The 72,089-nt window shown below is 32.3% G+C and overlaps 1 protein-coding gene and 1 long non-coding RNA gene across 2 annotated transcripts; one reads left to right on the forward strand and one right to left on the reverse strand.

The window, feature by feature from the left end:
• Positions 1 to 19,170: 19,170 nt before the first annotated feature.
• Positions 19,171 to 20,560, forward strand: LOC139843419 (uncharacterized). The gene is made up of 2 exons (XR_011757579.1): positions 19,171 to 19,303; positions 19,649 to 20,560. It is a non-coding gene; the product is annotated as an uncharacterized lncRNA (long non-coding RNA).
• A 1,636-nt stretch (positions 20,561 to 22,196) lies between these two features.
• LOC139904408 (NADP-dependent malic enzyme, chloroplastic) lies at positions 22,197 to 30,802 on the reverse strand. The gene is made up of 20 exons (XM_071886346.1): positions 30,629 to 30,802; positions 30,124 to 30,404; positions 29,169 to 29,289; positions 28,705 to 28,779; positions 28,390 to 28,541; positions 28,196 to 28,301; positions 27,526 to 27,591; positions 26,803 to 26,898; positions 26,658 to 26,729; positions 26,496 to 26,579; positions 25,977 to 26,075; positions 25,824 to 25,871; positions 25,636 to 25,689; positions 25,448 to 25,546; positions 24,525 to 24,614; positions 24,358 to 24,435; positions 23,728 to 23,802; positions 23,536 to 23,626; positions 22,890 to 23,018; positions 22,197 to 22,512 (listed from the first exon to the last, which is right to left on the reverse strand). Exons 1-20 carry the CDS (start codon positions 30,656 to 30,658, stop codon positions 22,424 to 22,426), a joined length of 1,935 nt encoding a protein of 644 aa, XP_071742447.1. The 5' UTR covers positions 30,659 to 30,802; the 3' UTR covers positions 22,197 to 22,423.
• Positions 30,803 to 72,089: the final 41,287 nt, after the last annotated feature.

Below are 72,089 nucleotides of genomic sequence, written 5' to 3' on the forward strand. Positions count from 1 at the left end.
AAATCATCACTCTTAGATCCTTACATCTTTCACAAGCTATATTTTGACTTCAAAACTGTGTTAGAACATCAAATGTATGTTAACGATTACAATCTGTGTTCAAACCCTTCAAAAATTTCTGAAGACACTTCGAATGATGAGCAATCGAGATGATGATCCAACCACATGTTACCCACAGTTATGTATCCGAAAAACTCTTGAAACAAAAGTAAAAGTTTAAACAACGTATCCGCGTCAGATTCTTTGGCATTTATTAGCAAAAATAACTTTGCGACTCCTATTCAAAGTAGCCAGTTTTGTCACAGCTCCAGCAAGTCAACTTCAACTTTTCAGTCAGACTAACCTTATTATAACCTTGAGATATACACCTTCGTTACCAGGGAACCTTTTACATTCCACCACATTATTAGCAGATGTACCAACAACTTCATTACCCTTTGACTTTAGCCTCTCCAAAAAGTCATTATAATTATTCATTGAAACCCCATCATTTACTCATTCGCATCTTGTAATGAGAATTGCCATACGAATCATTGGGAATTAGCAATCAATATTTTGAAATCTCGCAGGATGTCTACGCCGACAGTTATATGTGTATATATAACGTCTATCTTCTGGACTTAATTTGAATGTGAAGTTTCTGAAAAACACTCCGAACTACGAATTGGTTCTCCGAAAATGGAAAGAAAAAAAAATGCTGATGAAGCAGCAAAAACTATAAACGACTTTAAACGGTAAAAGCTGGATAATAATGATGAAGTGTGTTGGCAAAGCGCAGAAAAAGAGAAGTTTTGGAACTGGAAAATGAATTGAGCAAAGTAGGAAGGAGGCTGTGGACAAATTACAAAGACTGAACCTGACTTCAAAGGATCCAAATGATTCAGTACCTGCTGAAGTCATTAACGAATACCTTGCTCCTGACTCTAAACCCCTGCGGACAATATTCTTCATCATTCTCTGATATTAGAAATTCTAAAATATCATCATATCTTTCATTATAAATATCCTCCATATTTCTGAAGATATTTTCTTAATTTTTCTTATTTGAAATCATTTACCTCTTCGCGCTATTTGTATTACATCATAAAAGAAACTATTTTAGTTTTAAAATTATGAAACATTCAAGTTTAAAGTAGGAATATTTTGAAGTAATGTTGGGAACTGAAGCATGAATTAGTATAATATAATGACACTTGATCAATGTGATTATATTACAGTAAGTTATGCTGAGTTTCTAAATGGAACGTGATGATTCACAGATCATAACATCATCAGGTGCCATGTTATACGACTCTTGTATTCTATTTAACCTCTAAAATATCAAGAAAATATTTCTTGATGATTCGGCCTTTTCCAAGGTATTCTAGTAACTTGACAAGTCAAGATTGTGCCATCACAATTTCCTTCCTAGAACATTAACAATGTTCATTCCGAAATTCATATCTGTGAATTCTGGACCATTACAAGCGGTGCTTAATCGCAAGAAGAAGAAACGAAAGGACAAAACTCCGAAACAGAAATTGGGGTATAAATTGCAGCAAATAAAAGAGAGCATTAACTGTGAATGATAATGATTATAGAAGACAGAAGCAGATACTTTGAAATATAAGGGAACATATAAATCCCAACGACAAACCAGAAATTATAAACCATATATATCGATGCATATAGCAATATAAAGACACGGGAGAACTAGAAACACTATAAACCCAAGAGTATAGTAGAAGTAAATAGATTCTTCTGGCAGTAGATGAAAAAGAAAAATGACCGATATGAAAGTTAGAAGTATATCGAGAATCAGAACTGGATGGAGCATATTGATGAATACTTTAAAATATGAGTTGAGGGGGAAAGAATAGAAGGTGATGAAACATGACTAGGAACTTAGAAATCAACAGATTTAACTCACACAATGACGGAATAAGTGAATCAAACCCTCTAGTGAATAGGTTAAGTTTTTTTTGATTAATTTAGTCAAATCATAACTAAATCAAGTGTGATTAGATCAACACCTAGAGCTATTATTCACCACCTGGGTGATTTGGACTGAGAGAGAATCGGAGGAGCTCACTAGATCTGAGTGTGTGTAACAAATGAGAGGCTTAACCTAAAATGAAGAACATAAGACTTTATATACCCCTGCTGTTGACTCACCTATACGATTCATTCATCACACGTAAGAGTTGGCTTCATCAGTCGTACGGGTGATCACTCACTCGTGTCTTCTCATTTAGGTTGTAATTGTGACTTAGCTCAGCATCAACCGTGCGTATGAGCCTGTCAGCTATACTAGTGAGGCTTCACTCGTACGTCTGACTAAGTCTAACATAGTTAAACATCTAAATCTCGTTCCTGCAGTTCCTGTAACCACATACAAACACGGATAGGATAATAACGAGCAATCATGGTGGCCTGTAAACTGTTGTACCTGCAATGGACGCGGGTAGATGTCTAGGAACTTGCATAAAATGCATCAACAGAAGGTGTGAGTTGTAAGGAAACGAAGGAGGTGAATTTATAAGAAAATCTCCGACAGAACAATTAAAACGGACGATCGCATTTAAAGCGGATCCTAATTCCCTTGATTACCGGAGCGTCAAATCTTATTAAGAAGATTTTCTTCAAATTCCTTGAAATCTGAGAATCAATCATATCTACGTCAAATGATAAGATGAATCTACACTTACTCATTTCACTCTTCTATGTTAGCTTCATTCGTACTCTTCATATAAATGGATTGTTTATCCAAATTATTCGCTGATGATAAAACTCTAATTTTCAGCCCGTATGCATCATGAAAACATACTTATTATCATTCACGACCTTTCCACTCAAATTTCGGGACGAAATTTCTTTAACGGGTAGGTACTGTGACAACCCGGAAATTTCCAACTAAATTTAAAATTTAATCTTTATATGTTTCTGACACGATAAGTAATATTTGTTAAGTTAAATTGCAAGAATTTTAAACTATGTTCATACATTCATTCAACCTCGACCATGTTCCAACAATTCACGAACCATTAAACGAATATGATTATATATGTATATGTGTATATATATTATAACTTGAAACGTAAACAAAATATTAGATTAAATACTTTATATGATTGTATCTGTTTCAAAATATTTATCAATGGAATTAGAAGATAAGATCAAATGATTGAATTATCAGATATATTGAATTATGATTACAAGTCTCTGTTGAAAGGCCCACGTTGATTTGAGAAATCTTTCCGTTTTAACAATATTCGGAAAATGGTAAAGTGATTTATAAATAAGAACAAATTGTCAATCATTGAGAACTAGAAAAAGGATAGTGGAAGATTGAATCTCATAAAGACTCGATTGATCTATTTAGTTTCAAACGTACAAAAACGTTTTCAGTTTAAAAAGAACTTTATTATTAAAACGTATATAACTTTTATAAATATCTAGAACCACTTTTGACAACTCATTACTTAACTAGTATGATAAAGATAACGATATTTATATTTTATTTTATTAAATATATATAACGATTTAAATTAATATTATATATATTTATACGCGTATTATACGTACATAGTTTTATACTTTTACTATACTTAAACTTTACCTTTACTTTATTTTTACTTTACTTTAACTTTAATAATTCACTTTAATAATTCATACTTTAATAATTCACTTTAATAATTCATACTTTAATAATTCACTTTAATAATTCATACTTTAATAATTCACTTTAATAATTCAAAAATCTATTATAAATAGAATTCAATAGGTTTCATTATTTCATAGAAACTTGAAAATATTTTTCTCTAAACTCTCTCAATCGATTTACATATATATATATTTACTCCGTATTATTTCAAGATATTATTAGTATACATAAAATATTACGACGGAGTGCTGTCCGAGTGATTTCGAAATTGTTTTTCGAGTATGATAGGATTAAGGAAATTATGGGTTATAGCTATGGAGGTGATTGAGTATGGTTCATGGGTATGCTCGTGAGGTCAATATAGTGTTTATCATTTCCGTTGCGTCTACGTACCTTTCCTGCAATATTGAATCTCAATATTGATACGTGAGTACTCATAATTTAACTTTTACATACTAATAGTGAATCCCTGACTAGTGCTCGAGTATTTAGGATTATGCATGCTTGTACTTTTGATATTGCCCTTAGACAGGTTAGGTTGAATATTGAATTAGTTACACTTACGGTTGAGATAAGGTATAAGATATGCATGTCCTTGAAAAGCTAGCGAAAAATTAAGGACTTTTCCTTTAGATATCGAATGGTTTCGATGAACGGATTAGAAGTTATAATCAATTGAATTTTCGATATTTTTATTAAAAATGATTATTATTATCGTCGTTTTTATCGTCGTTCTAGTTTTATCTTATTATTATCATTATTATTATCTTTATCAATAAAAGGGATTTATCATTAAAAATTGTTATTTTTTTTATTATTACTATCGTTATTATCGTTAAAGTTATAATTAGTATTATTATTATTATTATCCAATTATTATTATTATTATTATTATTATTATTATTATTATTATTATTATTATTATTATTATTATTATTATTATTATCATTATTAATATATATATCATTATTTAAAAATAGATATTGTCATTGTTATTATTATTATTACTATATTATCATTAAGATAATTATTAGTATTATCGTTAAAAATGTTATAGTAACTATCATTATTAATATTAGTGTAATTAAAACAAATATTTGTAACACCTAATTATTTTGATTACTATTATTATCATTATTATGAACACGATATAAAAGACGATTAAAAGCTATTAAACGAAACGATTAGGAAATAATGAGTAAGAGTATCATGATGAAATTAAAATATTATAAGATATTGATTTAGATAAAATTATCGTTCTTATTATTTTTATCATTACTATTATTATTAAAAATATCGTTAGTATTAAAACTATCATTTTAACAAAAATTATCATTTTAATAGAAATGTCATTGTTACTATAAAATATCATTATTATTATTATTTTAAATAGAATTATTATTTTAAAGATAATATTAAAAATTATCGTAAATATTAAAGTTATCATAATTAGAATTATCGTTTTATCATAATGTCATCTTAGTAATTATAAATATTGATATTTTTATAATAATAATTATTATTACAAAATAATACAACTTTTACTTACTATCATTATAGATATTATTTTATCAAATAAATATGTGATACAAATATATTTTACTACGTGTAATAACTTACTTTAATAATACCTATCATATTATCTTTATGATATTAAATGAACCCTATAAATTTTATTACTTAATATATATAAAAGTATATTATATTATATAAATTTAATATAAAATTTTATTTATTAATAAATAAATTATATTATTTACTCTAATAAATCTTTTAAAAATATTTAAAAATATAAAACGACGATATTTAAACTATATATTAATCATGTATAGATTTTTGGAAATTATTTTGAGTCAAATTTACTTTTGTTGACTTTTGCATATTAGTCTCGAGCATTAGGATTGTGGTACACTATGACTTGGCCTAATTTGTTAGACAAATATTGACCAACACATAATTATATATAATTAATTTAGGTTCGTGAATCCGAGGCCAACCTTGCACTTGTTCAATGACGTTATATGTATTTTTACTACGAAATACAGTATGGTGAGTTTCATTTGCCTTTTTACCCTTTATATTTTTGGGACTGAGAATACATGCGCTTTTATAAATGTTTGACGAAATAGACACAAGTAATTGAAACTACATTCTATGGTTGAATTATCGAAATCGAATATGCCCCTTTTTATTAAAGTCTGGTAATCTAAGAATTAAGGAACAGACACCCTAATTGACGCGAATCCTAAAGATAGATCTATTGGGCCTAACAAACCCCATCCAAAGTACCGGATGCTTTAGTACTTCGAAATTTATATCATGTCCGAAGGAGGATCCCGGAATGATAGGGGATATTCTTATATGTATCTAGTTAATGTCGGTTACCAGGTGTTCACCATATGAATGATTATTATTGTCTCTATGCATGGGACGTATATTTATGAGAACTGGAAATGAAATTCTTGTGGTCTATTAAAATGATGGAAATAAATGATTATGATAAACTAATGAACTCACCAACCTTTTGGTTGACACTTTAAAGCATGTTTATTCTCAGGTGTTAAAGAAATCTTTCGCTGTGCATTTGCTCATTTTAAAGATATTACTTGGAGTCTTTCATAGCATATTTCGAAGAACGTTGCATTCGAGTCATTGAGTTCATCAAAGATTATTATTAAATCAATTTATAGTTGGATAGTGGATATTATGAAATGGTATGCATGCCTGTCAATTTTCAATGTAAAGAAATTTTGTCTTTTAAAAACGAATGCAATGTTTGTAAAATGTATCATATAGAGGTCAAATACCTCGCAATGTAATCAACTATTGTGAATCGTTTATAATGTATATGAACGGGTCATTTCAATTGGTCCACGGAATAGGAATCCTCATTCCAGTTATTAAAGAAGAAGTTAACATCTGCACCCATTTTGTCATTACCGGAAGGAAATGATGATTTCGTGATCTATTGTGACGCTTCGCGCCAAGGTTTAGGATGTGTATTAATGCAACACACAAAAGTTATCGCATACGTCTCACGACAACTAAAAATTCACGAAAGGAACTATACGACGCACGATTTGGAACTTGGAGCAGTAGTTTTTGCACTCAAAATATGGAGACACTATCTATATGGCACCAAGTGTATAGTGTACACTGACCATAAGAGTCTTCAGCATATTTTGATCAAAAACAACTAAATATGAGGCAACATCGGTGGGTAGAGTTATTAAACGATTACGATTGTGAAATCCGTTACCACCCCGGAAAGGCTAATGTTGTAGCTGACGCCCTAAGTCGGAAAGAGAGAGTAAAACCTCTTAGGGTCCGAGCTTTGAACATTACAATTCGTACTGATCTCACAAAGCAAATTCAAGCAGCACAGTTAGAGGCTTTAAAAGCAGAAACCGAAAAAGGCGAAATGAGCAAAGGGTTAGAAAAACAACTTGAAGTAAAAGCCGACGGAACCCTGTATTTTGCTGGTAGGATATGGGTACCAAAACATGATAACCTAAGGCAACTAGTACTGGATGAAGCACACAAAACGAGGTACTCAATTCACCCAGAAAATGGGAAAATGTACCACGATCTCAAGAAGTTCTATTGGTGGCCTAATATGAAGACAGAAATTGCTACTTATGTAAGCGAATGTTTGACGTGTGCAAAGGTCAAAGCTGAGCACCAAAAGCCGTCAGGATTACTGCAACAACCAGAAATTCCGTAGTGGAAATGGGAAAGAATAACCATGGATTTCAATACGAAATTGCCAAGGACTGCAAGTAGTCATGATACTATTTGGGTGATAGTTGATCGTCTAACTAAATCAGCTCACTTCCTACCAATAAAGGAGACATACAGTATGGAGAGATTAGCACGCCTATATTTGAAGGAAGTAGTTTCCAGGCATGGTGTACCTATCTATATCATATCTGATCTCGACACCCGATTCACATCACGTTTTTGGCAGTCATTACAAAAAGCATTGGGAACTCGATTAGATATGAGCACCGCTTATCACCCACAGACAGATGGTCAAAGTGAAAGAACAATACAAACATTGGAAGACATGTTACGGGCATGCGTGATTGACTTTGGAACCAGTTGGGATCGACACTTACCGTTGGCAGAATTTTCATACAATAACAGCTATCATATGAGCATCAACGCAGCGCCATTTGAAGCACTTTACGGTAGAAATTGCAGATCTCCTATCCGTTGGAGTGAAGTAGGATAAAGACAAATTACTAGACCAGAAATTATTCATGAAACCACCGAAAAGATCATTCAAATACAACAGCGATTGAAAACGGCCATGAGCTGCCAAAAGAGTTATGCTGATGTAAGAAGAAAACCGCTAGAATTTCAAGTGGGCGACAAAGTCATGTTGAAAGTGTCACCCTGGAAAGGCGTTGCACGATTCAGTAAACGAGGAAAGCTAAGTCCTAGGTACGTAGGACCCTTTGAAATCACCGAAAGAATTGGAACAGTTGCTTATCGATTAAAGCTACCGCAAGAACTTAGTAGTGTTCATGACACATTTCACGTGTCAAATTTAAAGAAATGTTTAGCTGAAGAGGATGTTGTAATTCCTCTTGACGAAATACGAATCAATGATAAACTCCATTTTATCGAAGAACCTGTTGAAATCATGGACCGTGAGGTCAAACAATTAAAACAAAGCAAAATACCGATAGTTAGAGTTCGTTGGAACGCAAGACGAGGACCCGAGTTTACTTGGGAAAGTGAAGATCAAATGAAGCAAAAGTATCCACATTTGTTCACTGATATCGCTCATAAAATAGGTACTACTCAAAATTTCGGGACGAAATTTTCTTTAACGGGGAGGTACTGTGATGACCCAAAAAATTTCGACTTATTTAAACCAATTCTCTATACGATTTATTATTTTGACACGTTAAACAAAGTCTGTTAGATTGAGTCTCAAAATTTTAGAACTGTTTCATATATTCAATTACCTCTGACTACTCTCGACGATTCATGAACAATTATATATATATATATATATATATATATATATATATATATATATATATATATATATATATATATATTATAAGATGTACAAGTAAAGAAAAATGACTTTCCTGCAGTAAAAACGACTTTTCTACAGTAAAACACTATTTGCTACAGTAAACACTATTTGCTACAGTGAAACCGACTTTGCTACAGTGCTACAGTGAAAACGACTTGCTACAGTAAAACACTATTTGCTACAGTACACTATTTGCTACAGTAAGCGCTATTTGCTACAGTAAAACACTATTTGATGTCGACGAACTAGCAAACAAAAGCGGATCAGGCGGCCATGCGATCGCATGGTAAAAACACTGAAAACTCATGCGATCGCATGAGCTACAGGAAATGAAAAACTACTATAAATACGCCAGTTTGCTCGACACAGAAATGCACCTTATTTCTCTCAATATTTATATTTATATTATAATTATAATTTTAAATTTAAGTTTAATAATAATAAGGTATATACGAGGGTGTTTTTAATTCGGGTTTCAAACCATTTTAAGCTAAGGAAATATTGGGTATTGTTCGGGGTATTGTTCTTGAATCCAAGACCAACCATACAGTCGTCTACCATCATTACGTCTATGCAATTTGCCTACAATATTGAGTCTCAATATTGAACCGTGAGTTTATAGTCTCCCTTTTTAAATACTTTAAATATTTTTGGGCTGAGAATAAATGCAATTTATTTTAAATGCAATAAGACACAAGTACATATTAAATTCTACACTGAGTTAAACCGAAAATCCCTTAGCTTTGGTAACTAGTAGCAGCCAGTACATAGGATATGGACTGGTGGGCGCGAATAATTGTATATGGATCCATAGGGCTTGACATCCCCGTCCGAGCTAGAGCGCTAGCCTTTTAACGGACGTATGTTATTTGAGTTTATGACACGTTGGTTTGCGTGTATTAAAATGAATAGGGTAATTATCATTATAACGTTAAAGTTTAGTTACCAGGGTACTCTGTTACGTAGAATCTATTGATAAATTTTTGATGAAATCTTGTGGTCTATCTTTATATATAGTTATGACTCGAGCAATTAAACCTATAACTCACCAACATTCGTGTTGACTTTTTAGCATGTTTTATTCTCAGGTCCTTAGACTGCTTCCACTGTGATGTACTTGTTGCCTGCATGGAGTCTCTCATGCTTTGTATAAAGTTTTTTGCATTCGAAATAAAACTGCGTTGTGTAATAAATAATTTGACTGTGATGTCAAACTGTATGATAAAAACTTATGTATTTTGGGGATTTACTTATACCTAAGCACTCACCCGCATGTTTATAACTTTCTATGTTTAGAAAGTCACTTATTTTAATGAATGCAATATTTTATCAAAACGTATCATATAGAGGTCAAAACCTCACTGTGGAATCAATGATTAACGTGCCGCGTCAATAGCAATTTTGACGGGTCGTTACAAGTTGTCATAGCTAACAATAAAAACGTTTTCATGCCGAATATGAGTGTATAAATCGAGTTTTATCATTATTGAGTAATATTGATACAACAATTCGATTACGCGGAGATTATAAATGAAGCTATCACAAAAGAGTGAAATGACTAAATACAGGTTTGTTTTAACCGGTGACGTAGTCACGGTTGATTTTCGGAAATCAAGGAATTTAAAGAAAATCTTCGTAATCTAATTAAGATTTGATTCTTCGGTGATAAAGGAAATTAGGATCCTCTTTGGTTAAATGTGATGATATGTTTTGATTGCTCTGTCTGATATTTCTACTATAAATCTATTCCATTCGCTTCCTTTATATTTTGGAGTTCTATCCTTTTGTTTTCTCTTCCCGACTTTAAGTCAAGCGAATAATGGTCCAGAATTCGTAGGTATGGAGTTTCGAATGAACATAACTAATGTTTTAAGAAATTGTAATAACACGATCTTGATTGGTTAAATTACCAGAATTTAAGGGAAAAGATAGAATTATCATAAAGATATGTTCTCGATATGTTTAGAGATTAGATAGAATGTAAGAGTCGTGTAACATGACACATGATGACGTTAAAATTTGTGAATCATCGCGTTCCATTAGAAACTCAGCATGACTTACTGTAATATAATCACGTTGATCAAGTGTCATTGTATTATACTAACTCATGCTTCAGTTCTCAACACTGATTCAAAAACATTCATAATTTAAATTTGAATTTTTCAGAATTTAGAAACTAAAACAGTTTCCTTTCTGATGTAACACTGATATCGCGAAGAGATAGATGATTTCAGATAAGAATAGTTATGAAAATATCTTCAGATACATGGAGGATATTTATAATGAAAAATACGATGATATCTTGGAATATCTAAGATCAGAGGATGATGAAGCAGATTTGTCCGTAACGGTTTAGAGTCAGGAGCAAGGTATTCGTTAATGACTTCGGCAGATACTGAATCATTTGGATTCTTTGAAGGCAGTTTAGTCTTTGTGATTTGTCCACAGTTTCCTTCATAGTTTCGCATAATCCGCTTTTTGGTACTAAATTTTCTATTAAGTGTTCCCAACCTTCCATTCTTTATTATCAAACTTTTGGTCGTTTAGATCATTTACCATTTTGCTGTTTCCTCTGCATTTAATGCTACCATATCTGAATCATCGGTTATCAATCCGAGGTGGTTTCAAGAGAATTGTGTTTTAGATGATTAAACGCTGATGGTAATATGGTGGTATATAAAAGGTTCGCCGATAACAAAAAAAAGCACGCATATATATCATGATTATAATAAGGTTATTTCGAACGAAAAGTCGAAGTTGGCTTGCTGGAGCTGTGACAAAATTTACTACCTTGAAAAGAAATTGTAAAGTTATTTTGGGTCATAATAATGCTAAAGGAGCTAACACAGATACGGGTTAAACGTTTTACTCAGGTTCCGCGTGTTTTCAGGTGCATATCTGTATGCATCAATCTTTTCTTCCGTAGATGAAGTGCGGTTGGTTCATTCTCTCGATTGAGGTGTTTTCAAGAATTATGAAAGGTTTGAACGCAGATTGTAATCGTCAAGATACAAATGAGGTTTAAGATGAAATCAAGTAGCAAACTTGAAGATTTGTTTAGTTTCATATGTTATAATTAGTATTTTAATTCATTTTAATTGTCCAATGTTAGTAGTCCACTGTTGATAGTCCACAGTTAACAATTCAATAATTCATATATAGCTTAATATATAATATTCAAAGTAATTAATATGTATCGTGACCCGTGTACATGTCTCAGACTCGATCATAACTCAAAGTATATATATTATTGTAGAATCAACCTCAACCCTGTATAGCTAACTCGATCATTACTGCATATAGAGTGTCTATGGTTATTCCAAATAATATATATAGATGCGTCGATATGATATGTCAAAACCTTGTATACGTGTCCCGATATTTAAAGTGCGTAAAATAAATAACAGAAATTAAATGACGATAAATAAAATTGCGAGAATTAAAATTACGATAATTAAAATTCGATAATTAAATGTAATAAGGAATTAACAGTTAACTAGGAACAGTTAGCTAGAATTTTGTTAGCGTGAATTCTTAACAGAGTTTCTCATAGTTAATTTGTTTATTTCTAACAAATTTTATTTTATCCAATGTTTTCCTCATTACGCCACTTGTTGGATTCTGATAAATCAAAATCCAAATATGAAATTGGATGAAAATGGTTATTCTGTGGTGAACGGATACATATATCTGTGGATGTAAGTAGGATAGTAAATGACTGTTAAATCAGATTCGAAGAATGTACAGTGTAACTTATTAATGTGAAATCTAAATATTCCTCGGGTATTACCTACCCGTTAAAATATTTTCGCCATTAACAGTTTGTACGAAATTTTTTTTAATTAAAATCTTTATGAAAATATATATACATATATATTTTCTTCAGATATAATCATGGATTTAATGAGTTAATGTGATATTATTCTCATTTGATTTATCGTTAGAACAAGAATATATAATCTCTAAAACATTAGAGATTACATAATTGCCATGCCGAACAAAGATAATTGATGTAGAACGATACGTAGTACGGTGATTATACTTGAGGTACATAATGAGATGTTGAGGCATGGATTGTTGATGGTACTGGTATTATTACTGATGGTACTGTTGGTGTCGGTGATGTTGCTGAAGCTGGTAAATTTTGCACCATATTTTCTAAATTGATTACTCGAGTGCGAAGCTCGTTGACTTCTTCCATTATTCCGAGATGATTGTCGGTCGAAACGAGCGGATGAATAAGGTTTAGAATTTTAGATAGAATATAATCGTGGTGAGATATTCAGGATATGAGGGTGAAAATGGTGTTTCGAACTGGTTCGCCGGTAAGTGCTTCAGGTTCATTGCCAAGAGGTGTATTCGGTTGGTGGAAGGGATCGCCTTCTTCGCGTCTCCATTGATTAATTCGGCTACGAACCCATCAGATGAATTGGGGATGGCTAATTGATTGAATTCATTCTGGTGAAGCTGCTTCCGGAGCTTAGGTGAATATTCATGTCAGAATAGCTGTCGGAATAGCTGTCGGAATAACTATCGGAATAGCTATCGGAATCTGAGGGACGCGAACTAGTTGAGGGATTCATCTCGTATGATCAGATGAAGGATTTTCGATAAGAAATAGATTATAAGATGTAGATTAGTACCCTGCAATACATAATTTACATATGCATATATAATACTAAAATTTCATAAGTTACGGAGGAATCTACAAAATCTGCCAGGCAAAGGTAACAATAACAGATACGCTAAGATATGAATTAGCAGATACGCTAAGATACGAATTTTGTCTATACACTATTCATGCAATCATTACAGTATGATGTGTCTAAACTAAGAATGATAAGCAATTGATTCCCTAAGATTGATAAGCAGGTAATTTTCGACACGAAATGATAAGCAAAACTTTTGACATGCAGACACGGTCGAAGTCCAGACTCACTAATGCATCTAAACAACTATCAGTTAGACACACTAATGCAAGACGTGGTTCACTAAGACCACCGCTCTGATACCAACTCTAACGACCAGTCCTAATCCATCAGGACGAATACATTACATTTGGTTATATCGCGAGGTACTTGACCTCTATATGATACAATTTTACAAACATTGCATGTGACGACCCGAAAATTTCTAACCAAATTTAAACTTAATCTTTATAAGTTTCCGACACGATAAGCAAATTCTGTAATGTTGAGTCTCGAAAATTTTGGAACAGATTACATGAATGCATTTACCCTTTGACCAGTTCCAACGATTCACGAACCTTTAATCGTAAATAGAAATGTTTATATATATATATATATATATATATATATATATATATATATATATATATATATATATATATATATATATATATATATATATATATATATATATATATATATATATATATATATAAATTACTATACATATAAATAAGCATATTGTAAATTAAATAGATTAATAAACTATTAGGTGATTAGATATTATGAAAGAAAACTTAGACTTAATAATTAAAACATAATTAAAAATAAAGTCATTACAGTAATATTATTATTACTTTCATTATTACTATTAATATAAATATCAATATCAGTATTATTAAAATTAAAGTTATAATTATTGTTATGATTACTACTAAAATGATTACTAAAAAAAATTATTAATTTTTATTTAAAATTATTATTACATTTATCATTATTACACTTATCAGGATTAATGTTAATAATAATATTATTACATATTATAACATTAACAATATTAGAATCCCTTTTATTAGTATTAGTATTAGTATTAGTATTATTATTATTATTATTATTATTATTATTATTATTATTATTATTATTATTATTATTATTATTATTATTATTAATATCATTAATAATATTATTATTATCAAATTCACAAAAACTATCATTTATGACTTATTATTATTATTACTCTTATTATTATTATTATTATTATTATTATTAATGATATTATTATTATTATTAGAATTTTATTATTATTAATATAATTGTAATTAATAATTATTAATATATCACCCATATAAAATCGTATGTATATAGATTTAGGATCAGAATCTGAAGCAGGTACCAATTAGACTGTAGTTAATTTTGATCGTACCAATCACTTGCATAATATGACAATATCAGTTGAACATCACTATCTCCTTTCTCTTTTTCTTATTCTACTCGTGACATCTTGCCTTCCTTTATGCTACTGCAAAACTGTATTGAGCAATCATAAACATCATCCTATCAATTACAAATCAAAGTTTAAACAGAATCCTAAAGATAAACAGAACATATACTTATTTATTTATTTATTTATTTTTTTATTTTTTAAGCTCAATACCTCTGTATTACCTCTTTTTATCATACGTCTAAATTCAAACCGATTTCAAAAATTAGAATTGCAGTTAGGTTAGGAATCATACACTCAAACTTTCTGCAAAATACCAAATCCCAATTCGCTATATCGACTTCAAATTTTCGAGTCAAATTTTCGAGTTCAAAAGTCAAACGGTTCTTCAAACTTCAAATTCAACAACTGTGATTTGTTTCTGGTTGAATTAATAATCCCTATGATTTCTAGGAGTGATTTGAAATACAATTTGTGTTTCAACCTCTGCTTAAAACATTCTCAAAAGCGAAATCGTTATTTTTTTTTGTTATATAGCCACGACACATCAGCACTCTTTATTTATATTTATAATTTTTTTTACCCAATTAATTACAAATAAATGATCCTGTTTTGATTTTAAAACCCATACTTAACTGAGTAACTCAATCTTTGGTGATGAACTGATTTGGGTCGTATGAGTTTTTGTAGAAGAAGGAAAGAGGGAGTTGTTTAATAACGGGTTAAAAATAAACAGATGGCTATAATTCCAGAAAAATCAAAACGGCCGAATGGTTAAGGGTTGTGATTGTGAACGAGGGGTCTCGGGTTCAAGTCCCGCTGGTGGCATCTTTTTCTTTTTCAGCCTATTTTGAGAGGTAGTGATTTTTATGTTTATTTTATTATTGTTATTATTATTATTATTACTATTAATAATTATTGTTTTTGTAAATTGTTATTATTACTAATATCATTAATATGTTTATTAGAATAAATAAAAAGTATTATTATTATGGCTATTACTAGTATAACTATTATTAACATATTAGTATTATTATTATTATTATCTGCAATATTAAAATTTGTATCATTTTATAAATATTAGTATTATCAATATAATTATAATTATAATTATTAATATCATATTTATCATTATTATTATTATAAGTATTACTACTATTATTACGATTAGGATTACGAATTGATGTTATAGAAACTTTAGTTATTAGTTTAGAAACTAAACATGAAGATTAGGATTATGATTAACATAAGTATTGTTATTAATATTATCACTAGTAACGAAATTGCTATAATAACTATTATTATTAAGTATTAAGTATTATTATAAGAATTATTATTTTCATTATCATTATTAATAAACCTTTCATTTTATTTAAAATTACTGTTATTAACATAATTATAAGATTTATTATTAAAACTAACATTAATATTAATATTATTATTAATAGAATCATTAATATCATTTTCACTATTATTAACATTAGTAATATCATTATTATTATTATTACAACTATATTATTATTATTATTATTATTATTATTATTATTATTATTATTATTATTATTATTATTATTATTATTATTTTGTTATCATTAAAACTATTATTATTATTATTATTATTATTATTATTATTATTATCATCAAGTATTAACTATATCATTATTAATAAGCTAATATAATTTATGAAAATAAAAGTTTTTAAATGATGTTATTAAGATTATAAGTATTAGAATAAAGAGTATAGATATAAAATTATATTTAAATTACATAACTTAAATATATTAATAATTATATATATATAAAATAAAATATATAAATAATTAATAAAACTTACAAATTATTAAATATGACAAGTACATCACTAATAATAATATATAAACTTATTCGATTACAAATATGTGTATTAATAAATATACAAATGATATAGGTTCGTGAATCCGAGGCCAACCCTGCATTGTTCAGTTTCATCATATGTATTTTTACTACAAAATACAATATTGTGAGTTTCATTTGCTTCCTTTTTAAATGCTTTTGCAATATATATTTTTGGGACGGAGAATACATGCGCTGCTTTTATAAATGTTTTATGAAATAGACACAAGTAATCGAAACTACATTCTATGGTTGAATTGTTATACCGGATATCGCCCTTGTTGAACTTGGTAGCCTAAGAATGGGTGTTTATTATAATTGCCACCAATTGACGCAAATCCTAAAGATAGATCTATGGGCTTTGACACGCCCCAGTCAGAGAATTTGAACTGCTTTAGTACTTCGATATTTATATATGGGGATATTCTAGATGCATTTTGTTAATGTCGGTTACCAGGTGTTCAATCCATATGAATGATTTTTATGCAGATGCATGATATTTATGAGAAATGAAATGAAAATCTTGTGGTCTATTAAATTAATGGAAATGATTGTTTATGATAAACTAATGAACTCACCAACCTTTTGGTTGACACTTGAAAGCATGTTTATTCTCAAGTATGAAAGAAATCTTCCGCTGTGCATTTGCTCATATTAGAGATATTACTTGGAGTCATTCATGACATATTTCAAAAGACGTTGCATTCGAGTCGTCGAGTTCTTCAAGATTATTATTAAGTCAATTATAGTTGGATATATTATGAAATGGTATGCATGCCGTCAACTTTCGATGTAATGAAAGTTTGTCTTTTAAAAACGAATGCAATGTTTGTAAAATGTATCATATAGAGGTCAAGTACCTCGCGATGTAACCAAATGTAATGTATTCGTCCAGATGGATTAGGACGGGTCGTCTCATTGCATTCGTTTTTAAAAGACAAACTTTCATTATATCGAAAGTTGACGGCATACATACCATTTCATAATATATCCAAATATAATTGACTTAATAATAATCTTGATGAACTCAACGACTCGAATGCAACGTCTTTTGAAATATGTCATGAATGACTCCAAGTAATATCTCTAAAATGAGCAAATGCACAGCGAAAGATTTCTTTCATACATGAGAATAAACATGCTTTCAAGTGTCAACCAAAAGGTTGGTGAGTTCATTAGTTTATCATAATCAATCATTTCCATCATTTTAATAGACCACAAGATTTCATATTTCAATATACATTTCATACATAGAGATAAACACATATTTGTAGGGTTGGCCTCGGATTCACGAACCTATATCATTTATATGTATATTAACACACATATTTGTAATTGAACAAATTTATATATATTATTATTAATTGTTATTTTAGTAAATTATATGTTTTATAAATAATCTAATTAACTATATTCATCTTATATACTCTAGGTAAATAATTAGTATTTACTATAAAAATATTAAATTAGTTATGTCATTTAGTTATGTTATATGTATTAAATAAATTTTTATATATCTAATATTTATTTGATAAAATAATAATACAAAGTTGTATCTTTATATAATAATAACAATATTGATCAAAATAATAATAATAATAATAATGATAATTCTAATAATAATAGTAATGATAGTAATAATATTACTAAAAATAATGATACTTTATAATAATAAAAATAATGATAATGATATTATTAATGATAAAAATAATAATAATAAAAATAATTATAATTCCAATAATAATAAATGATAATTTTTAAATAAAATGTTAATTTTAATAAAAATAATAATTTTAATAAAAATAATAATTTTTAATAATAATGATATTAATAAAAATAATGATTTTAATTATAAAGATACTACCAATAATAACCTTTATGATAATACTTAATAATAATTAATAATACTTATAATAATAATAATAATAATAATAATAATAATAATAATAATAATAATAATAATAATAATAATAATAATAATAATAATAATAACAACAACAAATTTACTACTAATGATACTAATAATAATGATAATAATAATACTTAATGATAATACTATTAATTATGCTAATAATCATATTACTAATATCGGTGATAATAATAATTAACTTAATAACAACAACAATTAATAATAACAATAACAATAAAAATAATAATACTAGAAACTACCTTTAAAAGCTTTTTCCTAAAAATAATGCCCCAGACAGGGCTCGAACCCACGACCTCCAGTTTAAACACAAACACTCCAACCATTACTCTGCTCGTTAACTTCGATTATTATTATCAATTTATATTTTTTTATCTTATACTATCGTCGCTTATTATAAATCATAGCAGCCCAATCAGAATCCAAAGCTGGTCACAGCCCACTTAAAAAACTAAACAGAAACACGGCCCAATGGATCTTGCAGCCCAATAGCTTATTATAACAATTTACCAGCTAACAGTTCGTTTAAGCAATTGGTTAGAAAACCCTAGAGTTATACGGTTCACCAACACTTTATTATCATCATCGTCGAACATCAATCAATACGAATAGCAGTTCATCAAGATCAATCTTCATCATATCAGGATCATCATCTTATCATCCTTCATCGATTAATCAGGTAATCGGTTCATCAATTGATCAAATGGGTAATTGATTCATTGATATTTTCTTAATTTCATCATCCATTTATATATATTCTGTATTTTTTTTTTAAACTGGATTGAAAATGAGCTGTAATAAATGGTTTTCTTGAAGGGTTTTGTGATAGTCGTTTATGGTTAATGACTTGCTTGTGATTTTGGGTAATAATTGCATTAATAGCGAATAACATAGAACAACAGTGGCATATGTTATTTGATCAAATAGAAATAAATAAGTAGTAATATGTGATCGATTAGGTAGGTAATGGTAGTGGTGTTCATGGTGGTTATTGGAAACGAAAATTTAATAACATAAGTTGCAGGTCATATCTTTTGGTGATCGAACAGGAAGTAAAATGGCTGTGTAACAGGTTTCAATTAGCAACATCATAACAGCAGTTTTGTGGGTTTTGATGGGTTTGAGCTGGGAATTGATTAATACAGAAAAAGAAATAGATGCAGTAGCAGCAGGAACAATACTCCTGTCTTTGTGGTGTCGATTGAATGAAAAGAAAGAAGAAGGAAAAAAAATATAAACCTAAGCAGCAATAATGAAAGTTGTTGATGGTGGTTCTTGTGATGAATAGCAGAAACAGAAACATACGAAGGTGTAGCGGCTGTAGCAGTAATTATTGAATGAAACAGAAACGTAAAGTTACTGCAGCAGTAACAGTTTGTTGTTGTGATGGGTTTCTTGACGGTTTTAATGGTGGTTGTGGTTGGATGGTTCATGGTTTGTGTTGGTGATTATCAAGGCAAAGGCAGCAGTAGTGAACACCAAAACAGTAGTAGCAACAATTGATCACTTTACAAGTGGGTTTTGGTTTGTGGGTTATAACCGAACATGAAGAAGTTGTAGGAATAAATAAACGGGTTTTGAACTGGTGAAGGTGGTGTTTGATTAGGCAACAGTTTGTGATGGTACTTGGAGCTGCAACCGAACAGTAACAGGATCGAGACTAGTGGCTTGATGGTGTGTGGTGTTAGGTTGATGATAGACAGTGGCCGGGTTGTGGGTGTTGGATTGATCGAAGAAACAGAGAATCGAATAGCGGTAGCAAATTACGTGGGTCTTCTTGGGTTGTGGTGGTAATGGTAACTCGCTGGTGAGTTTGTGTTGTAACCCATCAAGAGATAAACGTATCATAAAACTAAGTGTTTGTATGTGGTTGTATGTGTTGATGATTAAAAACAGGAGGGTCGATGCTTATATCTATGACTCTATTGCATGAGTATGTGTTTGTTTCTATATGTTAGATATATATATTAGTTAATGGTAGGGAAAAGCAACGTGCATATATATCAATATACATATATATGACCAATAGCAATTTGATCAATCAAATGAGTGGGAGAAGAATAATACGAGCACAGTAACAAAACAAATTTCAATTAAGCACAGTGTCTTCACTTACTTTACGAATATGTGATGAACAAAATTTAGAATGAAATATATATAATAATATAATAATAATAATAATAATAATATTAATTAATTAATAATAATTCTAATATCACAATTGGAAGATAATGAAAAGTAACTGTACAAACAGTGAATTCAATTAAAATATTAAGCAGCAGGATGATTTGGCTTATTATCAATTCACGGAGTGTCATATCGTGGTTTATTGCTAAACATTTATATATAAAAGTCTTCGGATAAATCTCCAATTTTTACATTAAGTCCATTTATTTATTCTGGTCATTAATTGTATGAAACCTGACAAAAAGATTCGTCTAATATTTATTTTTAGTTCCAAGTAATATATATACGGAGTACTAGAATTTAAATTAAAAAGGTAAAAATATTTCTGTCAAACCTATAATCTTCGTAATCTATTTACGGACTAACTTTTATTTTAAATTTTCATAATTTCGTATTAGATCTATATGAACACCGACGAAATGTCAACCGAGTATTACAACTAATTAATAAATATATTCAATAAACTTTGTATCTATATATAGATTCATTTTAATAATAAATTTTATTATATTTTATATTATTTCATTTTACAAAATTAATTCTAATAACTATATAATATAATATTTCAAATTATATTTCGAATATATATATATATATATATATATATATATATATATATATATATATATATATATATATATATATATATATATATATATATATATATATATATATTTAAATATATATGTATCTATTTTATAAATAGTTGTTCGTGAATCGTCGAGAACAGTCAAAGGGTAATTGCATAATGAAAACACTTCAAAATTTTGAGATTCATATTACAGACTTTGCTTATCGTGTCGAAATCAAATAAAGATCATGTTTAAATTTGATCGAAAATTTCCGGGTCGTCACATGTGTCAATCTAGTTTTAGCAAAATTTGTACGCTAACAACACTATGAAATCCAGTTGAGGGATATAAGGTAAAATGTTGACCACTAGCCTACGTAGAAAGACTGCTAACAGTTAAAACACTCATGAACATGTTTAAGGCTAGTTTTTGGGTTTTTTGAGGTGGTCATCTTGTTTCTTAGTGATTTTCCGGCAGCTGATCGTCGTGTAGTTGGCGGTCTGTTTAATGGTGACGGTCGGTGTTCCTCAACCGTGTCCCTGTTTTGTTTGTTGGTTTGCTCGGTGGTCGACATTCTCTCGGCCATCGTAGTTTGTTTACTCGTATTTTAGTTTAGATAACATTAGTGTATTCATTTGTATATTTTTAGCATTTATTAATTCCAAGTTAAACATGTTTTTTTCACACTGTTGGTGAAACTGTTTATTTAGGTTTGTTTTAGATTGGATAGGCTCGTTTTGATTTCTTTTGTATCGGTTGTACTTGTTAATCTTCAAATCCTTTATAATTATTACGTTTATTCTCGTCATGCATTGTAATGGAAATGATAAGTTAACAGAAGAGTTGTGTTCTCATATACCCAACAGATGGCATCAACAAACCTAGAATCAATCAATGAGATCTCACTTTTAATAACTTGTGTCAATTGGGGACAAAAACACACATATATGCCTAATGGTACAACATGCATCTAACATACCAAAATACCCTTGAAAACAATTACTATTAGTATCACATTCATAGCCGAATTTTCACAAAATCTAACGGTAGTTGCGATATTTGGGGCTGTACATGCAGCTTTCTGCATATGCTACAAGATTTTCAGGCTGGGGAAGACGACTTGCCAAACCTACAAAACCCAAAAAAAAAAAAAAAGGAATAATACATAAGTTTGTATTCACTTGTATATGATGTAGCACAACACATAGTAGCTTTATATATATTGGTGGTGTTCATTGGATTCAATTTGGACCACATCATAACCGAACCAACCTATATAGTTTCAATACTGATTCTGGTTTAGAACTGGATATGTTCGGGTTCCAAACCGAAGACTGCTTTTTGAAATACTGGAGGACCAAGAGCCATTTTTTAAGCTCTAGAACCAATAACTGAACTCATTAGAGCCGACTCTGGTATGGTCCCTGGTTTTGGCTCAGGTTTTTGGTTTTGTTGGTAGACGACGATTTTTAGTCTCCCATTTTTGATATGAAGAAAGGGTCTTACCAAGTTCATAAACTTTGGCTGCCACCTTGGCTGCAATATGAGCAGAAATCTTGCGGATGTTAGTGAATGGTGGGTAAATTAGCCCGTTGTCGAAATGCTCTTGTGTAACCTGTTCAGCCAGAGCCTTGGCTATTCCATATACAATAAATAAGTAATTATTAGGTTATATATATATATGATTCAAGTGACATTAGAAAACCACACATACAAAATTTTCTATCCAGATTACTTGTCATCATATATATCAAACCGAGGGGGTTTCGGGGGATTACGGGTTCAGGTCAGACTGTTACTTTTAAACACGGGAGCCAGTTGGGTTGACCCACCAATTTTTTCCCCCACCAATGCTATAAACAGCTAATGTATTGAATGAATGTCGAAATAAGTTATATAAGATAATAATTTAATTTAATCTTCTAAATTAACAGATTTAGGAAAATGTAACAATTTTATAAGCTTTGGACAGAGCATTATACCCTTTTTTTTCTGCCTATTTTACCAAGGTTAGCTACTTGAATATCATCAGCAAAATAAGATTCATATTTAGTGAACAGGGTTATAAACTTATAATTATCATTTCTAAATGTGTAAATGTCGATAATCAGTTGCTGCATCAATTTAGTCAATGCTGAAACTGTCAACTTACAGGCTGCTAGAAGCATGTCATCATGAACACGGATTGCACCGGAGATTATTAAGCCCAGACCAAAACCAGGGAAGATGTATGCATTGTTGGACTGAAATGAAAAAAAAAAAAAACAATGATAATCAATTTTCTTTAATCTCTTGTTAGAATATTATAGAGCGCTATTACTTTAAAGGTTCATAGAGTAAAAACCTGGCCAGATACGTAGACCTTCCCATTGTATTCAACAGGCGCAAATGGACTCCCACTGGCAAAGATAGCACGGCCCTGTAATAGACAAAATAGATACAAGACAAGGTAATTTTTAACAGACGGAGTTCAAATGACAATCAAAAGGCAGACAAACATGTCATATATCATATACGGTCAAAAGGGTGTTTAGATTTGTATTTTTTTGATATATGGATAAACAGATTATATATCTAATCCATAGAAGTCAAATAAGCAATCTAACAACTCAAACAAAACTGATCATTACGAGATATCATAAATTTATCATTGATCCTTTCTTTCAGCTTAAACTGAGAGATCTATAGTTTTATAAACAATTCATACTCTTTCTCACAAAAAGTCATTTATGTTAATCATCCAAACATCTAAAGATCATATCATATGTTACTAGATTTCAAACATCAGAAGCAAATCAACGCACTATTGCAGCACTCATTGTATTATGTGATTCAGATTATTAATATCACATCACTGCCAACACCTTGTAGCATGATAGTTTAATGGCATGTTCTGTATTTTTCCATAATAGCTACATTATGTATGTTTAAGCTATGTGCAACGTAAAGAATTATAGAAGGATAATGGTTATACCTCACTCCATGTATAAGCTTGCTCAGCTGTACATTCTGATTGTGAAGTCGGGTTGGAAAGAGCCAGAATAATAGGTTTCTGGAAAAGCCACTTGGTCATGAATGAAGTATGCGCTTTTTTATTGTTCTTGAGGCAGTCAATTAAATGTTTATGAACGAGTAAGTTACCTCGTTAAAAGATGACATAGCTTCAACAACTTCCTTAGTAAATGTTTGCCCTGCTCCTGATGATCCAATCAACACCGTTGGCCTGATTGTCTGGTTACACAAGAATAGAGAGGTGAACATGAATCCACGCTAACAAGCTCGTTTGTTTTATACAGAAGGGGCCATTTCAGCTAAAAGTAGCAAAATGGGCAATTTGAGAAACATGTCAAAACGGGCTATTTCAGAAAGGGTTGGCTAAATTCCCTTGAATACAATACTTATTGTCTAAAATTGTTACTTAGACAATAGATACTTGGCGTGTTAAATAAGATCACAACAATATTATAATTTATATGATAACCTTATAAATTTAGAGTCCTGCGATAGAAATACAATTTGTGACTTTCTACCCAGTTGAACAGTTCAGCCCAGTTATTCTGTTTCTTTTTTAGTTAAAATTTTATTTTCTTTTACCCATTTGACCAGTTGTAGATACAACCAAACCCAATTGATTGTTATTATTTATATGATAATCCAATTTGAGAAACATGTCAAAATGGGCTATTTCAGTACGGGTTGGCTTAAATTCCCGAAATACAATACTTAATGTCTAAAATTAATATATAATTCAATATATAATTAGCATGTTATAAATAAGATCACACCAATATTATTATTTATACGATAACCTTGTAATTTTGGAGTTGTGGGATAGAAATACAATTTGTGACTTTCTGCCCAGTTGACCCGTTCAGTCCAGTTATTCAGTTTCTTTTCGAGTTAAACTTTTTATTTTACCCATTTGACCAGTAGTAGACAAAACCTAACCCAATTAGACCCCGATCATTTTTTTTTTGGAAAAAAAAATAGTAAAAATTGATAGCAGACAGAGAGAGATAGACATATATGTGTGTATATATATGGAGAGAGATAGAGAGAGAAACCTTGACAGCATCCAAAAACTCCTTTACAGGTTCATGGTCATGGGCCCAAGGCTTCTTGAAATGCTGAAGTGAATCTAAGCGGGATCTAACAATCAACCCCTACATAATTATGTAACCAAAAGAAAAGGTATTATTAGTCATGCAAGGAATAATAAGAAACAAATGATGCAGTCATTTCATATTTTTACCTTTGAGTCCACAAGCCAAACCTTCTTGCGGGTCTCCTCTAATGGAACATTGGTCTGCATATATATTTGTAATAAAACATTCATCATAATATCATATTACCTCTTTATTGATATTTCACCTTCTTTTTTTTTTGGTATTAGTGTGTGTGTTTTGAGAGGGGTGGGTTCAAATATAAATGTATTCTAACCTGTTTTGATATTTCAAGAGCTATGAGTTCAGCAATCCCAGTACCAGCCTGCATAGAAAATAGTCAAAAATGAGATAAAACCAAAAAGATAAATATAAGTCAGATTATGGCCAGCTAAAAAAGAAAAAATGTTATAAAAGAAGCATGTTCGACCTCTCCAGCTCCAAGGAAAAGAAACTTATGGTCTGCTAATGATCCACCAACTAACTTTAGTGCAGATATAAGCCCTGCAAGCACAACTGATGCCGTTCCCTATAATAAAATAAAAATGATTTTGAATCTTACACATAATAAAAACACGTATGAAAAGTACTTGTGCCAATTTTGATCCATTTAGTGCTGTTATGAATGGGTCGGTTCGGGTTATATTTATCTCTACCTGGTCAAATAGATAGAAAGTCTACAAAACTGTACATTTTAATCCATAAGATCTCCTTATTCTCATTAATAAAAAACTAATATATTATTATTGAAAATATGTTTTTTGTGTGTTTTATTTTTTGCAAACATATACAAAAAAGAATAAAAAGAGGATTTCAGACTTTAAGGTCAACCAAATCCAACTCATTTTGGCCCGTAACAAAACTACTCATGACGGCATTACTAAAACCACCTGATCCTCCCATTATCCCACCTCTAAGTTTATTAAATAAGAGTACTCTAATTACGTACCTGTATATCGTCGTTAAAAACAAGATGGGTGGTTCTATATTTTTCAAGTAAATCAAAGGCGTTGTGGTTAGCAAAATCTTCGAACTGCAAAGAGAATATCAAAAGAGGTGATGAATACCATCTCTCATGTGTGATAAATGAACCAAGAGAGATGTATCTAACCTGGATGAGGACTTTTTCCCCATAGTTCTGCTTGACAGCAGACATGAATTCACTCATAAGTTCAGCATACTCCTGAAATATTTATTAACAAAATCATCTTAATATAAAAGTAAACTTAATGTTCAGACTCAAAAAGGTAGCCAACCTGTCCAGACGCCCTCCTTTGCCTTAGACCAATGTAAAATTCATCGTTCAACATCTTCTCATTGTTGGTGCCGACATCAATAGTTATTGGCAAGCACTGCAAATATTTAAGATATTATGAAAACTTGTATGCTTTGATAAGAGGAGAGGAAAAGGTATAATTAACAACAGGTGGCCATTCACCACATTTACTTATGAAAGGTTAAATTCAGGTTTTACTTTATTTAAAAAGGTCAAAAGATAAATAAAAGATAACAATAAAATACAACAAGGCTAAAAACGAAACGGATCAAGAAGAGCCAAAATATATTATTAATGCACAACACCTCCTATTTCATTTCATTCATTAAATTAATTTATTGTTAAACCTTTACAATATGTAATCTATAACTTTGATGAAAATCTTTAACTTTGTCAGGGACCCTTTTTGAATTTTGACCCATTACCCAACCCGTCCATTCTGCAAACAAAAACACACTGGGAGTACAAAGATCTATGTCACTTCAGATCGTCTAGATAAACTGCCCTCAAAATTCATACTCTTAAACTTGTGCAAGCATACTTTTCCCTGAATGATTTGGTCAAAGCATTTGAGAATGGAGTAGCTAGCACTGACGTTTTACCTAGACACTATCAAGCAAAATAATTTCATAGGTATGGCTTCACATAGATCACAATCACATATAAGGCTAATAATAGTCCTATAAACCTTGGACATACTTACAGCTGAAGGACGAATTCCTCCAAGAGCTGTGTAGAGAGAGAGTTTTCCCACAGGTATGCCCATTCCCTGTTAAGCATTTGCAAAAACAAACTCAGCAAATAAATCACCATTAAGATTGGTTCATCTTGAACTAACAATCTTATTATTACACCAATGGATATACATTCCAAGAACATCACCGCTGCAAAACCGCAAGGGCAATCGTGCTACTTGGTTTCAGTTAGCACGGAGAACCGTTTGAAAAGAAGAAAAAAAAAAGTGGAGTAGGCAATTTCAGTCTATTTACTGAAAAAATAGGTTGACTTGTATTACGACTTTTATCTCAAAGTAGTCATATTTAAGCTGAAAATGATAGAGGTGGATCAAATGAGTTAAAAGTTGCACAAAGTGCATCCACATTGCACATAACATCCTAGACCTTTATATACAGCTAAACATCTAAGAAGTAAAAACTATATTATTGTTGCAATAAATTGGTTTTTGTGATCATACTCAATGCATAAATCATTTTTATACAATTTTAAATGGATGTAAGTGTTTCAGATTCACCCAACACACACCATATTAAAAGCTTGCACATTTGGACCTGATACCCAACCCGCCACCTTGCAAATTTGCGAAGCCTGAGAAACTAAAAAAACCAGTGAACTATTTTGACAGAATCATTTACCTGGCAGCCCAGATCTCCAAGACCTAAGATTCTTTCACCATCTGTGACAACTATAACTTGAATTTTCTTCTGAGGCCAATTCTTCAAAATCTCAAGAATCTTCCCTCTATATAAATAGAATTATTAATATTAATTAGCTCATTGGATCAATGAAACATTAAAGAGTGTCCATTAAGAAGGTGATGGAAACTTGCTTGTCTTTTAAACTAATAAATAGACCCTGCGGGTGCTTAAAAATGCTCCCATATTTTTGGCAAGCTTCACCAACAGTTGGAGTATATACAATCGGGAGAAGCTCCTCTACGTTTTCTATAAGTAGCTTGTAGAACAGCCTCTCATTTCTCTCCTACAGACCAGAATACACAGTAACATGCAAAATTACAGAAGATAAGAAAACAGGAAAAAATTCACATAAAGGTGCAAAAAACCTCGAAATACCAACGGGATATCAACACAATCTATATGAGATATTCAGTCATAAATAGCAATGAAAAACTTGCAAGGTTTACCTGAAGATCCATCATAGCTTGGTACTGTTGCAGAGGTATTTGATATTGGCGGATATTATGCATCATCTTTTTTACCTGATAATTCACAGCATTATGAAAATGAATCTTCTGAATGTACTGGCATATTTAACCAGAAAAGGTAAAATGAATGTAACGGGCAGGTTGGTTAATGGGTCGAAACATATAACTTGAAGCGGGCATCAGGTTGGGTTGTATAAGCAAGCATACTTAATTGAATTAACTTCTTTGAGAATTTTTTATAACAAAGATTAGAGTCATAAATAGAGTTGCAAAAACCTTATTGCCACAAAATGTTTTGAGTAAAACAATCTAGAAGGTTGTATGCATTATAAACACACTCTATAGACCTGTTTGACACATTTGGGCTATTTCCATTCTCTGCAAAATAATATGCAGCCCATTTGAGAATAGACGTTAAGACGGATACAAACAAATTTATTTACCTGAAGATCGTGATTGACAACAACTGGAGGAAGAAGACCACGTAAATAATGGGCATCTCTTTCTTTCAGAGTAAATGCCAGACCTTTGTTGTGGTGTGGGTCACGCAACAAAGTATAGCCACTATAGATAAGAGAAAATATTACTCATAACTTATCGATTTAACTATGTGACAGAATACCATTTGGACATCTTTGACATGGTTAACATCAAAACTCAATATTTCGAACAACAACAAATTGACCATAAAAAAACTCTCAAAGGCGCCAAATAGCATATTCGGAACTTTCGTCATTTGGTGGAGTCAATAAAACAACCTGGCCTATCCAAAACCCTACTGTTTGTTTTATTCACACAAACGGTCCTGCTTTGTTTTCTCAACTTCCCAAATAAAGCCTGGTCTGAATTATTAGTTCAACGTTGTTTTCAAGGGTGGGGATACCAGGTGGTCCATTTTTTCTTTTTAAAAAAAATATCAATATTAATAACACATGTATAAACACATAAATTAAATAATCCAGCCACCCACCTTACCCACCTAAACAAGTTGTACTCCACTTGCAAATTTTGACACGAGCTATATTTCTCTACATTACAACACAAATAAATATAAACATTCACAGCCTCCTTTTCTATAATTCGTTGAACAACCTTCGAGTAAAAAAGTCGACAAGAACTATGCAAAGGATCGTTCACCAGTAATAAACTTAAACTTAATTATTAGTTCTTCTCTTAAACTATTGAACTCATACCAAATTTATTTATTTAACCCAAAATCTACTTTTTATCTGTATTACATTTCATGCATGGCACCTTTCAACAGAACTAAGTACATACTATCTATAATTATATACTCCAATAATAATATAAATAAAATCCAACAATTTATTTTTAAGTATATAGAGTGAATAAACAAAAAATAAATAGAGCATAGAAATCATCGAGACCAGTTGTTACCTAGCAACAGAAACAGACCAAGGAGTAATAGAGTGCTCCTCGGTGGCACTATCTTCACCGTACACATCTTCAACACCACCGCCAACAACCGTACTCTGTTTATTACTATCAGAATCAGTAGCTTCAACGGCAACCGGAGCATTCACATCCTTGACAGCAATATCCACCGAAACATCCATGTTTCGATTACTTGAATGCACCATAGCGACCACCATACTTCGCCTCGCCGGTAACCTAATCGACTGCGATTGAGTCCTCGATACACCAGAAAATGAATTCCTCTACAAAATCACAATGAAATCAATAACAGTCACAATTTGCATCCGAATCTGGTAACGTTAAATTAAACGATAGAAGAACAGATCAACAGAATTAGCATCCATATAATGTACAAAATCGATGAAAATGAAAAATGTTGATCTGAATAAAGCTAATAACGTGTAATTATAAGATTTGAAAAAAAAAAAAATACATATTAAAAGTTAAACGTGAATGGAAGAATTACCACAAAAGATGAAGAATTTAAGGACATCATGGCTAGAGATGTAAGTAAATTAGGGCAAAAGATGTATGTATATGATGATAAATCTGTATCTGTATGTATATATATAGTTGTTGAATGAATGAATGTGGATGAGATTTGTATAAGGGTTCTTGTAAGTGCCAAGTTGAAGTTGTCAAAAAAGTGCTAGACAACTTATGGAACTCCCCGCCTTCCCCTTCACACATATAGCTTCCTAGCAGTTTCCGATGATATATCCAACACCACCGCTTTTACTCCTTCCCTGAATGTGTTCTAGAATACCCTTAAATAATATCTTATACAAATTTTTTGTTAAATATTATTGAGTGACATTAAGTAAAATTAGATGTGAATATATCATCTCCCCTACTTTTGATTTGATGTTGGTATAGTGTATTTTAATGTTTAATGAGCTTATTATTAAAATTAATTAATAAATTAATAATAATTATATTAAATTAAATGTTTAGAAAATTTAAGGTCAATGTTGTTTTTTTTACCAAACTCACGCACCGTCCAATAAAATTTTAATTTTAATTTAATGAGTATATACAATATACAATACAATATATATATTTTTTTTGAGAAGCAATATTATTAGACAAACACAAAAGGAACATCCAACGAAACCCAGAATGGGTAGCTGAAGAAACTAACACGAAGAACAAAAGGACCAAGACTAAATACCAAGCAACCTAGTTGAGGAGAAGTCAACCCATCGCCTAATACAAATCAAGGCTAAAGACACGAATTAAGAAATCAAGTCCTAAAGACACGAATTAAGAAATCGCCGATAAAGGGTTTGATAACCAAGAAAGCCAATCAAATTTTTTCTTTTTAAGCCGTCTCGAAATCACAATATATACAAAATACAAATATACAAATATTTTCCAGTGAACTTAAAACCACATGCTATTAGTTAGTTCTGCGTTTTTAATAGATACAAATACAACGTGTTTCTTGACATATAATATTTGTTATTATAAAGTAATGAGTTACATTTGCATTTTATTGCAAGTTGGAAGTATAGCAGCGACTTTGTGCATGATTGAAGAGGTTTTGATGAAGTGAGATCTTTCGTGGAACGTTGAGTATTCAAAGTTGTGATAATCAAAATAATTTTGCAGGTCCTTTTTTTCACAACAAGTTTAACCACTTATTCTTAAAAAAAAAAAAAAAAAAAACTCATTGTTAAACGAAGTGTTTTTTTTTTTTTTTTGTAAAGAATTATCCCATTGAATATGATTGAAAAAATTACACGCATAGTCCTTGTAGTTTGCTAAAAATACACGGATAGTCCAAACTTGACTTTTTATCAAAATAGTCCAGAAATATGGACTTATTTCATGGATAGTCCAATTATCTTGATGTCTGTTAATTTTCTTCGTTAACTTATCATGTACAAGGCACGGATAGTCTAATTTTCTCAAGTGTCAACTCCTCTCACTCTCATTCCGGTGACCATACCCCTTACTGTAGCCCAAACAATTCTGTAACCATAGATCTGTTAAAAATAGTAAGTAACCTTAGATCTGATCGGAGTTTATTTAGATCGATGTCTGAATTGCAAATTTTTGGCCAGATCCACACCAACTTGCGATTTTTGAGAAGATAGAAGATAGTGAAGAAGTTTTTTTTTTAATGAATTATATGGTTTTGGTGATTTTAGCTTTGGTGTTTTTATTACGAGCTTGCTGATGAAGCTTACTGATTCCGGCGACACTCACAACTCATGTTACACACACTGACGAACACAAACAAACTCGTCGAACTGGTGGTTTACAGATCTGAATCGATGAACAACATCGAACTGGTGGTTTACAGATTTGTGAGCTGATTCTTTCACTTTTTATGTGTTAAAGAAAATGGCGTTGGCAGTGATGCTGATGGTACGTATGATGAAGATCGAGTAGATCTTGTAAAGAAAATTTGATTTAGTTTTTAGGGTTCTGAATGTATTGATTTTGGGAAAATGAAGAAAGTCGGACTTTTCGGATGAAGAGTTTTGTACAAATAATTAAGCTTACAGTACACACATATTATAGTCATTTTTTTATTTTTATTTAGCAAACACAATATATGGTGTAAATGGACAAAAATACCCTGACATGCCTGACACGTGACTTGAGTTAACAGAGCAACATTAACGCGACGACCCGTCCTAATTCATAAGGACGAATACAATAATATATGGTTACATTGCGATGTATTTGACCTCTATATGATAAGTTTTACAAACATTGCATTCACTTTTAAAAGACAACTTTCATTTCATCGAAAGTTGACAGGCATGCATACCATTTCATAATATATCCAAACTATAAATGCCTTAATGATAATCTTGTTGACTTCAACGACTCGAATGCAACGTCTTTTGAAATACGTCATGAATGACTCTAAGTAATATCTTTAAAATGAGCAAATGCACAGCGAAAGATTTCTTTCGAACCTGAAAATAAACATGCTTAAAAGTGTCAACCAAAAGGTTGGTGAGTTCATTAGTTTATCATAATCCATCATTTCCATAATTTTAATAGACCACAAGATTTCATTTTTATATTATACATAACCTGTGTAATAAAATAGTACGCATAACTTGCGAATTAAAATTCATTCATATGGTGAACACCTGGTAACCGACATTAACACAAATGCATCTAGAATATCCCTATCATTCCGGGGCTCTCATCGGACATGATCAATCGAAGTACTAAAGCATCCGTAACCCGGATGGGGTTTGTTAGGCCTAATAGATCTATCTTTAGGATTCACGTTAATTGGTGGCAATTTTAAAGACCCATCCTAATCCATAAGAACGAACACAATAATATATGATTACATCGCGAGGTATTTGACCTCTATATGATACATTTTACAAACATTGCATTCATTTTTAAAAGACAAACTTTCTTTACATCGAAAGTTGACAGGTATGCATACCATTTCATAATATATCCAAACTATAGATGACTTAATCTGTCATTTACTTAATAATGATCTTTATTGAACTCAACGACTTGAATGCAACGTCTTTTGAAATATGCCATGAATGACTCCAAGTAATATCTTTAATATGAGCAAATGCACAGCGGAAGATTTCTTTCAAACCTGAGAATAAACATGCTTTCAAGTGTCAACCAAAAGGTTGGTGAGTTCATTAGTTTATCGTAATCAATCATTTCCATAATTTTAATAGACCACAAGATTTCTATTTTCATTTTTCATAAACATCATCTCATATCAGGCATTTCGCACAAACTGCATAGAGATAAAAATCATTCATATGGTGAACACCTGGTAATCGACATTAACAAAACGCGTCTAGAATATCCCCATCATTCCGGGACTCTCATCGGACATGATAAAATCAAAGTACTAAAGCAACCGTAACCCGGAAGGGGTTTGTTAGGCCCAATAGATCTATCTTTAGGATTCATATCTTTAGGATTCACGTCAATTAGGGTGTCTGTTCCCTAATTCTTAGATTACCAGACTAAAAAGGGTGATGTTCGATTCGATAATCCAACCATAGAATGTAGTTTCGATTACTTGTGTCTATTTCGTAAAACATTTATAAAAGCAGCGCATGTATTCTCAGTCCCAAAAATATATATTGCAAAAACATTTAAAAAGAGAGCAAATGAAACTCACAATACTGTATTTTGTAGTAAAAATACATATGACGACATTGAACAAGTGTAGGGTTGGCCTCGGATTCACGAACCTATATCATTCATTTATATATTAAAACATATAATTGAAATCGAACAAATTTTTTTATATATATTTATTAATGATAACATATTTATATTAATAACTTATATCTTCATTAATTTACTAACTATATTTATTTTATATATTTTAAATAAATTCTTAATATTTATTATAAAAACTTCAATATAGTTATGTTATAGGTATTAAATATATTATTTTTTTATATAGTTAATATTTATTTGTTATAATATTGATAATAAGAATAATATTAATAATAATGATACTTATAATAATAATAATGATAATATTAATAAGAATGTTAATATTGATAATAAAAATGATATTAATAATAAAATATATAAAAAATTTAATAATGATAGTAATAATAATAAAATAAAAAGATTGTATTATTTTTACAATAAAAATAATAATTTTGATAAAAATTCTTAATACTAATAATACTTAATACTAATACTTGTTAATAAATATATTAATGTTAATAATAGTAATAATAATAATAATGATAATTTTGATAAAAATTCTTAATACTAATAATACTTAATACTAATACTTGTTAATAAATATATTAATGTTAATAATAGTAATAATAATAATAATGATAATAATAGTTATAATGATAATGTTAATAATAATACTTATATTAATAATAACTTGGTAACATTAATAATCATAATAATAATAGCAATAATAACAATCTTATTACTAATGATAATATTAATAATAATACTACTTAATGATATTATTACTAATGATAATAATATTAGTAATAACTATAATGATAATAATAATCATAATTGTAACGATAATATTAATAAATGATAACTAATATTTATTTTAGTAATAATATTAATAATAATTATAATACTAATAATAATAACAATAATAATAATAATAATAATTTTAGAATACAACCTTTGAAGAAAACGAGCTCCTACAAAAATAAAACGCCATTGCGCAGGCTCGAACCCAAGATCTCTCGCTTAAACACCCAAGTTCTAACCAATGCTCTGCTGGTACTTTTCTATTTTAAACCACAGCCTAATCTATATAACCCTTTTACTTCGGCCCAACAGAAAATAGATTTCGGCCCACAGAAAATAAAAGTTCTCGGCCCAACATCCTAATATTCTTGAAGCCCAATTATTAGTTCATGATAGGGGTTGAAAAGGAGTCCAGCTAGGAGATTTATGTGTCGATGATTTTGAAGTATTCCACGAACCAGAAACAAGAAATCAGATGACCATGCTACATCATCATCAATTACAAATTATCAACTTTATCATCATCATAATGATCTGTGATTATCATCATATACATCATCAACAATCACGATCATCACAGCTCGTTATCTTTATCTAACCATCATCAGCATCGATCGTTGTTATCTTCCATTATGATCATCTATTATCATCATCCTTGCCATCATCATTCGACATCATCATCATACGATATCATTCACATCGTGATCATCATCATCCTCATGATCATCACTCATCGTTCAGCCCTAAAATAGAAACCCAACACTGTTCATCGTGTTCTTCCTTACTCAACTCGTTACTATTACAAAACAGAAAAAAATATGTATAGCGGCAGTAGCGAACAGGAACACAGACTAATACGTTGCAGCAGGTTACGTTTGTGGAGATAGGTTTAACGGACAACAGCAAAATAAATGGTGATGGGTTATGACAATTTATAGAAACCGTAAACAGGAACAACTAATTGTAGTAATAGCGATAATTGTATGGTGGGATATGGTCTGTGACAAAGAAAAAAAATTATAAATGCAGGTGGATTTTAGCGGTAGTTTTTGGTGATGGTTGTCCGGACAGAAACAGGAAAACAGTAACATGCAATAAGTGATTTCATGGTGATGGTTTGTAGGCTGAAGGATGGTAGTTTGCAGGCTGAAATAGATACAATAACGGTGAGTAGCAAAACAGAAACAGTTCGAAAGAAAATCGTAGATTTGCAGGAAGTTTTAGTCGATCATGATATCAAAATGGTAGAGGTTAGTGCTTGTTGTTGTTGATCTTCGAAGATGATTGAGATCATGGTGATTGAAACATTAATCAGACAATAGTGATCGAGTAAGATAGTGATGGGTGTTGTTGATGAAGCTCATGGGGTGATCGTTTGGGTTTGTTAAATAATCGCAACAGTAGCTTAAATGGTGGTCGATGGTTCTTATGGTGGTTTATATCTCTATATCTAATGCATGTATATATAAGTATATGTTTATATAAATCATAGAATACATAAGTGAGAGATGGTGGTCAGTTGGAAAAAGAAAGCAGTAATACTTAATAATAATTTATAATATATAATAATTATATTATATAAATCATGGAAAGGAATTGAAAGAAACTTGTAACAACTACACACAGTAATCATATGCAATCATATAGATAGATTCAATCACGGTCAATTTAGAATAGTAATATATATAATAATATTAATAATATAATAATAAAGGTGTTAAAATAACTTAGCAGCCATATCATTTGAATTTTAATACCGACCGTTTTAACATGGAGAGTGTATCGTGCTCCGTTGGTAATTAGTGGCGGATAAAAAGGTCTCAGAAAAATCCCATATTTTTAAATTAACTATATTTATTTATTTTGGTCATTATGGTATAAAATTCGATCATGACCTATTTAAAAATTATTAAATAAAAATTAACTCACTATCCACCCCCGATCCTGGGTAAAATCTAAAAAGTGTTGAAATTTATTAATTATCTTCTAAATACATTTTTAGTAAGCCTAAAATTTATAGAACTCATTTTTGTATCACCGTTTATTTTAAAATTACATAAGTTTGAATTTAACTTGCTTAATATCAATCGAAATATCAAACGAGTATTACAATCATTTAATATTTTTTTTTTTTAATATACATTATTTATATATAGTGATATATTTTAAATAATAATTATTATAATATCCTATTTTTATTTTATTAATTTTTAATAACAACAACATATAATACTTCAAATTATATTTCGAATTATTATTTATATATACATACACACATATCTATTTACAATTAATTGTTCGTGAATCGTCGAGAGCAGTCGAAGGGTAAATGAATACATGAACACAGTTTAATTTTTTTTTTTTTTAAGATTTCAATATTACAGACTTTGTTTATCGTGTCGGAAACATATAAAGATAAGTTTAAATTTAGTCAGAAATTTTCGGGTTGTCACAGTACCTACCCGTTAAAGAAATTTCGTCCCCGAAATTTGATCGAGGTCGTCATGGATAACAATAAGAATGTTTTCATGACGTATATGAGTTGTAAAATAGAGTTTTATCATCATCGAGTAATATAGACAAAACAATTCGATTTTGTGAGAAGTACGGGTGAAGTAATCACAAAAGTGTGAAATGAATAAATGAGGTTCGTCTTAACCGATGACGTAGTCACGGTTGATTTCCGGAATTTAAGGGATTTAGAGAAAATCTTCATAATAAGATTTGGTTATTCGGTAATTAAGGAAATTAGGATCCGCTTTGATTAAATGCGATAATCCATCTCGATTTCTCTGTCGGATATTTCACTATAAATCCACCTTCTTCGTTTCCTTACAACTCACACCTTCTATCCTTTCTCCCTCAACTCATATTTTAAAGTATTCGTCAATATGCTCCATCCCGTTCTGATCCTTGATATACTCCTAACTTTCATATCTGTCATTCTTCTCTTTCATCTACCACCGGAGGATTTTATTTACTTTTACTATTACCTTGTGATTATAGTGTTTTTAATTCTCCCGTGCCTTTACATTGCAATACGTATTGATATACACGGTTTGTAATTTCTGCGTTGTTTTTGGGTTTTATATCTTCCCTTATATTTCGATGTCCCTACTTCTGTCTTCTATAATCATTGTCATCCACAGTTAATGCTCTCTCTTATTTGCTGCGATTTATACCCCCCATTTACACTTCGAAGCTTTATGCTCTGTTTTCTCTTCTATCCATTAAGCACATCAAGTAATGGTCCAGAATTCGTAGGTATGGATTTCGAAATGAACATAGTTAATGTTCTAAGAAGAGAATTGTAATGGCACGGTCTTGATTTGTCAAATTACCAGAATACCTCAGAATAGACCGAATCATCAAGAAAAATATTTTCTTGATATTTTTGGATGTTAAATAGAATACCGGAGTCGTGTAACATGACACATGATGACGTTATGATCTGTGAATCATCATATTCTATTTAGAAACTCAGCATGACTTACTGTAATATAATCACGTTGATCAAGTGTCATTATATTATACTAACTCATGCTTCAGTTCCCAACACTACTTCAAAAACATTCATATTTTAAACTCGGAGATTTACAGAATATAGAAATTAAACAGTTTCCTTTTTGTTGTAATACAGATAGCGCAAAGAGATAAATGATTTTAGATAAGAATAGTTATGGAAATATCTTCAGAAATATGGAGGATATTTATAATAAAAGATATGATGATATCTTATAATATCTAAGATCAGAGGATGATGAAGAATATTGTTCGCAAGAGTTTTAAAGTAAGGAGTAAGTTATTCGCTAAAGACTTCAGCAGACACTGAATCATTTGGATTCTTTGAAGGCAGATTTAGTCTTTGTGATTTGTCCACAGCTTTCTTCATACTTTGCTCAATCCGTTTTCCAGTACCAAATTTTTTGTTTGAGCTTTCCCAATCTACTATTCTTTATTATCAAACTTCTGACCGTAATTGCTGTCTACAGTCTTTATTACTTTATCAGTCTTTTTCAAACTTCATAGTACTGATTCGTAGACTGGGGTGTTTTTCAGAAACTTCACATTCGAAATAGACATTATATGTATATATAACTGTCGTAGTAAAACCGCTGCGAGATTCGAGATTGATGATTGATGGTTTTCGACAGTCGGTATGGCAATTATTGTTACAGGATGCAGATGAGTAGATGATAAGGTTTCAATGAGTACATATAATGATTTTCGGAGAGACTTACGCCAAAGGGGTAACAAATTGCTGGTACATCTGCTGATAATGCCGTGGAATATAAAAGGTTCCCCGATAACAAAAGGGTAATCGTATATATCAGGGTTATAATAAGGTTACTCTGAATGAAAAATCGGAGTTGACTTGTTGGAGCTGTGACAGAATTTGCTATTTTGAAAAGGATTCACATGGTTATTTTTGCTAATAAATGCCAAAGGATTTGATGCAGATATGTGTTAAACTTTTACTTTGGTTTCGAGAGTTTCTCAGGTACATGACTGTGGGTAACATTTGGTTGGATCATCATTTCGATTGTTCATTACTTGAAGTGTCTTTAGGAATTTTGAAGGATTTGAACACGGATTATAATCGTTAATATACATATGATGTTCTAACACAGTTTTGAAGTCAAAGTATAGCTTTGAAAGATGTAGAAATCTAAGAGTGGTGTCTTCGGTTAGATCTTGACTTGAATTTTGATGGGTTAAAATTAGAATATGTAATTGAATTTGATTGAGAATGGTTGTTTTGATTTCTATAAAAGAATGTATATTGTTGTGAAAGTAGTGAGTATAGTTGATGATTTGTTGAATCGGAATCGAAGAACGTAACATATTAATTGTGAATTTATATATCTCTCGGGTATTACCTACCCGTTAAAAAAAATTTCACAATTAATATTTTGTACAAAAGAATTTTATTACAGTCTTTATGAAAATATATGTGTATATTTTCTTCAGATGTAACATAGATTTAATGGGTTAATATTAAATTAAACTCATTTGATTTACGGTTGAAACTAGAATTGAATAATTCCTAAAACCTTTAGAAATTACGTAATCTTTGCTGAGTATTTCTTCCATTTGGATGATGTTGGTGTTCGTGAGATTCTTGTGAACTTCGCAAGACACAAAAAATAATTTCTAGAAAGTTTCAAATATATCGAAAATGAAAGTGTGAAATCGAACATGTACTTGATTAATACACTTGGTTTATTATGAAATGGAATTCATTGAGTTGAAACAGAGATTGTAGTTAAACGATGGTTAAGTCGCTGACGAAGGATGTACATCAAAGCATATCGATAATATGAATTAACCGAGTAGTTAAGATTCGCACGTAATAGCTTAGTACAGAAAGATTTATTATGGTTTCAAAAAAAAAAAAAAAAAAAAAAAAATATATATATATATATATATATATATATATATATATATATATATATATATATATATATATATATATATATATATATAAAATATATATATATAAATCCTTCAGTGAGAATGAGTTAATACTTCATAACTAGTTGACACAAAATACTCGTTGTTGATTAATGATGATGTCTGCGGTGATTATGAAACTGGCAGTGTTTGGGATGTTGTAGATGCTACTAGTGTTGACGATGCTAATGGCATTGACGGTGCTGGTGATGCTGACAGTACTATTGATGATGCTGGTAAAACAAGTCTAGCTTGTAAATCGTGCACCATTCCAGTCAGGGTTTCATTTCATCATTTCTATTCGCCCACTCATCTGGTTTACAATTAGAACTAGAATAAATAATCTCTAAAACTTTTAGAAACTACATATTCTCTGCAGAATATTCTCTCGATGAAGTTATGAATCAGTACTTCATCGTTGGTTGTTATTGGGATTCCTTGGTGTTTACGGTGCGTATGATGTTGTTGCTCGAGATACAGATTGTGATGTTGAGGTGTGGGATGCGGATATTGTTGTTGGTGGTAATGGTACGGTTGGCGTTGATGATGGTGGTACTGTTGATGCCGGTGATGCTGCTGGTGCATGTAATCTTTGCACCATATTCTCTAAAGCCACTACCCGAGCGCGAAGCTCGTTGACTTCTTCTATTATTCCGGGATGATCGGTGGTTCGAACGAGTGGGTGAATAAGATCTAGAATTTGAGATGATATATAATCGTGACGAGACACTCTGAAAATGAGAGAGAAAATAGTGTCTCGAACAGGTTCGCCGGTAAGTGCTTCAGGTTCTTAGCCAAGAGGGCAATGTGGTGGATGAAAGGGATCACCTTCTTCTTGCCTCCAATGATTAAGTAAACTACGAACCCATCAGATGAATTGGGGATGGCTGATTTAGTTGATTCATTCTAGTGACACTGCTTTCGGAGCTCGAGTGAAACTCCATATCGGAATCCGAGGGACTTGAACTAGTGGCGATTTCCATTTAGTACGATTGAATAAAGGATTTTTCGATATGAAATGATTTCCAGCTATCCAAGATGATATTCTAATTACATAGAATATTTATATAGAACAAAAGATTTCGTAGATTACGGAGGAATTTACGGAATATACTAGGCAAAGTTTACAGTAACGGATACGCTAAGATATGAATTAGCAGATACGCTAAGATATGAATTTTGTCTATACACTATTCATGCAGTCAATGCAGTAGGATGTGTCTAGACCATGAATGATAAGCAAGTGATTCCCTAAGAATGATAAGCAGGTACTTTTTGACACGAAATGATAAGCAAAATTTTTGACATTCAGACACGGTCGAAGTCCAGACCCACTAATGTGAAAGGACCCGTTCATATACATTATAAACGATTCACAATAGTTGATTACATCGCGAGGTATTTGACCTCTATATGATACATTTTACAAACATTGCATTCGTTTTTAAAAGACAAACTTTCTTTACATCGAAATTTAACAGGCATGCATACCATTTCATAATATCCACTATCCAACTATAAGCTAACTTAATAATAATCTTTGATGACTCAATGAATCGAATGCAACGTTCTTCGAAATATGCCATGAAAGACTCCAAGTAATATCTTTAAAATGAGCAAACGCACAGCGGAAGATTTATTTAATACCTGAGAATAAACATGTTTTAAAGTGTCAACCAAAAGGTTGGTGAGTTCATTAGTTTATCATAATCATTCGTTTCCATCATTTTAATAGTGAAACAACCCAACCCGTATTCCATATGATAATTTTTTTTATATAATACACATTTACGCGCCAATTAAATATGTAAACCATTCCACAAGTTCTATTTAAACGTACATCAATTTAAATGTTTACAAAAGGCACGAAGGCCATTAATTAAGTTTTATACAAGTTTGACCCACTACAATGATAGTTTAAAATCCAAACGATACTCGAGCACGGTTTGGGGCTAAACTACCCAAAACGTTAGGCCAAACTTCAAAAGCTATGCCAAAAGCACCCCCTGTCAACATAAACGGGAGACAACTAATCCAACCGTATGCCCTTACCCTTATCCAAGCCGGAACCTATAAAAATGGTAAACAACGAGAGGGTAAGCAAGGCTTAGTGAGTGCAACAATTATACATACATATATATAACCTATCCATTTGCAATCACAATACCAAATACCTCATACGAACTTGTAACTCAAATAACATGTCAACATACCCGTAACACTAACAAGTCGTACATTATCACACCACTTCGTTAGCATATACTCAACTCAATATATATTATATGCTAAACAAAACAACAATCTCAATATGGTTAACCAATAACGCTATGGTGCTACCGGCTAGTGGTTCACACCATACGCTTTTGAGTCATACTCATTTATAGTGCTACCGGCTCGTGGTTCACACTCGATGCTACCGGCTCGTGGTTCACATCTTAGTTTTTAGTGCTACCGGCTCGTGGTTCACACTCGATGCTACCGGCTCGTGGTTCACATCTTAGTTTATAGTGCTACTGGCTCGTGATTCACACTCGATCCCATACATGTTATGGCACTACCGGCACATGGTTCATACCATAACATTCACAAATAAACACGCCATATACATGAACGCATAATTATTCCACTCACCTTGTCACAAGGATAATGATTTAGCACTTCTGAGCTTCAACGCAATGTACCTAAATCATTAAGTGCACATTCAATTTCACAACTAGTGGGATTAACCAAAATACTCCCACTTGAGCATTTAATGACCCAATTTGCATTAAATGACTCAACTACTCACAACCGCCCATAAATGGCCAAGACTCGACTTTAATCACTAAGACTAGTGAATTAAACTCTATTAACTTCAACTAACACAAAACTTAGGGTAATCCATACCCATTTCATCTAATTAGGTCAACTAGTACATTTTGAACCATTTTCTTTTACTTAAACTCACAATCAAGTCAAACCTACCCATTAACGCTTCTTTCATAAATCTTAAAGTGCATTAGTGACTAACAACACCAATTGACACTTATAACCTCAAATCACAAGGCCAAAACCCTAGATTGTGGCTTTTAGGGTTTCATTACAACAACATAACCCAAACTCACCCATTTTACCCTCAAATGGGTCATACAAATCTCTAGTAACCCAAACCCTAGCCATTAACCAATTAAAACTTAAAACATAAAGTTAGAACTTACCGAGACTATCTTCTTGTAGCTAGTAACAAGGAGAACAACTTTAAATCTCACTCCTAGGTTTGATTCACAAATCTCCAACTCCAAATCTCAAGATTATACTAAGTGGGTTTTGTGTTTTGGGAGAGAAAATGGGAAGAAAAGAGAAAAGGAAAATGAATTAAATGGATATGTGGTGGAGAGTTAATACCCCCATCAGATCCATATGTCAATTTACCATTTTGCCCCTTAAAATCCCTTAAATTGAGCTAAGTCCGACACCAGTTCAGCAGAACTGTCGCGGCGTGGCCTTAGTCATCGCGGCGCGACACATAAAGGGAAAATAGGCCCTTCTTAACCCAATCCCTGATCCAGGTTTGCTTTGTTCGTCGCGGCGCGGTCCCAACAGTCGCGGCGCGGCGTTTGCCTGAGCCTGGTCACTTCGACCATTTAACACAAAACGATGGTTCAAACAACTAGCACACCTCATTCACACTTCCTATGCACGCCTAAGCTTCAACCTTAAGTCTCGCACGACTCAACTCCATCGCGACACATTATATATACTCATACGCACGCATTCACGTATATATATATATAATTATACATTTACTCATGAACTAACACTTTGGCTCATTTAATCACATAAACGAACATGATATAATCGTGCTAATAATTTAGTTTGTACCTTTAAATATGTACGGGAAAAACGGGGTGTTACAACTCTCCCCCACTTGAATCGGAGGGCGTCCTCGCGATCCAAGCCGCATGATAAGAGGGAAGATAAACCAATACAAACTCTTCGGGCTCCCAAGTAAACTCGGAACCCTTACTACGACGCCATTGAACTTTAAAAGTCCTAACCTCTTTATGTCTCAACCTTTTGACCTTCTCATCGAGTATGGTAATCGGTTCCTCGATATACTCTAACTTATTATTTAGCTCAATCTCGTCTAATGGCACCCAAGATGAATCATCCGCAAGACACTTACGGAGATGGGAAACATGAAATGTATTATAGATCCCCGCAAGCTCTTCGGATAATTCCAAACGATACGCGACTTCACCAACACGAGCTAAAACCTTAAATGGTCCAATAAACCGAGGAGCTAACTTTCCCCATTTTCGAAATCGAATAATACCTTTCCATGGCGAAACTTTGAGCATCACCATGTCACCTTCTTGAAATTCGATCGTTCATCTACGTTTATCGGCATATGATTTTTGCCTATCTTGAGCCTTTTTCAAATGCTCTCGAATCACATCAATTTTGCTATTTGTCTCTAAAACCAAATCGGTACTCCCGATTTCCTTTTGTCCCACTTCACCCCAACAAATCGGGGTTCGACATCTACGCCCATAAAGCATCTCATAAGGTGGCATCCCAACTCTAGCATGATAACTATTACTGTACGAGAATTCCACCAAAGGCAAATGCTCGTCCCAACGACCACCAAAATCGATAATACACGCTCGTAACATATCTTCCAAAGTTTGATTCGTATGTTCAGTTTGACCGTCCGTTTGAGGATGATACGCCGTGCTTAATTTTTATTGCGTACCCATATCTTCATGGAATTTCTCCCAAAACCGAGATGTAAAACGGGTATCTCGATCCGAAATAATAGATATAGGAACTCCGTGTCGAGAGATAACTTCCTTGATAAACAACTTAACCAAAGTCTCTGACGATATCGCTTCCTTAATGGGAAGAAACAAAGCACTCTTCGTCAATCGATCAACTATAACCCAAATCGAATCAAATTAGGTTCTCGCCGTTTTAGGTAACTTTGTGATGAAATCCATGGTAAAATGCTCCCATTTCCATTTCGGAATTTCTAACGGTTGTAACTTACCATACGGCTTTTGGTGCTCGGCCTTAACTTGCAAACACGTGACGCATTGCTCAACATACTTCACAACATCACGTTTCATGCCCGGCCACCAATAATCTTTCCTTAAATCAAGATAGATTTTCGTCGCGCCCGGATGAACGGAATACTTTGACTTATGTGCTTCATCGAGTAGCACTTGTCGGTAATCACCCATCTTGGCACCCACACTCTTCCTTGAAAAGACAACAAACCACGCGAGCCCATAGTAATGAACTCCGATTGTCCCACAATTCGCTCCGCATGCTTGTTGTGAACGTAAGCCTCTATTTGAATCACACCGAGTTTTTCAAGAAAATCGTTAGTAATAATCATACGTAACAATCCCAATCGTAACGCCGGGTGATGACTCTTTCGACTTAACGCATCCGCGGCCACATTTGCTTTGCCCGGATGATAAAGTATTTCACAATCGTAATCTTTTGCCACATCCATCCACCGACGTTGACGATAATTCAAATCTCGTTGATTAAAGAGGTGTTTCAAACTCTTATGATCCGAATAAATCGTACACTTGACACCATACAAGTAATGGCGCCAAATTTTCAACGCATGCACAACCGCGGCCAACTCAAGATCATGAGTCGGATATCTCGTCTCGTGTTCCTTTAATTGTCGAGATGCATAAGGGATGACTTTACCTCTTTGCATTAGAACACACCCGAGTCCATTTAACGAAGCATCACAATAAACCGTCATGTCTTCCACTCCTTCCGGTAACACTAACACCGGAGCTTGACACAACTTCTCTTTTAGCAATTGAAAAGCAATTTCTTGCTCGTCCTCCTAATTAAATCTCACGTTCTTCCTCGTCAACTTTGTCAATGAAGAAGCGATCTTAGAAAAGTCTTGGATAAACCGACGATAATAACCGGCCAATCCGAGAAAACTTCAGACCTCCGTAGGCGTAGTCGGTTGTCTCCAACTCTTCACCGTCTCTATCTTCCCCGGATCCACTTGAATACCCTCCTTGTTCACAATATGACCAAGGAATTGAACTTCCCTTAGCCAAAATTCACATTTGGAGAACTTAGCATACAACTTCTCCTTTCGTAACGTCTTCAATACTTCACGCAAATGATGTTCATGTTCGTTCATACTCTTTGAATAAATAAGTATGTCGTCAATGAACACAATTACCGACTTATCCAACATAGGTTGGCACACTCGGTTCATAAGATCCATGAATGCCGCCGGTGCATTCGTAAGACCAAAAGGCATAACTACGAATTCAAAATGCCCATAACGTGTTCGAAAAGCCGTTTTCTCAATATCTTCCTCACGGACCCGCATTTGGTGATAGCCGGACCGTAGGTCGATCTTAGAGAAATACGTCGCACCTTGGAGTTGGTCAAACAAATCGTCAATCTGAGGCAATGGATAACGATTCTTGATTGTCACCTTATTCAACTCCCGGTAATCGATGCACATTCGCATGCTACCATCCTTCTTCTTCACAAATAAAACCGGAGCGCCCCATGGCGAAGCACTCGGTCGAATAAAACCCTTCTCGAGCAACTCTTGGGTTTGATTTAACAACTCTTGCATTTCTGTCGGTGCTAAACGATAAGGAGTTTTAGCAATGGGAGTAGATCCCGGAACCAACTCAATGCGAAATTCAACTTGTCTTTCCGCCGGAACACCCGGTAACTCATCCGGAAAAACGTCTTCGAATTCACTAACTACCGGAATTTCACGAATAGGTGGTGGCTCATCATGAGTATCAACAACATGGGCAAGAAAAGCCATGCCACCACTAACAAGAAAACGACGTGCCCGTGTAAAAGAACATATCGGCACAAGTCTTCTTCGTTTATCACCGTGAATAATTAACTCTCCCCCACTAGGGGTCTTCACACGAATAAATTTCTCATGGCATGCAATATCGGCTCTATTATGATCGATCCAATCCATGCCCACAACAATATCAAAGTCGCCCAAAGTCATCGGGATGAGATCAGTTTTAAAGTTTTCGGCACCAAAAACAACGTCACAATTCTTACATACATCAACCACTAGCACCGTCTTGCCATCTGCTATTTCGACTTCTACCGGACGACTTAACTTAGCTAACGGTCTATCAAGTTTAGGCACAAATTTTGGAGACACAAACGATAAATTTGCACCGCTATCAAAAAGAATCCTTGCCGGATTGGAATTAATCAAGAAAGTACCTGAGACAACTTCGTTGGATTGCTTGGCTTAGTCGTTAGTCATCAAATAGTTTCGCCCTCGAGCCGTACCCGCCGCCTTCTCTAGCCTTTTAACATTATCGTTGTTCAAATCGGGACACTCTGACTTTCAGTGTCCTTCTTTGTTGCAATTAAAACAAGTAATTTTGGTCGATGCCTTGGTGCAATCACGGGCCATGTGTCCTCTTTGATTACAATTATAACATGTGGGCCCGAAACCCCCGTAAGCACCCTTCTTCACGCTATTAATGCTTTCGGAGCCTTTCTTGTTCTTTTTATTGGAAAAGTTCGAATGGCTCGAACCTTCAAACTTTCTCTTTGAAAAAGTGAAATCACTCTTCCTCGGAACCTCCGGTTCAAAACCCCGAGCCAACTCGAATAGCTCTTCAAAAGTCTTAGCCATTCCCCGACTAATCTTACCCTTTAACTCATCATTTAAAGTACGGTAGAAATCTTTCATTAATTTGTGATCGTCACCAACATATTCCGGGCAAAAATGAGTCTTTGCCAAAAAGGTAGACTTGAGAGTAACCAAGTCCATTTCTCATCTTCATTCTATAAAACGAAGTAAATTAAGCGTCAAACGAAAGGACTTAACACATATGTATATACATATACACCACACTACCCCATCTTGCTCAACCATCGTCGTACATCGCTCGTTTGACACGATTTGAACCCGTAACAACGGTAGCTAATCGTTGTTACGCGAGCACGTCGCATTAACTTGCTAGTAAAATGTCCGTCTTGCTTGATGATTGCTAAACACAACACAAAACAATTAGCACCAGGTTAGTTCACATAAACCAAAGCACTAACAATTCCCGATTAGACCCAAAGTCCTACAAGTCCCACATAAAGCGCTCACACAATAAAGTCCAAGTCTAGGCACCTATCTCAAGTCACCTAAATCTCTTAGACTATGCTCTGATACCACTTGAAACAACCCAACCCGTATTCCATACGATAATTTTTTTTTATATAATACACATTTACGCGCCAATTAAATATGTAAACCATTCCACAAGTTCCATTTAAACGTACATCAATTTAAATGTTTACAAAAGGCACGAAGGCCATTAATTAAGTTTTATACAAGTTTGACCCACTACAATGATAGTTTAAAATCCAAACGACATTCGAGCACGGTTTGGGGCTAAACTACCCAAAATGTTAGGCCAAACTTCAAAAGCTATGCCAAAAGCACCCCCTGTCAACATAAACGGGAGACAACTAATCCAACCGTATGCCCTTACCCTTGTCCAAGCCGGAACCTATAAAAATGGTAAACAACGAGAGGGTAAGCAAGGCTTAGTGAATGAAACAATTATACATACATATATATAACCTATCCATTTGCAATCACAATACCAAATACCTCATACGAACTTGTAACTCAAATAACATGTCAACATACCCGTAACACTAACAAGTCATACATTATCACACCACTTCGTTAGCATATACTCAACTCAATATATATTATATGCTAAACAAAACAACAATCTCAATATGGTTAACCAATAACGCTATGGTGCTACCGGCTCGTGGTTCACACCATACGCTTTTGAGTCATACTCGTTTATAGTGCTACCGGCTCGTGGTTCACACTCGATGCTACCGGCTCGTGGTTCACATCTTAGTTTATAGTGCTACCGACTCGTGGTTCACACTCGATGCTACCGGCTCGTGGTTCACATCTTAGTTTATAGTGCTACCGGCTCGTGGTTCACACTCGATCCCACACATGTTATGGCACTACCGGCACATGGTTCATACCATAACATTCACAAATAAACACGCCATATACATGAACGCATAATTATTCCACTCACCTTGTCACAAGGATGATGATTTAGCGCTTCCGAGCTTCAACGCAATGTACCTAAATCATTAAGTGCACATTCAATTTCACAACTAGTGGGATTAACCACAATACTCCCACTTGAGCATTTAATGACCCAATTTGCATTAAATGACTCAACTACTCACAACCGCCCATAAATGGCCAAGACTCGACTTTAATCACTAAGACTAGTGAATTAAAGTCTATTAACTTCAACTAACATAAAACTTAGGGTAATCCATACCCATTTCATCTAATTAGGTCAACTAGTACATTTTGACCCATTTTCTTTTACTTAAACTCACAATCAAGTCAAACCTACCCATTAACACTTCTTTCATAAATCTTAAAGTGCATTAGTGACTAACAACATCAATTGACACTTATAACCTCAAATCACAAGGCTAAAACCCTAGATTGTGGCTTTTAGGGTTTCATTACAACAACATAACCCAAACTCACCCATTTTACCCTCAAATGGGTCATACAAATCTCTAGTAACCCAAACCCTAGCCATTAACCAATTAAAACATAAAACATAAAGTTAGAACTTACCGAGACTATCTTCTTGTAGCTAGTAACAAGGAGAACAACTTTAAATCTCGCTCCTAGATTTGATTCACAAATCTCCAACTCCAAATCTCAAGATTAAACTAAGTGGGTTTTGTGTTTTGGGAGAGAAAATGGGAAGAAAAGAGAAAAGGAAAATGAATTAAATGGATATGTGGTGGAGAGTTAATGTCCCCATCAGATTCATATGTCAATTTACCATTTTGCCCCTTAAAATCCCTTAAATTGAGCTAAGTCCGACACCAGTTCAGCAGAACTGTCGCGGCGCGGCCTTAGTCGTCACGGCGCGACACATAAAGGGAAAATAGGCCCTTCTTAACCCAATCCCTGATCCAGGTTTGCTTTGTTCGTCGCGGCGCGGTCCCAACAGTCGCGGCGCGGCGTTTGCCTGAGCCTGGTCACTTCGACCATTTAACACAAAACGATGGTTCAAACAACTAGCACACCTCATTCACACTTCCTATGCATGCCTAAGCTTCAACCTTAAGTCTCGCACGACTCAACTACATCGTGACACATTATATATACTCATACGCACGCATTCACGTATATATATATATATATATATATAATTATACATCTACTCATAAACTAACACTTTGGCTCATTTAATCACATAAACGAACATGATATAATCGTGCTAATAATTTAGTTTGTACCTTTAAATATGTACGGGAAAAACGGGGTGTTACAACTAGACCACAAGAATTTCATTTCCAGTTCTCATAAATATACGTCCCATGCATAGAGACAAAAAAATCATTCATATGGTGAACACCTGGTAACTGACCTTAACAAGATGCATATAGAATATCCCCATCATTACGGGACTCCCTTCGGACATGATAAATTCGAAGTACTAAAGCATCCGGTACTTTGGATGGGGCTTGTTGGGCCTGATAGATCTATCTTTAGGATTCGCATCAATTAGGGTGTCTGTTCCCTAATTCTTAGATTACCAGACTAAAAGGGGCATATTCGGTTTAATAATCCAGCCATAGAATGTAGTTTTAAGTACTTGTGTCTATTTCGTCAAACATTTATAAAGCAGCGCATGTATTCTCAGTCCCAAAAATATATATTGCAAAAGCATTTAAAAAGGGAGCAAATGAAACTCGCCATACTGTATTTCGTAGTAAAATACATATAACGTCATTGAACAAGTGCAAGGTTGGCCTCTGATTCACGAACCTAAATTAATTATATATATTTATATGTTGGTCAATATTTGTCTAACAAATTAGGTCAAGTTATAGTGTACCACAATCCTAATGCTCGAGACTAATATGCAAAAGTCAATAAAAGTCAATTTGACTCAAAATGATTTCCAAAATTTATACATGATTATTGTATCGTTTAAATATCGTCGTTTTATATTTTTTAAATATTTTTAAAAGATTTATTAGAGTAAATAATATAATTCATTTATTAATAAATAAAACTTTATATAAAAAAATATATACTTTTATATATCTTAAGTAATAAAATTTATAAAGTTCATTTAATATCATAAAAATATTATGATAGGTTTTATTAAGGTAAATATATTATTTGTATTACATATTTATTTGATAAAAATACATTGATAATAATAATAATAAGTAAAAGTTATATTATATTGTAATAATAATAATTATTAATCTATTAATAAAAATATCAATATTTATATTTACTAAAAATGATATTATGATAAAATGATAATTCTAATTATGATAACATTAATATTTACGATACTTTTTAATATTACTTTAAAATAATAATTTTATTTAAAATGATAATAATAATGAGCTTTTATAATAACAATGACATTTTTATTAAAATGATAATTTTTGTTAAAATGATAGTTTTAATATTGTCAATACTTTTAATAATAATAGTAATGATAAAATAATAAGTACAATAATTTTATCTAAATTCATATCTTACAATATTTTAATTTCATTATGATACTCATACTCATTATTTCCTAATTGGTTCATTTGGTAGCTTTTAATTGTCTTTTATATCGCGTTCATTTTAATAATAATAATAGTAATCATAATAATTAAGTGTTACTAATATTAGTTTTAATTATAATAATACTAATAATAATAAATATTATGATAATATTAATAATAATAACTATTTTAATAATAATAATAATATTAATTATAACTTTAACGATAATAACGGTAGTAATAATAATAAGATAACAATTTTTAATGATAATACTTTCTATGGATAATGATAATAATAATGATCATAATAATAATGATATTAGTAATAATAATAATAATAATAATAATAATAATAATAATAATAATAATAATATTAATAATAATAATAATAATAATAATAATAATTAGATAAAAATTATAACGACGATAATAACGACGATAATAATAATCATTTTTAATAATAATACAAAGATTCAATTGGCTATAATTTCTAATCTGTTCATCGAAACCATTCGATATCTAAATGAAAAGTTCTTAATTTTTCGCTAGCTTTTCAACGACATGCATATCTTATACCTTATCTCAACTGCATAGATAACTAATTCAAGATTCAACATAACCTATATAAGGGCAATATCCAAAAGTACAAGCATGCATAATCCTATTTACTCGAGCACTAGTCAGGGTTACACTATTAATATATAAAAGGTAAGTTATGAGTGCTCATGTATCAATATTGAGATTCAATATTGCAGGAAAGGTACGAAGATGCAACGGAGACGATAAACACTAGGTTGACCTCACGAGCTATACTCATGAACCATACCCATCACCTCCATAGCTATAACGCATAATTTCCTTAGCCCTATCCCACTTGAACAATCATTTTGAAAACAACTCGCTCAGGACCTCGTCGTAATATTTTATGTATAATACTACTAGTAACACTACCTAATAATACTAATACTAATACTAATACTAATACTAATACTAATACTAATACTAATACTAATACTAATACTAAATAATATTAAGATTAATAATAATAATAAAAAAAATATTTAAATTATATATATATATATATATATATATGTAGAGAGATGCGAGAGATTGAAAATGAAAATGAATCAGAAAATGAGACAATCGAGCTTTTAAACACACTTGGCCATCTAGCTCACCTCATGCGATCGCATGGTTTTGTGAGGGGGATTCCATGCGATTGCATGGCCCCTAAAGACAGCTCATAATCGCTTAACTTGTTGTGCTGACGGTTTATATTAATATTTTATATATAATATATTTAATTTTATATAATTATATATATATATATTATATTATATTATATTTACGAGTATAGTAAAAATGTAATTTTTACTCAAATGAGACGTACGTTGTCACTCGACTCTTGTACCACTTTCGGTTTATCGAACGCACTTTCGCACGTTTAGAAAACTAGCTTTTTACGTTACGCGACGCGTACCCTTATCAAAATATAGTCTTAAATTATTAACAAATAATATTACACAAAGTGTAACTTATGCATTTAAGTGTTGTGGTTATTTACTTCTATAAATCAAAGTCTCGTTTGATTATTAAAATATGTTTAATAATATCGAAACGTTTTAAATTATACATTAACGCGTTTGTAAAATATATATATATATATATATATATATATATATATATATATATATATATATATATATATATATATATTCTTACTTAAAATATAATTTTGTATATTTCATATATAATTGAAATATCTATCTAATTATATTTCAAAGTTCAAAACGTTTAAATAACAGAAATATCATGTCATATCACGTTTTACGTTTTTGAAACAATATATATATATATATATATATATATATATATATATATATATATATATATATATATAATTTATAATACAAGCTTTAATTAATTCCTTAAAACCTGTGAACAATTTATCTTATAAGACGTTTCACTAATAAAGTTCTTTAAAAAATTGTTTTGTACGTTTGAAACAATATTAAATAAATATGAAAACTTTGTTTTTCAAAACTAAGTATATTAAAGAATCATTTTGCTAAAAAGGTTATATTAGTAGAAGTTGTTATATCGTAAAACATTTTAGAGAAGTATGATTAAATATACTTTTCATAGGTTTCAAGTTTTTAATGTTTGTTGGTGCAACGTGATATAAAGTCTAAAGGTTAGGTAAACGTATAAAATCATTTTAATGTAAAATGTTAATTTACTTAACTTGTCGATATCCATCTTCTAAGTTATCTATATTCTACAATCTTACTTCCACGTTAATTAATATACAAGTTTAATAGTTTATCTTATCAAAAGTCACGAGACAATTATTGTAAAGCATAAATTGAAAATCAAACGGGAATCTCCACTAACCCTTGTCTAGTGTAGTGACCCGAACTTTTCCATGTTTATATATATTAAATGAAATTGATATTTACATAATTAAGTGTTTCCAACATGTTAAGCAATCAAACTTGTTAAGACATGATTAATTGAAATAGGTTTCATATAGACAATTGACCACCCAAGTTGACCGGTGATTCACGAACGTTAAAACTTGTAAAAACTATATGATGTCATATATATGGATATATATATATATAGTTAACATGATATTATGATAAGTAAAAATATCATTAAGTATATTAACGATGAACTACATATGTAAAAACAAGACTACTAACTTAATGATTTCGAAACGAGGCATATATGTAACGATTATCGTTGTAACGACATTTAATTGTATATATATCATATTAAGATATGTTAATACATCATATTATCATGATAATATAATAATTTAACATCTCATTTGATATAATAAAAAATGGGTTAACAACATTTAACAAGATCGTTAACCTAAAGGTTTCAAAACAACACTTACATGTAACGACTAACGATAACTTAACGACTCAGTTAAAATGTATATACGTGTAGTGTTTTAATATGTATTCATACACTTTTGAAATACTTCAAGACACTTATCAAAGTACTTCTACTTAACAAAAATGCTTACAATTACATCCTCATTCATTTTCATCAACAATTCTACTCGTATGCACCCGTATTCGTACTCGTACAATACCTAGCTTCTAAATGTATTTACTATTGGTATATACACTCCAATAATCAGCTCTTAGCAGCCCATGTGAGTCACCTAACCATGTGGGAACCATCATTTAACATCTAGCATGAAATATCTAACAAAAATACAAACTAATGGAGTCTATATGGAGACTCCATATTCATGTGAATGATGTACTCCACAAACACATTCACTTTGCAATTTTATTGAATCAAACTACTCTCTCTCAAGTGTTCTTCATTTGTTCTAAGTGTTCTTCATCATCTTCAACAAAATCTAGCTCAATCTAGTTCATAAATACATACATAAACCAAGTTATAAAACAACTACTCAAGAACACACCAACAACACTTCCAGGTTTGCTAGCTTACTTCCAATCTTGCAAATCCACTTTGAGTGATCATCCAACCTCAAGAAATCTTTCTTATTTACAGTAAGATATCTTTCTAATACAAGGTAATACTCATATTCAAACTTTGATTCAATTTCTATAACTTTAACAATCTTATTTCGAGTGGAAATCTTACTTGAACTTGTTTTCGTGTCATGATTTTGCTTCAAGAACTTTCAAGCCATCCAAGGATCCTTTGAAGCTAGATCTATTTTTATCATTTCCAGTAGGTTTATCCACAAAACCTGAGGTAGTAATGATGTTCATAACATCATTCGTTTCATATATATATATGTAACATCCCAACCCGTAATACAAACGATCACGCGGAAATATCAATTAATTTTTTTTTTTGCTGGAACAGCATATGGCGCGGCGCGCCAAACTGGCCTGTCCAAAAAGTCATGAAATGCGAAAATGTTTGACCACTTCCCGACGTATTTAGACAAAACGCTTTTAACCATACATTAATATATGTAGAACTAACACGTTCCATTAATAAAATTAGTTTTACGAAGACCGGGCCCACATCGGCCGTTTTACGACTTTCGTACGAAAATACAAGTTTTCAACCACATGATTTGTAATACAAAATAAAGGCCGAGCATGGCGATTGGGGATACGCTACCCAATCCTAATTAATCCAAAAGCAAGCCTTCTAAAGCAACTACGCGAGTCCACTAGTCCCACGCTTACCCGAGCCACCGCATCCATGCAAATCTATAAAAAAAAGTAAACAACGAGAGGGTAAGCTAACGCTTAGTGAGTGAGAATATACTACATACATATATATGCATAAAATGGACACGCCACACAATATCAAATAACACATACCGGATCATCCGAGCATATAGCAAGCAAAACTAAGCTTACCGTACAATTGCGATACCACTAGCTACAACATCAATGTAAGTTCACTCACAACGTTATGAACAACACTACCAAGCTACAACCGAAGGACTAGCTACAACACATCAATATCAAAACATAAGATAAAATAATATCCCCGAACCTACAACCCAAGGCTAAACACTTAACCTTAACAATAAGGTGACCGTGACCGTATAACCGAGTCACCATGAATCCGCTCTAACCGAAATTCACAACTTACGAGAAGACGACCGTATAAGCCGAGTCATCATGAATCCACACTAACCGAGGTTCATTTCCCTAAACAATAAGATGACCGCCAAAACGAGCCATCAAGAACCTATATGTGAAGTGATCTCTATAACTGAGAACCGTTTCACCCAACCCGCACCCATCCTACACATATATATGCACATAGGATATTAACACTCACCTTGTCGTCTTGAATAATGCCACCGAAATAAACCGCAATCTCCGATGGAATGTACCTATTCCATTTATCACATAACAAGTAACACAATTAGGGTGGATATACAAATCAACCCAAATTGACTACTAGTGCAATTTTGACCCAAAAGCACTTCCAAGCACAAAACGCGCCCAAACTAACCAATAATCACTAACACAAGTGAGAATGGTCCTAATATGCCAAACAAACCCAATCATAGGTGTTAAACACCTATCTTGCCCAAAATGACACTTAAACCCTAATTTGACCCATAAGAAGTCAATATCACGCCATTAGCAAGTTTTGACACCAAAACATATTTAACTCGGTTTTATACCTCAACTTAATCCATTTTAAGTTTATAAACCTTATTAAATCGACAATTGGGTCATAATCATCAACAAACCCTAATTTTGACTCTAGTCAAAGTTAGTCAACCATAAGAACCCTAATGGTTTTCAAAACACCAATAATCACTAAAACTAGTGATTATATACCATTTACAAGTCTTAAACATGGTTAAATCATTAAACAACCCAAAACCCACCAAATATCAAAATAGCAAGTTTCCATAAACCCTCTTCATCAACCAAATGGGTTTTACAACTAACAATCTCAAACCCTAACTTAAATATCAAATCTAACAAATGAAATTCGGAGTTAGAACTTACCAATGCTACCAAAACGTAGCTAGGAGCGAGATGAACAACTTTAAAACCCGAGCTTTGGCGAGAATTCGACTCCTTCTTCTCCAAATCAAGCTCTCTCACTCTAGAACTCTTCCTCTCTCTCTAGATGTGGATGAGAGTGTTTGTGTGGGTGAGAAATGAGCTCCAATGGAGTTCTAGATCAGTCTTGATGACCCTAAACCGACCCTAAATGAAAAGACCAACGTACCCCTCATTTAGACCTTTTAAAAAGGCTGAAAATTGCATCAGACGGGTTCGGTGCGCCGCGCCAAAAGGTGGAGCGCCGCTCCAACCTAAAGGTCAGTTTTCAGAAACTTGTTTTGGCCATAACTTTTTGACCGTAGCTCCATTTTCAATGAATCAAATATCGTTGGAAACGTAATAAGATTTCCTTTCCAATGGTAAGGCTTTGAAACATCAACAAAAACTTTATTTGGGGTTGAAAAGATACGTACACACCTTGTCACTTCAGACAACGTCCAGTTTCCTTCGGCGTTCGAGCAAGCAACACGTACACTTCATACACGCATCGTACACCATAAATACATTATGTACAATAAATATTTGGGTCTTACAACTCTCCCCCACTTAAACTCGATCACGTCCTCGTGATCTTCTCCACTTAACCAATCCGGAACTACTCAACGGCCCTCAATCCTAACTTCCAATCCGAACTTTCCTAGACAATTCTTCCCAATGAATCACCTTTAACAACTAAAATCGTCACTCGCAATTTATCAAAACCACTATCCGAGCACTAAAACCTGCTCTTTTCCCCATATCGGGAAAAACTCAACCAATCGCGTACCGAGATATCAATTCCTTAGCGTACCTTTACCAAGGACAACGCTAAAAGCGACCAAGTCTCAACCTAAAGTCAACAATCCGAATGTTGAAGATCGAATCACAAAAATCCTTCCGGATTACACTTACCACTAAACATCCTTTGTAGCACGCAATACAACCAATACGCCACTATCCTAACATCATAAGCAACGACTAAGACCGATAGCGTCCAAAATGACTATCGCACTGCTAAACCTAAGGTGCCCAAAAATCGACTATTGTTACACCCGTAACAACATGTGAGCGAAACACGACTATCGCCTCACTAATCCCACGATATGGTCCTCACGGCCCCACCATTGGCGTATAAAACAACCAATAGATCACACAACCCACAACATGAAGGCTGGCAGAAAACTACACACGACCCACTTCCCAAATCTCAACACCGGATGAAGTCAGCGGACCCCGTCAACGGTCATGCTTCACCGATATAACACTACACCCATGATGAAGTCAGCGGACCCCGAAGGTCATGCTTCACCAATCAACGATCTCATGATGAAGTCAGCGGACCCAGAAGGTCATGCTTCACCAATCAATGATCTCATGATGAAGTCAGAGGACCCCGAAGGTTATGCTCCACCAATCCACGATCCCATGATGAAGTCAGCGGACCCAGAAGGTCATGCTTCACCAATCAATGATCTCATGATGAAGTCAGAGGACCCCGAAGGTCATGCTCCACCAATCCAAGATCCCATGATGAAGTCAGCGGACCCAGAAGGTCATGCTTCACCAATCAATGATCTCATGATGAAGTCAGAGGACCCTGAAGGTCATGCTCCACCAATCCACGATCCCATGATGAAGTCAGCGAACCCAGAAGGTCATGCTTCACCAATCAATGATCTCACGATGAAGTCAGAGGACCCCGAAGTCATGCTCCACCAATCCACGATCCCATGATGAAGTCAGCGGACCCAGAAGGTCATGCTTCACCAATCAGTGATCTCATGATGAAGTCAGAGGACCCCGAAGGTCATGCTCCACCAATCCACGATCCCATGATGAAGTCAGCGAACCCAGAAGGTCATGCTTCACCAATCAATGATCTCATGATGAAGTCAAAGGACCCCGAAGGTCATGCTCCACCAATCCACGATCCCTTTTGGCCTCGAACAACGAGTAGCGTAACATCGCGCTCTGCTACTCCATAGTGAATCCTAACGGATACCACTAACCATTCACACAGTCGAGCAAGAATCGCCTGTATCAAACATAGGCACAAAACAATAATTCTCTAAAAGAGGATCCGATACGCACATCCCTTAACCGAGGGATTTCACCTTGCTCACCATACCCTTCCATTATCTCTCAACGAGATTTACCACATTACTACCTTGGTGATAATTCAAATCCAAAATCGTAGGTACAATTTTACCGAAATTGTACTCCACCACAAATCAACCAAATCTAGGTCCCGACACGAATTTCGGATCTACCAAAAGCATTGTCCGAAATCTCACACTAAAACCTCCTCCTGCGGGAGTGTAACTCCCCCACTTGGAACTACGTTCCATGACCGCATCTTGCACACCCGTACAATGCTACCAAAGGTAGACTTTACTAATAATTGGATTCATACGGCCCATCACCAAGTCTTGCTTCAACTTTGAGCATACCAAGGATCCTAACCTATCCTTAAACACTTCGAACGAAAAGTGTACCACAAATTACACGAACTATACACTCGCAATCATCCAATTGCTTTAGTTTGTCGGATTTCGCCAGATCACTCATGAACCTAAGGGTTTCACTTCGGTACCCTAAGTACAATGTAACCGCAACATAATCGGAGTCGAACACCGCGCTAGTAGGTATAGAAAGGCACCTAATGTCGCGTCACGTAGACTCCTTTACCAACATACATCGAGATCAACACTCGATTTTAAGAGTTTCAATCCACCCGACGAACCTCATGGTTCATCAACTTCAACACGAAAGCGAACACACGCTTAACGACCGAGCACCAAAACCCATTTCCATGATTTGGTAGAAACATTTCCCAAATACTAAGGAATGCTTGGTTGCACCAAGTCTTACGCCCTTCGCCCGACAATCAAACGTCACCATAGGGTACTTCCATTAGGAACGTCACCCATATCAATAACATGCACAACACCATTGAGACTTTAAGGGTCTCACTCAACCGAGCTTAACGACCCGATACCAACCAAAATGCTTAAGCACCCAAGGATTCACACCATAGGATCAAGGCACAACACACCACTTATACACTCTGCTGAGAGCAAACCAGAACCATAAACATAAACCGCCCGCTTGCTACGAATTATCTCCAACGGAGAATAAAGTTTAACTAAGACTTACGCACATACCACATGTTATTACAAACGAACAACATATAATTTGGTACTAAAAGTACCTGATGTAGAACTGTTGGGCTTCCGTGCTCCACTTCCCATCATGTATTCGCGCTCTAACCTCCTAACCCGATCGTCATGCGATTCGGAACACTCTGACTTCCGGTGACCCTCCATCCGACAAATGAAACACCTGATTGTGCCTAAACGCACCACCGTACAATCTTGTGCCAAATGACCCCGTTCCTCACACTTAAAGCACGTGAACTTGTAACCCTTCTTACTCTTCTTCTTCACATTCCCGACGCCTTCAGACGTACTTCGTGCTCTCTTGCCATGAGCACCATGTAATCCTAACCTTGCAAGTATATTTTCATCATCCCTACCTCGAGGTTTGGGAATTCTCTTTTCAAACTCTTCCTTTACAACTTTAGTCACTTGGTCTCGGACCATTTCCGTCATTTGTCCTTCGACCAACTCCTTGGTTACTTCTCTAACTTTGCCGGTGAAAACCGAAACATATTGTTCAAACACGGACTCAATCTTTAACGTTAACACATCCTTCCCTTCGTGAATAGGCTCACTCGTTCCGCATCCATCTTCCGTTTTCATTCTAAGGGATGCAAACGATTAGATCACGAACGTATAGACCACCCGCACAACACCGTCCCATCTTGCTAAACACTCGTCGTACATCACTTGTTAGACACGATTTGCACCCTTAATAAGGTTTGCAAGTCCTTATTACGCATACACGCCGTATCAACTTGTTAGTACAACGACCGCCTCGCTCGATGATATAAGCAAACACAAACAAAATTCTACGCGATAAAAACACACGCGAGAATTATTATCACAACACAATAATATATTAATAATATCCGCATTACTAATATAAACGTTAGTCCACTTACAAACAAGGCACTAACTATAACCCATTCTTACCCGTAATCCTACAAGTCCCGCAACAAATTAAGCACACACAAAAGTCTAAGTCTAGGTACCTATCTCAAGTCACCTAAATCCCTTAGACCATGCTCTGATACCACTTGTAACATCCTAACCCGTAATACAAACGATCACGCGGAAATATCAATTAATTTTTTTTTTGCTGGAACAGCATATGGCGCGGCGCGCCAAACTGGCCTGTCCAAAAAGTCATGAAATGCGAAAATGTTTGACCACTTCCCGACGTATTTAGACAAAACTCTTTTAACCATACATTAATATATGTAGAACAAACACGTTCCATTAATAAAATTAGTTTTACGAAGACCGGGCCCATATCGGCCGTTTTACGACTTTCGTACAAAAATACAAGTTTTCAACCACATGATTTGTAATACAAAATAAAGGCCGAGCATGGCAATTGGGGATACGCTACCCAATCCTAATTAATCCAAAAGCAAGCCTTCTAAAGCAACTACGCGAGTCCACTAGTCCCACGCTTACCCGAGCCACTGCATCCATGCAAATCTATAAAAAAAGTAAACAACGAGAGGGTAAGCTAACGCTTAGTGAGTGAGAATATACTACATACATATATATGCATAAAATGGACACGCCACACAATATCAAATAACACATACCGGATCATCCGAGCATATAGCAAGCAAAACTAAGCTTACCGTACAATTGCGATACCACTAGCTACAACATCAATGTAAGTTCACTCACAACGTTATGAACAACACTACTAAGCTACACCCGAAGGACTAGCTACAACACATCAATATCAAAACATAAGATAAAATAATATCCCCGAACCTACAACCCAAGGCTAAACACTTAACCTTAACAATAAGGTGACCGTGACCGTATAACCGAGTCACCATGAATCCGCTCTAACCGAAATTCACAACTTACGAGAAGATGACCGTATAAGCCGAGTCATCATGAATCCACACTAACCGAGGTTCATTTCCCTAAACAATAAGATGACCGCCAAAACGAGCCATCAAGAACCTATATGTGAAGTGATCTCTATAACTGAGAACCGTTTCACCCAACCCGCACCCATCCTACACATATATATGCACATAGGATATTAACACTCACCTTGTCGTCTTGAATAATGCCACCGAAATAAACCGCAATCTCCGATGGAATGTACCTATTCCATTTATCACATAACAAGTAACACAATTAGGGTGGATATACAAATCAACCCAAATTGACTACTAGTGCAATTTTGACCCAAAAGCACTTCCAAGCACAAAACGCGCCCAAACTAACCAATAATCACTAACACAAGTGAGAATGGTCCTAATATGCCAAACAAACCCAATCATAGGTGTTAAACACCTATCTTGCCCAAAATGACACTTAAACCCTAATTTGACCCATAAGAAGTCAATATCACGCCATTAGCAAGTTTTGACACCAAAACATATTTAACTCGGTTTTATACCTCAACTTAATCCATTTTAAGTTTATAAACCTTATTAAATCGACAATTGGGTCATAATCATCAACAAACCCTAATTTTGACTCTAGTCAAAGTTAGTCAACCATAAGAACCCTAATGGTTTTCAAAACACCAATAATCACTAAAACTAGTGATTATATACCATTTACAAGTCTTAAACATGGTTAAATCATTAAACAACCCAAAACCCACCAAATATCAAAATAGCAAGTTTCCATAAACCCTCTTCATCAACCAAATGGGTTTTACAACTAACAATCTCAAACCCTAACTTAAATATCAAATCTAACAAATGAAATTCGGAGTTAGAACTTACCAATGCTACCAAAACGTAGCTAGGAGCGAGATGAACAACTTTAAAACCCGAGCTTTGGCGAGAATTCGACTCCTTCTTCTCCAAATCAAGCTCTCTCACTCTAGAACTCTTCCTCTCTCTAGATGTGGATGAGAGTGTTTGTGTGGGTGAGAAATGAGCTCCAATGGAGTTCTAGATCAGTCTTGATGACCCTAAACCGACCCTAAATGAAAAGACCAAAGTACCCCTCATTTAGACCTTTTAAAAAGGCTAAAAATTGCATCAGACGGGTTCGGCGCGCCGCGCCAAAAGGTGGAGCGCCGCTCCAACTTACAGGTCAGTTTTCAGAAACTTGTTTTGGCCATAACTTTTTGACCTTAGCTCCATTTTCGATGAATCAAATATCGTTGAAAACTTAATAAGATTTCCTTTCCAATGGTAAGGCTTTGAAACATCAACACAAACTTTATTTGGGGTTGAAAAGATACATACACACCTTGTCACTTCAGACAACGTCCAGTTTCCTTCGGCTTTCGAGCAAGCAACACGTACACTTCATACATGCATCGTATACCATAAATACATTATGTACAATAAATATTTGGGTCTTACAATAAAACCGCCTTATTCGAAGGTTTAAACTTGTAATCACTAGAACATAGTTTAGTTAATTCTAAACTTGTTCGCAAACAAAAGTTAATCCTTCTAACTTGACTTTTAAAATCAAATAAACACATGTTCTATATCTTTATGATATGCTAGCTTAATGATTTAAAACCTGAAAACACGAAAAACACCGTAAAACCGGATATACGCCGTCGTAGTAACACCGCGGGCTGTTTTGGGTTAGTTAATTAAAAACTATGATAAACTTTGATTTAAAAGTTGTTCTTCTGGGAAAATGATTTTTCTTATGAACATGAAACTATATCCAAAAATCATGGTTAAACACAAAGTGGAAGTATGTTTTCCAAAATGGTCATCTAGACGTCGTTCTTTCGACTGAAATGACTACCTTTACAAAAATGACTTGTAACATATATTTCCGACTACAAACTTATACTTTTTCTGTATGGATTTATAAACTTAAGTTCAATGTGAAACCATAGCAACTTGAACCACTCAAAACGGATTTAAAACGAAAAAGTTATGGGTAAAACAAGATTGGATATTTTTGCTTGTTGTAGCTACGTGAAAATTGGTAACAAATCTATATTAATCATATCCTAGCTAACTTATATTGTATTATACATGTATTCTAATATATTATGTAATCTTGGGATACCATAGACAAGCATGCAAATGTTTTGACATATCATATCGACCCATGTATATATGTTATTTGGAACAACCATAGATACTCTATATGCAGTAATGTTGGAGTTAGCTTTACAGGGTTGAGGTTGATTTCAAAAATATATATACTTTGAGTTGTGATCTAGCCTGAGACGTGTATACACTGGGTCGTGAATTGATTCAAGATAATATATATCGATTTATTTCTGTACATCTAACTGTGGACAACTAGTTGTAGGTTACTAACGAGGACAGCTGACTTAATAAACTTAAAACAGTAAAACATATTAAAAATATTGTAAATTTATTTTGAACATACTTTGATATATATGCACATATTTGTTATAGGTTCGTGAATCGACCAGTGGCCAAGTCTTACTTCCCGACGAAGTAAAAATCTGTGAAAGTGAGTTATAGTCCCACTTTTAAAATCTAATACTTTGGGATGAGAATACATGCAGTTTTATAAATGTTTTACAAAATAGACACAAGTAAATGAAACTACATTATATGGGTGAATGATCGAAGCCGAATATACCCCTTTTGCTTGGTAACCTAAGAATTAGTAAACTGATCTACTAATTGACGTGAATCCTAAAGATAGATCTATTGGGCCTAACGAACCCCATCCAAAGTACCGGATGCTTTAGTACTTCAAGTTGTTTTATCATGTCCGAAGGATTTCTTTGAATGATAGGGGATATTCTTATATGCATCTTGTTAATGTCGGTTACCAGGTGTTCACCATATGAATGATTTTTATCTCTATGAATGGGATGTATATTGAAATATGAAATCTTGTGATCTATTATTATGATTTGATAATATATAGGTTAAACCTATAACTCACCATCATTTTTGTTGACGTTTTAAGCATGTTTATTCTCAGGTGATTATTAAGAGCTTCCGCTGTTGCATACTAAAATAAGGACAAGATTTGGAGTCCATGCTTGTATGATATTGTGTAAAAACTTCATTCAAGAAACTTATTTTTGATGTAATATATTCTTATTGTAAACCATTATGTAATGGTCATGTGTAAACGGTATATTTTAGATTATCATTAGTTAATAATCTACGTAATGCTTTTTAAACCTTTATCGATAAAATAAAGGTTATGATTATTTTAAAAATGAATGCAGTCTTTGAAAAACGTCTCATATAGAGGTCAAAACCTCGTGACAAAATCAATTAATATGGAACGTTTATAATCAATATGAACGGGACATTTCATCTAGCTCCCGTTAATTAACACTTTTGTTCCTTCTAATAAATCACTTTACAAATTATTTCGAATACCATTAAAAAGGAAAGGTTTTCTAAATCAAAGTGGACATCTTAACAGAGACTCGTAATCATAAATCAATGTATCTGATAAATCAATCATTTGATATCATCTTCTAATTCCATCGATAATTATTTGAATATATTTTGAAACAAATACGTTTATGTAAAGTATTATATGTCTAATACTTTGTTAATGTTTTCAAGCTATAATATATACACATATACATATATTTTCATATCCGTTTATCTAATGGTTCGTGAATCGTCGAAGTTTGGTCGAGGTTAAATGAATGTATGAACACAGTTTAAGATTCTTGAATTTCATTTTAACAAACTTTGCTTATCGTGTCGGAAACGTATAAAGATTAAAGTTTAAATTTGTTCAGAAATTTTCGGGTCGTCACATAATGCATCTAAACAACTATCAGTTAGACACATTAATGCAAGACCTGGTTCGCTAAGATCACTGCTCTGATACCACATGTAACGACCCGTCCTAATCCATAAGAACGAATATAATAACATATGATTACATCACGAGGTATTTGACCTCTATATGATACATTTTACAAACATTGCATTCGTTTTTAAAAGACAAACTTTCTTTACATCGAAAGTTGACAGGTATGCATACCATTTCATAATATATCCAAACTATAGATGACTTAATCTGTCATTTACTTAATAATGATTTTTATTGAACTCAACGACTTGAATGCAACGTCTTTTGAAATATGCCATGAATGACTCAAAGTAATATCTTTAATATGAGCAAATTCACAGCGGAAGATTTCTTTCAAACCTGAGAATAAACATGCTTTCAAGTGTCAACCAAAAGGTTGGTGAGTTCATTAGTTTATCGTAATCAATCATTTCCATAATTTTAATAGACCACAAGATTTCTATTTTCATTTTTCATAAACATCATCTCATATTAGGCATTTCGCACAAACTGCATAGAGATAAAAATCATTCATATGGTGAACACCTGGTAATCGACATTAACAAAATGCGTCTAGAATATCCCCATCATTCTAGGACTCTCATCGGACATGATAAAATCGAAGTACTAAAGCATCCGTAACCCGGATGGGGTTTGTTAGGCCTAATAGATCTATCTTTAAGATTCGCGTCAATTAGGGCGTCTGTTCCCTAATTCTTAGATTACCAGACTAAAAAAGGTGATATTCGATTCGATAATCCAACCATAGAATGTAGTTTCGATTACTTGTGTCTATTTCGTAAAACATTTATAAAAGCAGCGCATGTATTCTCAGTCCCAAAAATATATATTGCAAAAACATTTAAAAAGGGAGCAAATGAAACTCACAATAATGTATTTTGTAGTAAAAATACATATGACGACATTGAACAAGTGTAGAGTTGGCCTCGGATTCACGAACCTATATCATTCATTTATATAATAAAACATATAATTGAAATCGAACAAATTTTTATATATATATATATATATTTATTAGTGATAACATATTTATATTAATAACTTATATCTTCATTAATTTACTAACTATATTTATTTTATATATTTTAAATAACTACTTAATATTTATTATAAAAACTTCAATATAGTTATGTTATAGTTATTAAATATTTTTTTTATATAGTTAATATTTATTTGTTATAATATTAATAATAAGAATAATATTAATAATAATGATACTTATAATAATAATAATGATAATATTAATAAGAATGTTAATATTGATAATAAAAATGATATTAATAATAAAATATATAATTTTTTTTAATAATGATAGTAATAATAATAAAATAAAAAGGTTGTATTATTTTTACAATAAAAATAATAATTTTGATAAAAATTCTTAATACTAATAATACTTAATACTAATACTTGTTAATAAATATATTAATGTTAAAAATAGTAATAATAATAATAATAATGATAATAATAATTATAATGATAATGTTAATAATAATACTTATATTAATAATAACGTGGTAACATTAATAATCATAATAATAATAGCAATATTAAAAATCTTATTACTAATGATAAAATTAATGATAATAATACTTAATGATATTATTACTAATGATAATAATATTAGTAATAACTATAATGATAATAATAATCATAATTGTAATGATAATATTAATAAATGATAACTAATATTTATTTTAGTAATAATATTAATAATAATTATAATACAAATAATAATAATAATAATAATAATAATAATAATAATAATAATAATAATTTTAGAATACAACCTTTGAAGAAAACGAGCTCCTAAAAAAATAAAACGCCATTGCCCGGGCTCGAACCCAAGATCTCTCGCTTAAACACCCAAGCTCTAACCAATGCTCTGCTGGTACTTTTATATTTTAAACCACAGCCTAATCTATATAACCCTTTTACTTCGGCCCAACAGAAAATAGATTTCGGCCCACAGAAAATAAAAGTTCTCGGCCCAACATCCTAATATTCTTGAAGCTCAATTATTAGTTCATGATAGGGGTTGAAAAGGAGTCCAGCTAGTAGATTTATGTGTTGATGGTTTTGAAGTATTCCATGAACCAGAAACAAGAAATCAGATGACCATGCTACATCATCATCAATTACAAATTATCAACTTTATCATCATCATAATGATCCGTGATTATTATCATATACATCATCAACAATCACGATCATCACAGCTCGTTATCTTTATCTAACCATCATCATCATCGATCGTTGTTATCTTCCATCATGATCATCTATTATCATCATCCTTGCCATCATCATTTGACATCATCATCATCATACGATATCATTCACATCGTGATCATCATCATCCTCATGATCATCACTCATCGTTCAGCCCTAAAACAGAAACCCAACACTGTTCATCGTGTTCTTCCTTACTTAACTCGTTACTTTTACAAATCAGAAAAAAAATATGTATAGCGGCGGTAGCGAACAGGAACACAGACCAATAGGTTGTAGCAGGTTACGTTTATGGAGATAGGTTTAATGGACAACAGCAAAAATAAATGGTGATGGGTTATGACAATTTATAGAAACCGTAAACAGGAACAATTAATTATAGTAATAGCGATAATTGTATGGTGGGATGTGGTCTATGACAAAGAAAAAAAATTGTAAATGCAGGTGGATTTTAGCGGTAGTTTTTGGTGATGGTTATCCAGACAGAAACAGGAAAACAGTAACATGCAATAAGTGATTTCATGGTGATGGTTTGCAGGCTGAAGGATGGTAGTTTGTAGGCTGAAATAGATACAATAACGGTGAGTAGCAAAATAGAAACAGTTCGAAAGAAAATCATAGATTTGTAGGAAGTTTTAGTCGATCATGATATCAAAATGGTAGCAGGTTAGTGCTTGTTGTTGTTGATCTTCGAAGATGATTGAGATCATGGTGATTGAAACATTAATCAGACAACAGTGATTGAGTAAGATAGTGATGGGTGTTGTTGATGAAGTTCATGGGGTGATCGTTTGGGTTTGTTAAATAATCGCAGCAGTAGCTTAAATGGTGGTCGATGGTTCTTATGGTGGTTTATATCTCTATATCTAATGCATGTATATATAAGTATATGTTTATATAAATCATAGAATAGATAAGTGAGAGATGGTGGTCAGTTGGAAAAAGAAAGCAGTAATACTTAATAATAATTTATAATATATAATAATTATATAAATCATGGAAAGGAATTGAAAGAAACTTGTAACAACTACACACAGTAATCATATGCAATCATATAGATAGATTCAATCACGGATCAATTTAGAATAGTAATATATATAATAATATTAATAATATAATAATAAACGTATTAAAATAACTTTGCAGCCATATCATTTGAATTTTAGTACCGACCGTTTTAATATGGAGAGTGTATCGTGCCCCGTTGGTAATTAGTGGCGGATAAAAAGGTCTCAGAAAAATCCCATATTTTTAAATTAACTATATTTATTTATTTTGGTCATTTTGGTATAAAATTCGATCATTAACTATTTAAAAATTATTAAACAAAAATTAACTCACTGTCCACCCCCGATCCTGGATAAAATCTAAAAAGTGTTGAAATTTATTAATTAGCTTCTAAATACATTTTTAGTAAGCCTAAAATTTATAGAACTCATTTTCGTATCACCGTTTATTTTAAAATTACATAAGTTTGAATTTAACTTGCTTAATATCAATCGAAACATCAAACGAGTATTACAATCATTTAATATTTATTTTTTTAATATACATTATTTATATATAGTGATATATTTTAAATAATAATTATTATAATATCCTATTTTTATTTTATTAATTTTAATAACAACAACATCATATAATACTTCAAATTATATTTCGAATTATTATTTATATATACATACACACATATCTATTTACAATTAATTGTTCGTGAATCGTCGAGAGCAGTCGAAGGGTAAATGAATACATGAACACAGTTCAAAGTTTTTTTTTTTTTTTTAAGATTTCAATATTACAGACTTTGCTTATCGTGTCGGAAACATATAAAGATTAAGTTTAAATTTAGTTAGAAATTTCCGGGTTGTCACATCAATTATAATAAACACCAATTCTTAGACTATCAAGCTAAAAATGGTGATATTCGGTAATAATAATCCAACCATAGAATGTAGTTTCGAGTACTTGTGTCTATTTCGTCAAACATTTATAAAATCAGCGCATGTATTCTCAGTACCAAAAATATATATTGCAAAAGCATTTAAAAAGGGAGCAAATGAAACTCACAATACTGTATTTCGTAGCAATAATGCAAATTACGGCACTGAACAAGTGCATGGTTGGCCTCGGATTCACGAACCTATATTAAGTATATATATTTATATGTTGGTCAAAATCTGTTTAACAATTTAGGTCAAGTCGTAGTGTATCACAATCTTAATGCTCGAGACCGATATGTAAAAGTCAATAAAAGTCAACTTGACCCAAAATGACTTCTAAAATCTATACATGTTTATAATATAACTTAAATATAGTCATTTTATATATTTAAATATATTTATTAGATTTGATTAGAGTAAGTAACACAAGTCATTTATTAATAAATAAAAATTTATTTTAAAATTTATATATGATAAAAATATACTTTTATATATTTCAAGTAATAAAATTTATATAGTTCACTCAATATCATAAAAATATAGTGGTATATATTATTAATGTAATTATATTACGTGTGGTCAAAATATCTTTGTATCACCTATTTATTTGATAAAATAATATTGATAATAATAATAATGAGTAAGAGTTGTATTATTTTGTAATAATAATTATTATTATTCTATTAATAATAATAATAACAATATTTATTTATTAATGATGATATTAATTATAATAAAATGATAATTCAAATCATGATAATTTTTAATATTAACAATACTTTTTAATATTAACTGTAATAAAAATAATATTTTATATAAAATAATAATTCTATTCAAAATGATATTTTTTAATAATAATAATAATACTAAAATGATAATAATAATGATATTTTATAATAACAATGATATTTCTATTAAAATGATAATTTTAATAAAATGATAGTTTTAGTATTAACGATACTTTTAATAATAATAATAATAATGATAAAAATAATAAAAACGATATTTTTATCTAAATCATAATCTTAACAATATTTTAACTGAATCATGATACTTATACTCATTATTTCCTAATCAACTTGTTTAATAGCTTTTAGTCCTCTTATATATCGCATTCATAATAATGATAATAATAGTAATCATAATAATTAGATGATACAAATATTAGTTTTAATGATAATGATACTAATAATAATAATTATTATAATAATACTAATGATAATACTAATAATTATTATAATGATAATACTAATAATAATAATAATAATAAT

Source organism: Rutidosis leptorrhynchoides, chromosome 4 (genome assembly GCF_046630445.1).
Source record: "Rutidosis leptorrhynchoides isolate AG116_Rl617_1_P2 chromosome 4, CSIRO_AGI_Rlap_v1, whole genome shotgun sequence".
Taxonomy (NCBI): domain Eukaryota; kingdom Viridiplantae; phylum Streptophyta; class Magnoliopsida; order Asterales; family Asteraceae; genus Rutidosis; species Rutidosis leptorrhynchoides.

Excerpts from the sequence above, each read along its gene's own strand:
- LOC139904408 (XM_071886346.1), bottom strand. The coding sequence starts at position 30,658 with ATGATGTCCTTAAATTCTTCATCTTTTGTG. Across the intron at positions 25,872-25,976 it reads TTTTCCTTGGAGCTGGAGAG|GCTGGTACTGGGATTGCTGA; the intron begins GTCGAACATGCT and ends TTTTCTATGCAG. Across the intron at positions 24,615-25,447 it reads AGTTTTTGGATGCTGTCAAG|ACAATCAGGCCAACGGTGTT; the intron begins GTTTCTCTCTCT and ends TTGTGTAACCAG.